Source organism: Salvelinus fontinalis, chromosome 10 (genome assembly GCF_029448725.1).
Source record: "Salvelinus fontinalis isolate EN_2023a chromosome 10, ASM2944872v1, whole genome shotgun sequence".
Classification (NCBI taxonomy): Eukaryota; Metazoa; Chordata; class Actinopteri; order Salmoniformes; family Salmonidae; genus Salvelinus; species Salvelinus fontinalis.
In genome coordinates this window covers 18,559,418-18,631,506 of record NC_074674.1, presented here as the reverse complement: position 1 = coordinate 18,631,506, position 72,089 = coordinate 18,559,418, and the positions used below count along the sequence as shown (strand labels likewise).

The 72,089-nt window shown below is 42.4% G+C and overlaps 1 protein-coding gene across 1 annotated transcript; it reads right to left on the bottom strand.

Annotated features, from left to right (window-relative positions):
- Positions 1-18,473: 18,473 nt before the first annotated feature.
- Positions 18,474-55,709, bottom strand: si:dkeyp-72a4.1 (uncharacterized protein LOC100148058 homolog). The gene is made up of 3 exons (XM_055935154.1): positions 55,543-55,709; positions 28,584-28,705; positions 18,474-18,809 (listed from the first exon to the last, which is right to left on the bottom strand). Exons 1-3 carry the CDS (start codon positions 55,580-55,582, stop codon positions 18,474-18,476), a joined length of 498 nt encoding a protein of 165 aa, XP_055791129.1. The 5' UTR covers positions 55,583-55,709.
- Between the last annotated feature and the right edge of the window lie 16,380 nt (positions 55,710-72,089).

Genomic DNA, 72,089 nt, shown 5'->3' with positions numbered 1-72,089 from the left:
GGAAGGAGACTTTCTGAATAGTTTGTTTCACTGTAATACCTGTATTTTTGAATGTACATTTTGTATTTTTATTTTATTTATTTAACTAGGCAAGTCAGTTAAGAACAAATTCTTATTTACAATGATGGCCTACCCCGGCCAAACCCTAACCCAGATGACACTGGGACAATTGTGCACCGCCTTATGGGACTCCCAATCACGGCCAGTTGTGATACAGCCTGGAATCAAACCAGGGTCTGTAGTGACACCTCTAGCACTGAGATGCAGTGCCTTAGACCACTGCGCCTCCGGGAGCTCATTGATTGGTTGATTCATTTTATACTACACAAAGATTCATAACATACAGTTTTCGAAACTAATCTAATCTGTTGGATTTATTGCAGCCGTTACTGAGATGGTTGTTCCAGTTTAGATGATTGGGGTAGTCTAGATATTCAGTTTTTCCCTACCCTGGCAGTCATTCTGAATGCAGGTGGCAGGTGACTAACAATTCCACTTGTTGAATATACTAAGTCTGGCTGGATTCCAATAGGAATTACACATCACTTTGCAAGCCAACATAATGTGACTTGCAGGCCGGATGTGGCCTGTAAACCAGTAGATTCCTAACACCACTGTGTTAGGGTAAAACTAGGCCCTCAAAGAAAGGCCTTATGATATATGTCATGTATTGTAATAAATAATAACATTTTATCCCATAAGAGTCTAAGCCCTGTCTAAGCCGAGGCGGGAGTGGGGTTCTACCAAGCTATATGGAATTGTATTAAGAAGGTCATACCAATAATCATTTTTCTATTTGATTTAGAATTTTAACACCCCTTGAAGCCTTGAAGTATCAAACAGTATATATATTTTTGAAATTATTTGATATAAAATAATTTTGGGCCTTACTGCTATTAGGCCATACAAACGCAATAAATAATATATTCACTACATGGAACAACAGATAGTCCCCCCAAAAATCTAAAGAAAGTTTATTCTGAAGTGTCTGTCATATATCTGAGAGATATCAGGAAACATTATTACAGATTTATTTAACCCATTATTTTTGGCCCTGAACAGCCTCCATATACTGTATACTTGTTTTTTCAACTGGTACCGGGGGACCTTCAGATGAGTGTTGTGAGGCCTGTGGGCATCCTAGAGCAAAACTGTTCGGACTATACAGACAGAAGTTGGCAGATCGGCTGTACCGACTTCAGACGAGCCCCGATACACTTGTGGGGGTTGTAGAGCAAAACGGAGAACACCACGCTACAGACGATTATGTGAGAAGACCGATTTTCGAGATGTCTCATGATCTGACAAACACCACTCTAGCTCTGTCACCTTTCATCGCGTCCGCCTATGAGGAAGTGCAACAGGTGGATTGAGATGCATCCAATGCAAACATTTTTTTTATCTCTAGCTTAAACTGACAGATTTGCATGCGGATTGTTTTATTATTATAATGCTAATTCGATTTCTGCGGGGGAGTGGAAATCGACTTTCGGGGGTCAAAGGTTAATAAGGCTGGTGGAACCGTTCTTAGAGGGTTCTAGGAAGAATCTCTGCGCATTCAAATTTCCATCGATGAAATGCAATTGTGTTGGTTGTCCGTAGCTTATGCCTGCTCACACCCCACCGCCACCATGGGGCACTCTTTTCACAATGTTGCGATCAGCAAAACGCTCACCCACACGAAGCAATACAAGCTGTCTGCCACCTGCCCGGTACAGTTGAAACCGGGATTCATCCCTGAAGAGCACACTTCTCCTGCGTGCCAGTGGCCATCAAAGGTGAGCATTTGCTCACTGAAGTCAGTTATGACGCCGAACTGCAGTCTAGTCAAGACCCTAGTGAGGATGACGAGCACACAGATGAGCTTCCCTGTGACATTTTCTGACAGGTTGTGCAGATATTCTTCAGTTGAGAAATCTGACAGTTTCATCAGCTGTCTGGGTGGCTGGTCTCAGACGATCCCGCAGGTGATGAAGTCAGATGTGGAGTTCCTAGACTGGTGTGGTTACGCGTGGTCTCTGTTTGTGAGGCCGGTTGGACGTACTGCTAAATTCTCTATAACGATGTTGGAGGCGGCTTATGGTAGAGGAATGAACATTCAATTCTCTGGCAACAGCTCTGGTTGACATTCCTTCAGTCAGCATGCCAATTGCACGCTCCCTCAAAACTTGAGACATCTGTGGCATTGTGTTGTGTGACAAAACTGCACATTTTAGAGTGGCATTTTATTGTCCCCAGCACAAAGTGAATCTTTATAATGATCATGATGTTTAATCAGCTTATTGATATGTCACACCTGTCAGGTGGATCGATTATCTTATTTTTATTTAAAACATTTTCACCACTTATTGTGTATAGGAGAGGTCGCAATTTACGCGATAAATTGGTTCATGCCAACTGCCAGCCACAAAAGACAATCAGCCAGGCTCTTTTACGCCCTCTACCAAATGGTAGCTATAAATGCAGAGGATGCGCACAGTGCAACAATATGATGAAGTGTGAAGATTTCTGCCACCCACACACAGGAAAATGGAAAAATTCCAAATAAATTATTACGTGTTCCAACACCCGTGTTATTTACATTATAAAATGTCCATGTGGGCTCTGTTATGTCGGTAACACCACCCGCTCTCTCAAACAGAGAATTAGTGAACATAAACGTTCAATCAGGAGAAAGGACAGGGATTATCCAGTCGCTGTACATTTCAATGACCTGAAGCAGGACATTTCCACCTTTAGATTTTGTGGCATGAAGTTAAGATATCAGACAGGGGAGGGGATATTAATAATACTCTGAGTAAAAGAGAATGTTTTGGGATTTTCACCCTCCAGACATTATTTCCTAAAGGACTTAATGATGAAATGCCTATGTATGTTATGCTGTGAATTTGAACATGAATTATGTACCTATTGAAAATTACTCTGATGTTTTTCGTACAATGTACCCAATGACTAATGAAAACGTGCTATTGCATTGTGGTTTGACAGACGTGTTTCATACGTCTATTTATACACTTTTGTAATATTTCTGAAATGCATATTGTTATATTTGGTAGCACTTATTTGTCTTTCCTTCGCCTCCAACCCTCTACGATTCGTGGAACGGATGTGGGTGGGGCTAGGTCTACATAAGGCCGTGAGGCCGATACGTCAAGCTTATTGAAGATCAGTTCCTTTTTCCTTCACCTATTTAAAACATTTTATAATGTAACCTTTATTTAACTAGGCAAGTCAGTTAAGAACAAATCACTATTTGCAATGACGGCCTACACTGTACAAATCTGGGCCAATTGTGCGCCGCCCTATGGGACTCCCAATCACAGCCGGTTGCGATACAGCCTGGAATTGAACCAGGGTGTCTGTAGTGACACCTCAAGCACTGAGATGCAGTGCCTTAGACCGCTGCGCCAATCGGGAACCCCCTTCTTGGCAAAGGAGAAGTACGTACTAACAGGGATGTAAACACATTTGTGCACAACATTTGGGACCAGTGTAAACATGGGACCCGTGTAAACATGGGACCAGTGTAAATAAAACCGTCTACAAAAAGTTCTACCCAGCACCAAAAAGGGTTCCTCTATGGGGACAAACCGAAGAACCTTGTATGGTTCTACTTTGAACCTTTCTTTTGTAAGAGTGTACTCCTGATGCCCCTGTACCCCCTTTCTCTCTCTCTCCCCTTTCTTTCCTGTTCTCTCTCTCAGCATCTATGTCAGCGCTCTCTGTCCTCTGTCTTTTTCTCTCTCCTAGCCTCTCTCTGTTAGTGAAGTTCTAAAGAGTTTGTACTTGTACATGACCATATCGTGTCCCATCTGACTCTGGCATTGGCAGGGTGCAAAGCAAATGTTCAACCAGTAAATTACTGCCAGGCTCCCAAACCAGTGGGAGCTCATTTACTTAAAACAAATGCCAAATTACAGATCACAATCAATGGGGTGTGAGGAAGAAATTAGAACATGTCACAAAGATTAGTCTCCGATCCACACTCGCCTCTGTCCCTTCCAACACTCTAGAAACCATGGACGTTGTGAGACACGAAGCGATCACAAAAGGTTAAATACATCGAAGAACATGAGCGTTGTTGGGATGGGTTGTCAGGTGTTGCTGATGCTGCGTCAGTTATTTCATGGATGGCAACCTCAGGCCACCTGCTTCAAATCATGGGTCTGGAGTTTGTACGTGATAGGTCATGTGGTCAACGGCCAGGCAAAACTCGAGGTCATAATCATAGGTGAGAGTTGGCTTCCGAGTGTAGATCTCCCTCAACTCAACAAGTGCACATTTCCTGAAGTCCAAAAGCTCAAAAAAGGTTGATATTAAGAAGTACTCATTAACAGACACATTTCCCCAAGGGACAATCAAATATTCATTCATTTAATGTATTCATTCATCAGTTGATGAATAGCAGTTGCCAACAGCCAGGATGGATCAGTTGCTACTATAAGTGAAAGATGGCCTCGCCACATGGAGTAAGTTGAAGCTGCCAGCTAGGCTAAACAAAACCAAAAGAGAGGCTTGTTATTATGGCTTGTTGGCCTACGAGCGAGAGAAGGGCTGGACAGGGCTGGCTGCAGCTGTATTGGGAGACTGTGTAACCCAGTAAGCAGACTGAGTTGACTCATTCTCCTAACCACATTCCTCCACAGGAGAGGAGAGCAGCACCGTCTCTTCCAACGGGCTGAGAAGGGTACACACACACACACACACACGCACGCACGCGCGCGCGCACGCACGCGCACGCACGCACACGCACGCACACGCTCGCACACGCACGCACACGCACGCACACGCACGCACACGCACACACACATACTGTAGGTCATGAATATATAGACACTTATGGGTACAGAAAGCAACTTCTTGACAAAGCACACCTTCACCAAAAGTGTCCAAAACATCGGCAGACCTTCACTGCATTAAACCACGGTAGTTACAACGCACGCAGTACAGACGGTCTGAAAATGTCTTGCCCTGCTAATGAAGCATACTTCTTTCTTTTGTTTTTACAGTTTAACTGTCCCGACGTTGGTGTAACAGGTACAAAAAACTGAGAGAAAGAATGAGGGAGTGAAAGGAAAAGCGAGGGAGTGAGAGAGAGCGAGTGAGTGAGTGAGACAGAGAGACAGAGAGAGAGCGAGAGAGAGAGAGAGACAGAGAGAGAGAGAGAGAGAGAGAGAGAGAGAGAGAGAGAGAGAGAGAGAGAGAGAGAGAGAGAGAGAGAGAGAGAGAGAGAGAGAACACATTAACTGAGTTCGCACAGTTTAGATCCCCCTGGACTTATTTGTGTACATAACTCTGTCTTTCTCTTTCTCTCTCTCCCTCTCTCTGTTTGTCTCGCTCTCCATCTCGCTCTCCATCTCGCTCGCACGTGTACACCCACACACGCCAACTCCCACACAGTTATCGGGATTCACATAACTGTCAAATTAACATAGTGCTTTTGAACTGAAACAGTACACCTACAGAGATCTCACGTCTGCCACACTAAATTATTCTGTTCACCGGGCGCTGTTCAAAGGGAACAGACAGGAGAAGAGAGAAGCCTCAGCCAAGGCCAAGGCTCTCTCTCAGAACAACAACACAGGAGAGAAAAGACACACTCACAGACTCACAGCCTGCAAAGAGAAAGGGCTCTCCTCTCTTCTCTTCTGTTCATTCAACTTGAGCTCATGAAAAAAATAAACAAAGTCATACACTAACTATGCTTCTAATGATTGAATGGGTATAAAACACACATGAGTTTACTATTCCGTTAGGACAGCACCTCCCCTACCATTTAGGGGATCATCCACTCTTGCTTTTCCCTGGACAATTAAAATGAGAAATCAAACGTTATTTCTCCCTACAGACACACAGCAACACAATGGAGAGCTATAATGTACTGTAACAGTGACATCAGATCCCATCTGAAAGACTGACAAAACTAAGGGAGACATCTTGAACTGCAACAGCTTGTTAACGTCTCGTCACATCAATATCCTCTGTCTCCCTCTATCTCGCTCTCTTCCTCCCTCTGAGGCAACTGTGCGTTTCAGTTCACTGGGCAGCCAGAGAGGTAGAGGAAATAAATGTCCAGAGACTCGTGAGCTAACAGAGACTCATATGGGCTAACATAGAGAGAAACTCCCCTGACTTGCCTCTCAACCTGGTCCCCTATAACTCCTTCACCTCTCTCTCTCTCTCTCTCTCTCTCTCTCTCTCTCTCTCTCTCTCTCTCTCTCCCTCTCTCTCTCTCTCTGTCTTGCAAGAACACACACACACACACACACACACACACACACACACACACACACACACACACACACACACACACACACACACACACACACACACACACACACACACACACACACACACACACACACACACACACACACACACACACACTTACTTACTTACTTACCAGTGTGTCCCTCCTGTTGTGTTGTGCTGGTGTCTGGCTCCATGTTGGGCTTTACAGGGTGGTTGGGGGTTACAGTAACAGACACATGTGGTAGCCTAGGGCAGATAGAGAGCTCTGCTAATGTCTCCGTGTGCTACGTACACTGCTCTGCTCTCTCTCTCTCTCTCTCTCTCTATTTCTCTCTCGCTTTCTAATCTTAAAGATACAGTGTAACTTTTCTTTTGAACATCAAAATGACAGAGATTTCTACGGCCAGCTATGACTGCATGTGTGGGTATGGACGTGCCACTGCAGCCACTCACGATGAGTTCAGACTTTGTGGGGCCCCAACCCACCTCAAAGTTGCCCATCCCTGCTCTAAAGAGACTGGGAGAAGGGATACCATTCCACGGTATGTACAGTGCATTCGGAAGGAGTGTGACAGTATAGTCCCCATCTCTTCTGTGTTTACGCTGGAACTCCTTGAACTTCAAAGGAACAAGAAACAGCAGCCTCTCACTTGACTTTCCATTCAGAGGCAGGAGTCGGCTCAACTCTCCCTGATTCCTTTCACTGTTTTTATTTAATCTCCCATCAATGTCTAACGTTTGCAGTTAAAACGAATGAAGAGGTATAATGCTATATCACGTAGAGTAGTTGCCAAAAACACTTCATTTTTTTGAATATCTTTCACCTCCATATTTGGCCAATAGCGTGAGTGTTTATAGGGTTTGCAGAGTTTATAGTGGCCTGTTGCTAAGTGCTGCTGTCTGTCATTCTCCAGTTTGGAGACTGAAGGGCAGGGGCAATGGAATTAATAAAGGGATGTTTTTGGAGCACGTTCAGAAACCTGTTCGTTAGTGATGTGTTTATGTACTGTACCTCAGACCTCCATCCCCAGGTTTCATAAACAAGACAAGACAGTTTATTCTGCCGAGTCTGTGCTTCCACAGACTAGGGTCAGATGGTTTCCTGGACCCAGATTTAGCCTAGTCCTCCTACTTTCAAAGGAGATTTTCCTTTGATAATGCTTTCACATTCAGGAGTGGGCTTAATTTGGGTCTGGGAAACCAGCCCCTAAACTGTTAATCAAATGCAGATAAAAATGCTTGAAGGGTAACGGCCTGCCGTACTAGGTTACTGTTTACCTAACAGTATTACCCATCCACATATCTAACCAAAAAACTATCCTACCACCTCTCTCTCACACCCCCACAGTGAGAGGGAGAGTGAGAGAGAGAGAGAGAGAGGGAGAGATAGAGATGGCATTTGAAATGTCTTTATTCTTTTTGTATTTGTATTCATTATGGGGTCCGTCAAAACTAAGGCAGTTATACAATTTGAAAAACATTACAATACATTCATTACAGAATTCCCAACACACTAAGTGTGTGCCCTCAGGCCCATGCTCCACTACCACATATCTACAATGCAAAATCCATGTGTACGTGCATGCATAGTGTGTATGTTATCATGTGTGTTTATGCTTGTGTCTGTGCCTATGTTTGTGTTACTTTTGGAACGTTTGTGTAACTGTTGTTCTGATTAAAGAAGCAATAAAACTAGCCTTCTTTAGACTAGTTGAGTATCTGGAGCATCAGCATTTGTGGGTTCGATTACAAGCTCAAAATGGCCAAAAACAAAGAACTTTCTTCTGAAACTTGTCAGTCTATTCTTGTTCTGAGAAATGAAGACTATTTTATACGAGAAATTGCCAATAAACTGAAGATCTCGTACAACGCTGTGTACTACTCCCTTCACAGAACAGCACAAACTGGCTCTAACCAGAATAGAAAGAGGAGTGGGAGGCCCCGGTGCAAAACTGAGTAAGAGGACATGTTCATTAGAGTGTCTAGTTTGAGAAACAGACGCCTCACAAGTCTTCAACTGGCAGCTTCATTAAATAGGACCCGCAAAACACCAGTCTCATTGTCAATAGTGAAGAGGCGACTCCGGGATGCTGGCCTTCTAGGCAGAGTTGCAAAGAAAAAGCACATCTCAGACTGGCCAATAAAAATACAAGATTTAGATGAGCAAAAAAACACAGACACTCGACAGAGGAACTCTGCCTAGAAGGCCAGCATCCCAGAATGGCCTCTTCACTGTTGACATGTAGACTGGTGTTTTATATTTCTGATCAATTTGATGCTATTTTAATGGACAAACTTTGAACGGTAGTGTTTATGCTTCACGGAGTCGTGACATTATCAACTGTCACGATCGTCATAAAGGACGAACCAAGGTGCAGCGATCAACACCACAGTGCCCTCAAAGCTCATCAGTAAGCTAAGGACCCTGGGACTAAACACCTCCCTCTGCAACTGGATCCTGGACTTCCTGATGGGCCACTCCTAGGTGGTAAGGGTAGGCAACAACACATCCACCAAGCTGATCCTCCACACAGGGGCCCTTCAGTGGTGCGTGCTCAGTCCTCTCCTGTACTCCCTGTTCACTCATGACTGCACAGCCAGGCACGACTCCAACACCATCATTAAGTTTGCCCATGACACAACAGTGGTAGGCCTGATCACCAACAATGACGAGACAGCCTATAAGGAGGAGGTCAGAGACCTGGCCATGTGGTGCCAGGACAACAACCTCTCCCTCAACGTGATCAAAACAAAAGGAGACGATCCTGGACTACAGGAAAAGGAGGATCGAGCACGCCCCAATTCTCATCTACGGGGCTGTAGTAGAGCAGGTTGAGAGCTCCAAGTTCTTTGGTTTCCATATCACCAACAAACTAACATGGTCCAAGCACTCCAAGACAGTCCTGAAAAGGGCACGACAAAACATATTCCACCTCAGGAGACTGAAAAGATTTGGCATGGGTCCTCAGATCCTCAAAAGGGTCAACAGCTGCACCATCGAGAGCATCCTGACTGGTTGCATCACTGCCTGTTATGGCAACTGCTCGGCCTCCGACCGCAAGGCACTGCAGAGGGTAGTCCTTATGGCCCAGTACATCACTGGGTCCAAGCTTCCTGCCATCCAGGACCTCTATACCAGGCGGTGTCAGAGGAAGGCCCTAAAAATGGTCAAAGACTCCAGCCAGCCTAGTCATAGACTGTTCTCTTTGCTACCGCATGGCAAGCGGTACCGGAGCGCCAAGTCTAGGTTCAAGGGACTTTTAAACAGCTTCTACCCCCAAGCCATAACACTTCTGAGCATCTAATCAAATGGCTACCCAGACTATTTACATTGCCCCCCCCCCCCCCCCCCCCCCGCCCCTATTTTACACCGCTGCTACTCTCTGTTATTATCTATGCAGAGTCGCTTTAATAACTCTCTCTACATGTACATGTTACCTCAATTACCTCGACTAAACGGTTACCCCACACATTGACTCTGTACTGGTACCCCCTGTATATAGTCTCGCTATTGTCATTTTACTGCTGCTCTTTAACTACTTGTTACTGTTATTTCTTATTAGTAAAACTGCATTGTTGGTTAGGGGCTTGTTAGTAAGCATTTCACTGTAAGTTCCACACCTGTATTCGGTGCATGTGACTAATATAAATTGATTTTGTATTAGAGAGAGAGAGAGAGAGAGAGAGAGAGAGAGAGAGAGAGAGAAGCAGAGACAGAGAGAGAGACAGAGAGAGAAGCAGAGACAGAGAGAGAGAGAGAGAGAGAGAGAGAGAGAGAGAGAGAGAGAGAGAGAGAGAGAGAGAGAGAGAGAGAGAGAGAGAGAGAGAGAGAGAGAGAGAGAGAGAGAGAGAGAGAGAGAGACCGCTGTCACAGACCTGTGTGGGCCAGGAGCACAAAGCCCAGTGTGTTAATACACTGCACTACTAGAGAGCATCATAGTGAGCAGACTGAAAAGACTGGGATCAACAGGCCAGAAAGGGACTGCAGGACATACCTGTGAATAGAGGAATATTGGTTAATGAAAAGTGAAGTTAAAGAATGGGCTTGAATGTAGGAGAAGACATTAGGTTTTAAAAACATTGAGTCTCCCTATCTGATATGCTGTAACCCCTGACAAGGACAAGACAGACTAAAATATACTAGCAGGAGGGATGAGGGAGGGAGGGAGGGATTGAGGGGGGGATGACTTGACTTGAACGTTAACATCTGGAGTGGAGAGCTGTCTGGAGAGAACATTAACTAATTGACGTCTAATTAGTGGCTCTCACCTGGAATTTCACTGGAACACCACACACACGCTTCTACACATAAACAAGTGAACACACACGCGTGTGTGTGCGCGTGTGCGAACGGAAACATCTCCAAGAGAAGGGAAGAGACAAGAGGTCGTAAACAACAACGTATCAACCTCATCCAGTGGATAACAGAGGGTCGAAAAGAGGGAGAGAAGAGGAGAGGAAGAAGAGAGGCGTTACGTCATTCAGATAAAGGGCTGAACCCAGAACAGTGAATACAGCACTGCTTTCATCCATAACAATGGACCCACTGACTGAAGCACTGACCCCAGTGCTGTGCATCACACACATGAGAAACCAACTGAACATAATCCCAGAGACGTGGCATAGCACATGATTCACCACAGTGAGTGAGTGTGTGTATGTACAGGGTTGGGAAGTAACGGATTACATGTAATCTGTTACATGTAAGGGATTACAAAAAACGGTAACTGTAATCCGTTACATTACAAGCAAAAATATTGTAATCGGATTGTAAATACTTCTGAAAAACTAGATGATTACTTCGAGGATTACTTCTGAATTCCAAAAAATCTTTGACACTTCTCTGTTTTCTCAATGACATTCAATCAGCACTGAAAACAGGAGAAAGTTTAAAGTTTGTTCCACATGAGCGAGTCTGACCTCAAGTCACACCAAATGTGTTTGATGGATCGCGGGAAAAGAGCAGGAATAGGCCTTTTGTAGGCTACAGTCCAAGATATGTCTTCCAATGGTGCGACTGCTGTCAGCATCCAAAGATTATCCAACTTGAATAAACGCTTGGAAGTAAGGACGACAGCAGTGGTGTAGTCTACGGCGATACGGATGTCACTTATTATTGATATCTACATAGCGGATTGATGAGAATCACACTGCTACTCTCTCATTTAGCTATTTGCGCCGTACGGTTTGTGGTAGTTGTGGACGGCTGTTCACAATTCTAAACGTGTATTTGAACCCAATAATGGTTGAATTCAAGACGTTTAAGCTGCCTGAAAATCATTGTTTTTGAAACCACTGGACAGCCGGTGAAGAATGCGCTCTCACAGCTGCATACTGCGGATCCCAGCCTATGGAATAAAACTGGGGCTTTTAATGCTCAACCTAATTCATGCTGATAAAAATAAATACATCTATAAGCCTACTGGACACATGCTTAAACTAACACACTTTTGATAGACTTAAAGGGGCAATCTGTAGTTGCTACATCCATTTTCTGTCACGTATACTCCCTCTCCGGCCTCTCGTTCATCAGGCTGCTGATTATCCCGCACACCTGTCACCATCGTCTCGCGCACCTGCGCCTCATGACACTCACCTGGAAACCATCACCTCCTTGATTATCTTCCCTATATCTGTCACTTCCCTTGGTTCTTTCCTCCAGTGTTATTGACTGTGTTTCATGTCGGTGTGTTGTTTGTGTAACGTGTTTATTGTTTCTTTTATTTAAACACTCACTCCCTGAACTCGCTTCCCGACTCTCAGCGCACATCGTTACACTTTTGGACATCTTGAGGAATGTAACTTATAAATGCCTCATGATCTTAGTTCACCTGTCACACTCCACGAGAACCCAAAATATAAGCTTGTTTTTCTCCAATGTTTGTGAACTCTGTCAATGTAAACAAACGCTGTATAGCCTCATATCAAAATGATTGTTTTAACCATGTTATCATGAATGGTCAGTCCTTGCATCAATAGCTCTGTCTATTAATCTGAGAGAGGTTACATTTCTCCAGGCCCATCCCTCAGCTTTTTACCAAAACAGAGGCAGGGTACATGTTTTGTTATTGTTTCATCTGTGGACTTGCCATCAGCTGCATATTATCAATATATCAGTATCACTAACAAAACGTTAAACATTATATATAGCAAATTCAGAATATGGCATTCATTTTTCACATGTATATAGCATTTTTCAGTAGTGCTCAAAGCATGCCATTCCATGAGCGCAGAATATATTTTTCAACTCGAATCAATGGGCCCAATTGGTCCTCCATGACAACAAAATCATAAACAACAGATTTGGGCTGGGTAATAAATCCTTAGTTTTTGGATTATGCTCAGATAAAACAATTTGGCTAATCTATACTTCCATATCTCCAAGTCCTGTTCTTGAAGATCAAATGGTATAACATTGATTGGAATGACTGGAATTCTCATAGACTTTGGTTTGTAATGTAATGATATAATTTAATCGTATTATTATATGTGGTAGAAAGCGATGGGTTAGAAGAAGCCTACATAACCAACCCATAAAGTAAAATGTAACATCCATGTATGGCCAGCTATAAACTTTAACATTGATTTATCCTGCAATAGATGTTGTTCAATTGATAAGACATTTTTGTCTTCTTCCAATGTCTCCTAAGCGGAAGTAATCTAAAAGTAACTGAATGTAATCAGATTGCGTTACTTAGTAAGGGTAACACAAAAGTTACATTACTGATTACAATTTCGGACAAGTAACTAGTAACTGTAACGGATTACATTTAGAAAGTAACCTACCCAACTCTGTGTATGTATGTGTGTGTATGTGTGAATGAGAGAGAGAAAAAGAGAGAGAGAGAGAGAGCAAGAGACAAAGAGGTCAGCATACAGTTACACACATATCCTCTCTCCAGTCAAGCAGATATGAATGTTCCTTTGACCACTTGGAATTGTTGTTGTTGTTGAATTGTTGTTGTTCATTATCCTGCAAAGTCATTCTTATTTCTGAAAGGGTTTCAAGAACATTTGTAGCATTAATATCTCTCTCTCTCTCTCTCTCTCTCTCTCTCTCTCTCGCGCTCTCTCGCGCTCTCTCGCTCTCTCGCTCTCTCTCTCGCACCAGAAACACACACACACACACACACACACACACACACACACACACACACACACACACACACACACACACACACACACACACACACACACACACACACACACACACACACACACACACACACACACACTGATCAAAGAACCATCTCTACTGCTTTCTGATTGAAAACACCACTCCCCTCAGTGACAGAACAGTGCAATGACGTGAGATCATTTCACAAATCAATACTTAATTTCATTGAATGTGTCCTTTTGACCCACACATTGATTTTGATCAAGATGAGTTTTACCGTTTGAGACTTCAAATGCACACCTGGTGTTTGAGAGACACAGAAAGAGAGAGTGAGAAAGAGAGATGAGGGGAGAGAGAGAGAGAGAGAGTGAGAAAGAGAGAGAGAGAGATGAGGAGAGAGAGACAGAGAGAGAGAGGGAGAGAGAGAGAGTGAGGAAGAGAGAGAGAAAGAGATGAGGAGAGAGAGAGAGAGAGAGATGAGGAGAGAGAGAGAGTGAAAGAGATGAGGAGAGAGAGATGAGGAGAGAGAGAGAGTGAAAGAGATGAGGAGAGAGAGAGTGAAAGAGATGAGGAGAGAGAGAGAGAGAGAGAGAGAAAGCTGTGTTACCAGTGCTAGAGTTCCTCCTCTTTTTCCTAAAATACAACTAACTAAAGCATCAAACAACTAATTGGCTACTCTAAGAACTCTAATAGTCCGTACTACCTACCTGTATTTTGTGAGGGGGGTAAACAAGTGTTTATTTGCCGACACCACCAAAGATGTTGCTGTAGCGCACCTGACAGTGCCCCCCAACAGTGCCCATAATTGCTGGGTAAGCACACAAGGTTTTCACAACACACACAAAACACTTACACAACCGTGCCAAGCTGATGACCATACCACCCACTGCAATAAGGCCTGGGATTGGAGGGATAACAGTAATACACTGACAACCAACTCAGAAACAACTCAGTACTTTTGATATAGAGAACAACGTACCACATACGTGATTACATATTGTAGTACAAGCCAAAGATACCTCGCCTGCTTGCCTACTATTGCATACAATCAAAACGTTTTAGGCCGATGCTGTTACAATGTTATACAATGTTTCTAAAAGTTGATACGGGAGGTAGACAGTGAGTGGGATGAACATGTGTTGACACTTTATCAAGAAACTGTTCAGACACTTTTGGTGGGACAACATTTCTGACAAGAAGTTGATTAAGGGTTGAGCCAAAGTTAATATACTCTTACTAAATTAAAGGGACACTGTGCAGACATTGCTGACGTAAACGTCCTGAGACAGAGACATCCCCAAGGCATTGTTAAGGTAAACTGTTGGGCTTATTTTAGGACAATGTTCTCCTCAGCTTCATAGAGAGGATAAATGCCTTGTTAAAACAAGGTGTTAGGCTGTCAATCTAAAAATACACATTTAAAGGAGTAGTTCACTCAAGAGCTGTATAACGTGACCGGTCGGGAGTGGCCTACAGCACTACAGTAAAACAAAAATAATCTTAACGAAATAAAATAATAAAAACCTTAGTGTAACAACAGTTTTAGTAAGTAATACTGAAGTCGAGCACAATTATCAGTTTCTATTTAGGTTTATGTAGCCCATTCATTGTCAGTTAGAGACACAGTAGGACCCAAAATCATAATCAGTGCTCCAACTCCCCCTTGTGGTGGTCTGGAGCAATGAAGCACTGATGCAGGGTACCGTACTAAACTGCAAATGACCTCTAAGTCCCACAGCATAATCGCAAAACTTTTAGTGGAGCAATCACTGTATATTACAACTTGATGTTAGATGGTTCCTCGCCATGTAAGTAGTATAGCTAAACCGCTAGCTAAACATCAGTGGAAGAGATGAGGCATGTGAGCATGTTTTTTTTTTATGGCCAAACCACCTTTAATAAGTAACATCAAACCAAATCTGGAAATGATTTCAGGTGATTTGGAAAAAAACTATTTTTTTTCTTGCACATAAAACATTCCTTGCACATAAACTCTACAAAAAAAGGAACGTCCATTTTTCAGGACCCTGTCTTTCAAAGATAATTAGTAAAAATCCAAATAACTTCACAGATCTTCTTTGTAAAGGGTTTAAACACTGTTTCCATGCTTGTTCAATGAACCATAAACAATTAATGAACATGCACCTGTGGAACGGTCGATAAGACACTAACAGCTTAATGACAGTAGGCAATTAAGGTCACAGTTATGGAAACTTAGGACACTAAAGAGGCCTTTCTACGGACTCTGAAAAACACCAAAAGAAAGATGCCCAGGGTCCCTGTTCATCTGCGTGAATGTGCCTTAGGCATGCTGCAAGGAGGCAAAAGGACTGCAGATGTGGCCAGGGCAATAAATTGCAATGTGAGATGCCTAAGACAGAGCTACAGGGAGACAGGATGGACAGCTGATCGTCCTCGCAGTCGCAGACCATGTGTAACAACACGATCAGTACATCCGAACATCACACATGCGGGACAGGGACAGGATTACAACAACAACTGCCCGAGTTACACCAGGAATGCACAATCCCTCCATCAGTGCTCAGACTGTCCGCAATAGGCTGAGAGAGGCTGGACTGCTTGTAGGCCTGTTGTAAGGCAGATCCTCACCAGACATCACCGGCAACAACGTCGTCTATGGGCACAACAAACTCACCGTCGCTGGACCAGACAGGACTGGCAAAAAGTGCTCTTCACTGACAAGTCGCAATTTTGTCTCACCAAGGGTGATGGTCGAACTCGCATTTATCGTCGAAGGAATGAGCGTTACACCGAGGCCTGTACTCTGAAGCAGGATTTATTTGGAGGTGGAGGGTCCGTCATGGTCTGGGGCGGTGAGTCACAGTAATATTGTAATATCAGCCTCCAGTATTTATGCTGCAGTAGTTTATGTGTCGGGGGGCTAGGGTCAGTTGGTTATACCTGGAGTACTTCTCCTGTCTTATCCAGTGTCCTGTGTGAATTTAAGTATGCTCTCTCTAATTCTCTCGTTCTCTCTTTCTCTCTGAGAACCTGAGCCCTAGGACCATACGTCAGGACTACCGGGCATGCTGACACCTTGCTGTCCCCAGTCCGCCCGGCCTTGCTGCTATTCCAGTTTCAACTGTTTCTGCCTGCGGTTACGAAACCCCTACCTGTCCCAGACCTGCTGTTTTCAACTCTTAATGATCGGCTATGAAAAGCCAACTGAGATTTATTCCTGATTATTATTTGACCATGCTTGTCATTTATGAACATTTTGAAAATCTTGGCTCTCTCTAATTTTCTCCTTCTCTCTTTCTTTCTCTCGGAGAACCTGAGCCCTAGGACCATACGTCGGGACTACCGGCCGTGGTGACTCCTTGCTGCCCTCAGTCCGCCTGGCCTTGCTGCTATTCCAGTTTCAACTCTTCTGCCTGCGGTTATGGAACCCCTACCTGTCCCAGACCTGCTGTTTTCAACTCTTAATGATCGGCTATGAAAAGCCAACTGAGATTTATTCCTGATTATTATTTGACCATGCTTGTCATTTATGAACATTTTGAAAATCTTGGCTCTCTCTAATTTTCTCCTTCTCTCTTTCTTTCTCTCGGAGGACCTGGGCCCTAGGACCATGCGTCGGGACTGCCGCCCGTGGTGACTCCTTGCTGTCCCCAGTCCGCCTGGCCTTGCTGCTATTCCAGTTTCAGCTGTTCTGCCTGCGGTTATGGAACCGCCACCTGTCCCAGACCTGTTGTTTTTCAACTCTTAATGATCAGCTATGAAAAGCCAACTGAAAATTATTCATGATTATTATTTGACCATGCTTGTCACTTATGAACATTTTTGAACATCTTGGCATAGTTCTGTTATAATCTCCACCCGGCACAGCCAGAAGAGGACTGGCCACCCCTCATAGCCTGGTTCCTCTCTAGGTTTCTTCCTAGGTTTTGGCCTTTCTAGGGAGTTTTTCCTAGCCACCGTGCTTCTACACCTGCATTCTAGCTGTTTGGGGTTTTAGGCTGGGTTTCTGTACAGCACTTCGAGATATTATCTGATGTACGAAGGGCTATATAAAATAAAATTGATTGATTGATTGATTGATCATCGGACTGAGCTTGTTGTCATTGCAGGCAATCTCAACGCTGTGCGTTACAGGGAAGACATCCTCCTCCCTTATGTGTTACCCTTCCTGCAGGCTCATCCTGACATGACCTTCCAGCATGACAATGCTACCAGCCATACTGCTCGTTCTGTGCGTGATTTCCTGCAAGACAGGAATGTCAGTGTTCTGCCATCGCCAGCAAAGAGCCCAGATCTCAATCCCATTGAGCACGTCTGGGACCTGTTGGATCGGAGGGTGAGGGCTATGGCCATTCCCCTCAGAAATGTCCGGGAACTTGCAGGTGCCTTTGTGGAAGAGTGGGGTAACATCTCACAGCAAGAACGGGCAAATATGGTAGAGTCCATGAGGAGGCGATGCACTGCAGCACTTAATGCAGCTGGTGGCCACACCCGATACTGACTTTTACTTTTGATTTTGACCCCCTATTGTTCAGGGACACATTATTCCATTTCTGTTATTCACATGTCTGTGGAACTTGTTCAGTTTATGTCTCAGTTGTTGAGTCTTGTTATGTTCATACAAATATTTACACATGTTAAGTTTGCTGAAAATAAACACAGTTGACAGTGAGAGGACGCTTCTTTTTTTGATCATTTTGTATTTTTTTTAACATGCTCACATGCCCCCATCACTTCCATTGGATTTTTAGCTAGCACTGGCTAAAGTTAGCTGAAGTTTGTAATGGCTGTTTAAATAGAACTGAACATTTTTCCCTGACTCATAGACTACTATCAGGGTGAGGAACCATCTAACATCAAGTTGTAAAATACTGAACTACTCCTTTAATAGATTATTTAAAGGGAAAGAAAACACATTTAGAGAAAGAAGAGAAACAATGTAGAGACACAACTTTGCCTAAAACAATTGCATGGTCTGAATGACAAAGCAATATAACATTTATTTTCCCTGATCTCAGACCAGATTTTCCAAATCAACTCTTTCCCCTCATCGTCAGAGGATAAAACCAGAGCTGATTTGAGGAGGAATGCAAGCTCACCCTCTAGTGGATGTCAAAAAGTATTACAAAAAACAAGCACTGAGTCTTCTGTGTGTGTGTGTGTGTGTGTGTGTGTGTGTGTGTGTGTGTGTGTGTGTGTGTGTGTGTGTGTGTGTGTGTGTGTGTGTGTGTGTGTGTGTGTGTGTGTGTGTGTGTGTGTGTGTGTGTGTGTGTGTGTGTGTGTGTGTGTGTGTGTGTGTGTTCTCACCGCTCTCAGTGGACAGCTGGCTGTGGAACTCTGGGCTGTGGAACTCTGGGCTGTGGAAGTTGTTTTCCACAGGGACGCTGATGGTGCGTCGTAGTAGCCGAACCTGACACAACTCTGACCTCCTCTCCTGCAACAACAAAGGATGGATCTGCTGAGAGACAGAGAGAGAGAGAAATAAAAAATTATATTAGAGATATTTTTGACCAGATTCAGGATCTTGGGCATTTGACCAAATTTCTTACTTCACAGTAGAATGTTTTTTTTTTATGTTGCAGAAACGCCTTTTGAAAATTTAAACTTTCATATGCCTTGATTACAAACTTGTACGAGATCCTTAAAAATGTTAAAATATAGCAGCAAGCATCAATGAACGGGGTTCACAGGATGACAGAAAGGACACAAGATCTGTTGGATAAAAAAGCAAGCACTCTGTCATATAGGAACTATCTTCCTTTATGTTCTATCAGTGAAAGCATTAAAATGTTTATCTCTCAATACCACAAAGATGACGCATGTGAAGTTTAGTCTAATGCTGTAGGTAAGATATCTTTGAATGCAGCAGGTAATTATCTTTAAATCAAATCAAATTTTATTGGTCACATACACATGGTTAGCAGATGTTAATGTGAGTGTAGCGAAATGCTTTTGCCTCTAGTTCCAACAGTGCAGTAATATCTAACAAGTAATCTAACAATTCCCCAACAACTACCTAATACACACAAATCTAAAGAGGTGAATGAGAATATGTACATGTAAGTATATGGATGAGCGATGGCTGAGCGGCATAGGCAAGGTGCAGTAGATGGTATAAAATACAGTATATACATATGTGATATGAGCATTGTAAGATACGTAAACATTATTAAAGTGGCATTATTTAATTAGGGCTAGGCCCCTTTTTTCTCCATTTTCGCCCGAATGACGTGCCCAAAGTAAACTGCCTGTAGCTCAGGCCCTGGTTTTTCTTCGGATGTTTGCCTGCAATAACAATTCTGTTATAGTCTCAGATATTATTCTAACAGTTGTAGAAACTTCAAAGTGTTTTCTATCCAATGGTACCAATACTATGCATATCCTGGCTTCTGGGCCTGAATAACAGGCAGTTTACTTTGGGCACGTCAGTCAGGTAGAAATTCAGGGAACTAGACCCTATCCCAGAGAGGTTTTAAAGTGACTAGTGATCCATTTGCTAAAATGTCCAGTGATTGGGTCTCAATACAGTATATACATGTGATATGAGTAATGTAGGATATGTAATATTATTAAAGTGGCATTATTTAAAGTGACTAGTGATCCATTTGTTAAAGTGTCCAGTGATTGGGTCTCAGTGTAGGCAGCAGCCTCTCTGAGTTAGTGGTGGCTATTTAACAGTCTGCTGGCCTTGAGATAGAAGCTGTTTTTCAATCTCTCGGTCCCTGCTTTGATGGACCTGTACTGACCTCGCCTTCTGGATGATAGCGGTTTGAACAGGCAGTGGCTCGGGTGGTTGTTGTCCTTGATGATCTTTTTGGCCTTCCTGTGACATCGGGTGCTGTAGGTGTCATGGAGGACAGGTAGTTTGCCCCCGGTGATGCGTTGTGCAGACCGCACCACCCTCTAGATTGCCTTGCGGTTGAGGGCGGTGCAGTTGCCGTATCAGGCTGTGATTCATCCCGACAGGATGCTCTCGATTGTACATCTGTGAAAGTTTGTCAGGGTTTTGGATGACAAGCCACATTTCTTCAGCCTCCTGAGGTTGAAGGAGCGCTGTTGCACCTTCTTCACCAAGCTGTCTGTGTGGGTGGACCATTTCAGTTTGTCCGTGATGTGTACGCCCAGGAACTTAAAACTTTCCACCTTCTCCACTGCTGTCCCTTCGATGTGGACGGGGGGTGCTCCCTCTGCTGTTTCCTGAAGTCCACGATCATCTCATTTGTTTTGTTGACGTTGAGTGAGAGATTGTTTTCCTGACACCACACTGCCCTCAACTCCTCCCTGCAAGCTGTCTCGTCGTTGTTGGTGATCAAGCCCACTACTGTTGTGTCGTCTGAAAACTTGATGATTGAGTTGGTGGCGTGCATGAACACATTACTTAACGTATTCGGTTTAAATATCAATTGTGGGGTTAATTTGTCAAATGGTTTATTTTAAGATTTGTGAAATATTTTCAGCGTTAGTGTACTGGTGTACTGTGGTCATCTTTGAATTCTGTGACTTTATTGAGTTGAAATCTGTTTATTTATTTAAAACTTATTTGGTACACTCCTCATTAGCAATGCAAAATACTTCGATGCACTCTCCCACCTGTAATACGATGACTGTGCAAGAGGCAAGACTTCCGGTTTCTAATTTCAACAAATAAAATGTCCCCTTTTCACCACATTATAGGGCAACAACATGTAGTTGTACAGATATACTAATCACGATATTTCACATTGTTCATCTGCATAATTTAAATCTAATATTCATTTCCACTTGATCAATAGTTATTTGTCTAGTATCCTATGGTGCCACTGGTGCCAATGACATCTAAAGTGCCACTAACTAATCTGGTGCAGCCATCTGTGCAGTGACTTAATATTCACACAGCTTCCAATGACATATACTTAAGGTTTACATACCAAATTTCATGACCCCATGGCCATCTGTTCAGTTCTTATAGCCCCGGTGTGATAAGGTGCCATCTAGTGGTGTAGCTTGGCTGAATTTGAAGACAGCAATCATTCTCAAATTAATTTGAGGCTAAATGAATAATGTTTCTACGCCAAATCTTGAGTCAATTTGACTTTGTTTTATTTTACCTTTAATTAACTAGGCCAGTCAGTTAAGAACAATTTCTTATTTACAATGACGGGCTACTACGGGCAAACCTGGACAGCGCTGGGCCAATTGTGTGCCACCCTGTGGGACTCCCAATCACAGCCGGCAGTGACACAGCCTGGATTCAAACCAGGGACAGTAGTGACACCACTTGCACAGAGATGCAGTGCCTTAGACCACTGCACCACTCGGGAGCTTATAGTTCACGAGAAGAAGAATTTAAAAGTATTTTTAGCATTAGCATATGTGCAAATGTGAATCTATAGATACAGTGCAGCCATATTTGAATGCAGCAACATTTTATTCTCAAAACCATTAAAGACTGGTATAATGTGTCTAAATACAAAATCTGGAGTGAATCGGACATATGGTTCATGAGGAGAAGATGATTGCAGATGATTTTGAGCATTAGTGTTAAGACATTTACCTACATTCCAAATTTTGTGAAATTTGGTCCTATGGTTCATGAGAATATTTTTAAAGTATTTTTTAAAGTATTTTGTCCTATTAGAATATGTGCTAAGAAATAAAGAAAGAGAGGGGGTGATAGGAGTGTATAAAAGTTAGGAAAAAGTAAAAAGGGAGAAAGTATGAAAGAAAAAAACCTACAAAGAAGGAAATAAAGGTAGATAGAAATACTATCACTGAGATCTTGATGAATGTGTATCAGTAACTAGGTTTCCATCTAATTTGCAACAGATTTTCATGCAAATATTTTAGAATCCGCATTAACCAAATTTTCGCACCAGTGGTAGGTCGATGTTTCCACCAAATGCACTTTTTGCTTGTAAAAAAAAAATTGCTGATGAATTAATGCACACAACTTGTGCTTTTTTCACTTAAGTTTTCATGCACCGAATAAAAATCTAAAGTTTAATGGGTTTCCATTGCATTTTTAACTCTACCGATAATTTTGTAACAAAAACTGTTGCGTTAAAGAGTAAATGTGCTTACTCTGGTCATGACACCTGTGCTCTAGCCAGTGGCTCGGAGATACAGTGTGTGTAGGCTGTGCAGGTTGACTAGTCTACACGATGAGATTATTATGGATAAGAGCGAGAATATTTCAGAGAAACAACATAAAAAAAGTATGTTTTTTTCTTTTTAAAAGACAAATCTGAGTGCCACGTACCCCATGTGCCCCTTATGGGCATGACGCCTCTGGCCTACATGATGAGATTATTATGGACAAAAGTGTATTTTTATTTGTCAAACGACAGTCAAGCATCGATCATCATGTCACCAGAATAAGACCCTTGATATTTATTGGAAAGCAGCATCAAGCTCATCACCGTGCACTTTCACCACCCTTTTTTAATACAATATGATTTTACTTACCTAATAACTGTGGATGGAAACATGGTTATAGATCTAAACCACAGAAGACATTATCAGGCCATCAGTCTGTGTTTCCTGAACGTGGACTTCAGGAAACAGCAAAGGGAGCTCGCTCCTATCCACATCGACGGGACCGCAGTGGAGAAGGTGGAAATCTTCAAGTTCCTTAGCCTACACATCACTGACGATCTGAAATGGTCCTCAGGAGGCTGAAGAAATTTAGCTTGGCCCCTAAAACCCTCACAAACTTTACAGATGCACAATTGAGAGCATCCTGTTGGGCTGTATACCGCCTGGTATGGCAACTGCACCGCCCGCAACCGCAGGGCTTTCCAGAGGGTGGTGCAGTCTGCTCAACGCATCACTGGGGGCAAACTACCTGTCCTCAAAGACACTTCCAGCACCCGATGTCAAGGAAGGCCAAAAGGATCAAGGACATCAACCACCCGAGCCACAACCTCTTCACCCTGCTATCATCCAGAAGGTGAGGTCAGTACAGCTGGGACCGAGAAACTATCTCAAGGCCATCAGACTGTTAAATAGCCATCTCTAGCAGGCTTCCACCCGGTTACGCAACCCTTCACCTTAGAGGCCGATGCCCTGTATACATAGACTTGGAATCACTGGCCACTTTAATACTGGAAAACTAGTCACTTTAATACTGTTTAAATGATGTTTACATACTGCTTTACTCATATACAGTGGGGCAAAAAAGTATTTAGTCAGCCACCAATTGTGCAAGTTCTCCCACTTAAAAAGATGAGAGAGGCTTGTAATTTTCATTGCAGGCCTCTCTCATCTTTTTAAGTGGGAGAACTTGCACAATTGATGTCTGACTAAATACTTTTTTGCCCCACTGTATACTGTATTCTATTCTACTGTATTTTAGTCAATGCCACTCCGACATTGCTCAATCTAATATTTATATATTTCTTAATTCCATACCTTTACTTTTAAATTGGTGTGTATTGTTGTGAATTGTTAGATACTACTGCACTGTTGGAGCTAGGAAAACACGCATTTTGCTACACCTACAATCACATCTGCTAAATGTGTGTATGTGACCAATAAAGTTGGATTTTGATTTTATTTTATTTGTCGGGACAGTACCTTTCTTCTCTACCATGCATACTGAATACTGAGCTCCCATTGACTAGACAAGCACAGAGAATGTCATAAGATGTCATAAGGTGAATGCACCAATTTGTAAGTCGCTCTGGGTAAGAGCGTCTGCTAAATGACTTAAATGTAAATGTAAATGAGAAAAAGGAGGGACGGCTTGAATGAGAGAAGGATAAGAGGGAGAGTAACACAGCTTTCAGCTGTGTGATAATGGCTTATCGAGCATAACGCACTCGGGTCAGCTCAATACCTGTCCTCTTCCCCTATCCTCTATCTCTCCTAAAGCATATCACAGCATAGAGTACTACTGAGTACTAATGATTGGACTTTATTAGATTGCCCTCTACTGGTGAAATGTTGTCTGTGCATTGTGAGATACAGTACATTCACTGGGAAGCGGATAGGGAGTGAGAGGACCCTCCTGTTCCCTCCTTTTTTTCCATTAGGGAATGAATGGGGGCGGAGCAGAGTTCCTTGAATGAATGGGAGCGGATCAGAGTTCCTTGAATGAATGGGAGCGGAGCAGAGTTCCTTGAATGAATGGGAGCGGAGGGGAGTTCCTTGAATGAATGGGAGCGGAGCAGAGTTCCTTGAATGAATGGGAGCGGAGCAGAGTTCCTTGAATGAATGGGAGCGAGGCAGAGTTCCCCGGGACATGAGGTAAAATGAAAGTTGAGAAATGAGTAGCTCTTTTAAGTGAGGGTAAAAAGTAAGAACACTCTTCAGTACTCTTTCATGGTTGGTCTCTCTCTCTCTCTCTCTCTCTCTCTCTCTCTCTCTCTCTCTCTCTCTCACTCTCTCTCTCTCTCTCTCTCTCTCTCTCTCTCTCTCTCTCTCTCTCTCTCTCTCTCTCTCTCTAATGATAATCTCTCATCGTTCATCTTGAGATCCGTCCTGCTTTTAAAATGGTCCATAATTTCCTTTAGCCATGAGGATATATCAGCACATTTCCAATTGCAAAAATAATCGCTGCTGAATCGATTGCAGAGAACGCCATCGGAGTGTGTCTGTGGTGTGTGTGTGTGTACTGTATTAACTTGTCTACATGCTAGCATTGCGTGTGTACCCACATGTGTGTGCAAGAGAGCACATACTATTCCTGCTTGAACTCAGAAGCTTCATGGCAGACTTTTTGGAACTGCTAAGTGTGTTAGCAGTAGGTTCTATGTTTCAAGTTTCAAGTTTTTCAATGTTACACGCACAAGTACAGTGAAATGCATTTCTTGCTAACTCAAAGCCCAACAATACAATAATCAATAACAATCTATTACAACAACAAAAAAGAGAAATAAGAATAAGAAATACACAATAAAGCAAGTAAGTAAGCATACCATATACAGCAAATATTTACAAAGTCAGTTTCAATACAATATTTACTGGAGTGATGGAGGTAGATATGTATAGGGGGAAGGTGACAGGGATACTGGAGTGATGGAGGTAGATATGTATAGGGGTAAGGTGACTAGGCAACATGATATAAGATAAACAGAGTAGCAGCAGCTTGTATGTGAGTGGGTGTGTAGAGTCAGTATAAATGTATGTGCATATTACGTGGGAGTGAGCAAATGATGCAGTGTGCTGGCCAGCCAGGCGTTAGGGACATGTGTTCACATGTGTGTCCTCTCACTGTAAGCACACTGTACCCAACTTGCCCTCCGCTCTGTCAGAGTGTCTGCTGCTGAATGGATAACAGAAGAGGACTGGCCACCCCTCATAGCCTGGTTCCTCTTTAGGTTTCTTCCTAGGTTTTGTCCTTTCTAGGGAGTTTTTCCTATCCACCGTGCTTCTACACCTGCATTGCTTGCTGTTTGGGGTTTTAGGCTGGGTTTCTGTACAGCACTTCGAGATATTAGCTGATGTACGAAGGGCTATATAAAATAAACTTGAATAACGAAGCTAGCCCATACAGCAGTCTGGCCCGCAGTCAGAAATAGGCTTAACTTGCTTCTTTCACTGCATGACAGCCAGTCGGCATCCCAAATGGGACCCTATTCCCTACATAGGACTCTGGTGTAAAGTAGTGCACTATGGGTCCTGGTCAAAAGTAGCGGACTATATAGGTAATAGGGTGCCATTTGGGACTCAGAGGTCTCTCGCTCTCTCCAGCAGCATGTAACAGTAGGTCTAAAGTACAGTACTGAACCGTGGTGGATGTGCTGGTGGTGGTGGAGTCCCTGAATCTACACTGAAAAAAACAAGGTTCTTAAATGGTTCTCCCTCAGCTCTTAAGGTTCATTGGAGAACTCTTGCCCAATGAAGAACCTTTGAGTTAAGTGTGGGGTTCTTGACATGGCATCTATGATTCTTGAAATGTATGGAAGCCTGCAGATGTGTCCCTTTCATTGCACACTGCAAAGAATTAAGTGAGCAGTCAGTGGTGTAAAATAACCAGAGTTGAACCAAAACCATGCCCATCATTATCATATTTCCCAGCATGCTCTATTGCAGGTTGATTTGTTTAAATTGCTTTTTTCAATATCTATGTTTTTGGATGCACATTGATTGATTGATTAAATAATCTTATGCTACTCAAATATAAATAACAAGTGTTTCTAAACTATTCCAATCTTTTACTTTAACTTGCTCCAGTTTGTTAAAGGTAGTCTCATATCTTAGTCTCCCCAACCTGGCAGTCATTCTGAATGCAATTATTGAATAAAATTATATGGCAACTGTGTTATGGAAAAACTAGGCTCTAAATAGAAGGCCTTATGAAATATGTATTGTCTTAAAGAGGAACATTGTAATGACAACATATTCAATTAGGATCTCACTTGGTGAAGGCCTGTAACGGGTGTCTAGTTCTTCCTCCTCCTCGGACGAGGAGAGGAGAGAAGAATCGGAGGACCAAAATGCAGCGGGTTGTGAATACATAATGAATTTATTGAAAGACAACGACGAACACGAAAAAACACTTGGAAAATTACAAAACAACAAAACGACGTAGACTGACCTAAAACATGAGAACTTACATAAAACATGAAGAACGCACGAACAGGTACAGACTACAACTAACAAACGAACAAACCGAAACAGTCCCGTGTGGTGCAACCTACACAGACACGGAAGACAATCACCCACAAACAAACAGTGTGAACAGCCAACCTATAAATGGTTCTCAATCAGAGGAAAACGTCAAACACCTGTCCCTGATTGAGAACCATATAAGGCTAATTACAAGTGACCTAAACATAGAAACACAAAACATAGAATGCCCACCCCAACTCACGCCCTGACCAACTAAACACATACAAAAATAACATAAAACAGGTCAGGAACGTGACAAGGCCACTAATCTGAACATCAATGAACGCAACAAGGATATCTCTGTCACTTGCAAACACAGTCATGGGTGGTACTGGTAAGTCTAAAATTCACTCGAATGGCAATATGTCAAATATGCAAATAAGGCTTGAAACATTACAGCAGGGGAATTCAATTCCGGTGCTGGAGATTCAAAACATTTCTGGTTTTAGATTTTTGTGTGGTTCCTCAAAGAACCATCCCATTTATGGTTCTTCAGAGACCCTAAAATGGTTCCCCTATTGCATCGTTTTCAAGAACCTTATTTGGATCCAATTTGCACCTTTCTTTTTAAGAGTGCATCTTCACTGGATTATCCGCACACACTAATTCCCTCATGCTCTTTTGGAGGAGCATTATGACATTTTAATTCCCGCTAGCTAGATGATAATCCCATCACTACGTTGCCACACTGCCACCAGGAGTTACAGCCACACTGTCTGTCATGACGTGTGTGTGTGTGTGTGTTCATGTGTGTATTGTTGTTGTTGTGTTCCGTAAACGGTATGGTGTAATGGTATCCATTCTGTAGCTCCTGTATCTCCTCCATGACTTTCTGAAACATTCCTCTTCAGCCATCACATTCATCTCATGAGTATGTGTATGTGTGTGTGTGTGTGTGTGTGTGTGTGTGTGTAGGATTTCCTCTCTAGAAGCCCATATCCTGACACATATCCTTGATAAACACCCCATGCCACCATGTTCCTTTACATGTATCATCTGAATGGAAGTCCTTGTGCAATAGCAACACCATCACTTTGGCCCTCTAATCTTGTGCTGTACCTTCTAACAGTCACACACACGCACACACACGCACACACACACACTGCAGCTCCATATTTTAGTAGGGTTATTATTTATACCGTAGTAACCTCAGCCTAAGTCTATGTGAATGGTTCTCTAAGGTGTTATAAAGATTAGCAGTAAAACACCATGCTTTATGAGATGTGAGGTACTGGTATATGCAGACGATCTTCAGACAAATCTAATCATTGTATTTCACTCTGACAAATCTTGAATTATTCATCCGCTGTACAGCTATACCATCAGCGTGTTATTGTGTGTCTGTGTGTAAGTCTCTGTGTCACACACACACACTCACACACGTGTCACTATGACAGAGTAGAGCAGTCCACAACAGCGTTCAGTCGTCTGATTCGCTACCCACCAATAGCACCATCCCCAGCACAGTAACTCCACAGAAGAAAGAGGGAGAGATGGAGGAGAGCGGGTGAGAGAACAGGAGAAGAAGATAGATGGTGAGAGTAGGGGGAAGAGTAGGAGGAGCAGGAGAGGAAAAGTGAGAAAAACTGTAAAGAGAAGGAGAAAAAGAGAACTGATGTTGTGCCATGTCAATAGGTACCTCCTCTTTGTCCAGGAGCAGCAACTGACTGTCGGTGACCACACAGAACTTGGGGTTCCACACAGTCCTCTCATCATAAGGGTGACCACTTGACATCCAGTGAGCTGGGGGACCCCACATGTCTAGAGAGAGAAGGGCGAGAGAGAGAGAGAGAGAGAGAGAGAGAGAGAGAGAGAGAGAGAGAGAGAGAGAGAGAGAGAGAGAGAGAGAACAACAGAGAGAGAGAGAGAAAAACAGAGAGAGAGAGAGAGAGAGAGAAACAGAGAGAGAGAGAGAGAAACAGAGAGAGAGAGAGAGAAAAACAGAGAGAGAGAGAGAGAGAGAGAAAAACAGAGAGAGAGAGAGAGAAAAACAGAGAGAGAGAGAGAGAGAGAGAAAAACAGAGAGAGAGAGAGAGAAAAACAGAGAGAGAAAGAAAAAGGAGAACTTGTCAACTTAACACAGTTTCATATGTCAGCAGATTTGAAGACAGAACCAGAAGATGAACACTTTAAAAATAACAGAACTGACAACCGGTGAGATGCAAATACAACACAAACCGAAACTAAGTGAACAGAAAAACCAAAAGGCAATCAGAGTTGTATTCCATGTGTCTCTCTTCTTATGTAAACAAGGATTGCTTCCACGGCTCGCCCAACAAATGATTCAGCTCAGTCAATATAAAACTTTGTGTACTTTATTCCTGAATGAGATATCTGACTCAAGGGTAGTCACTGCACACTGGGCACAGGCGTCAACAATTCATTGTCTATTGCACGTCGGTTCATTGAAATTACGTGGGGAAAAAACGTTGATTCAACCAGCGTGTGCCAAGCGGGTAGTGTGCTTTCGGCTCCTTCCTTTCTCATCGACAGGACGTCCGAGGAGGAATATGACGCATACAAAACACATGCTACTGTAGGCCTCTTAGACAGCTAAAGCTGCAGCACCTGGATCTCAGATCTTATGAGACAAATACAGATCCGGTCATAAATAAGCAGACTTTCACGTTTTCAATGGACGTCAATGGAGCAGAATATTCTGTTTTCTCTTTTCAAAGTTGGTTTGAACGACTAGTTCAACCCTGCAGGTATCTGCAAACTAGTTCAACCCTGCAGGTATCTGCAATTTGACCACGGATGCGATAAATTAGACATTAAACAAGATCACTTGCCTCCAACCAAATTAATTTTGAATTTTCAATGATTAAGTCCAGGGCTCGTTTTCCCAAAGGCATCTTAAGGCTAAGTCCATCGTTAGAACCATAGGATCCTACGGTTCTAAAAATGAACTTATGCTTTTGGGAAACTGGGCACAGGCCATTTTTTACTTTGAAGTGAAAGTCCTATGCAGTTGTAAAGAAAATAAATACACGTATGAACACCAAAAGTATTTTTATTTCAACTTATTTGAGTAGAAATTGTGAATCATGCAAGGGTGCCAATATACAGTGAGCTCCAAAAGCATTGGGACCGTGACACATTTTTGTTCTATTGGCTCTGTATTGTCTGGAAATTACAGCACTTTTTGTACATAGTTCCCCGATTTTAGGGGACGAAAATATTGGGACAAATTCCCTTATATTTGTATTAAAGTAGTCAAAAGTTTGTATTTGGTCCCATATTTCTAAAACACAAAGATAACATCACGCCCGTGAATCTACAAACTTTTTGGTTGTGTTTGATATTATTTTGTGCCCAATATAAATGAAAAGTAAATGTATTGTGTCATTTGGGAGTCACTTTTATTGTAAATAAGAATATAATATATTTCTAAACACCTCTACATTAATGTGGATGCTACCATGATTATGGATAAACCTGAATGAATCATGAATAATGATGAGCAAGAAAGTTACAGAGGTATAAAAATGATACCCCCCCCAAAATACGAACCCCCCCTGTTATTGTAATGGTGAGAGGTTAACATGTCTTGGGGGTATGTAAATAGCCATATTAGACAGAAAATATATAAGATAATTAGACTGAAAAGATATACAATGATTTTGTCAAACTTGTGAGGCTCTTCATGCTCATTCAAAGTATTTTCTGCTACTTTACAACATTTTCTCAAAGTCTCCATTTCTAACTGTTTTACACTCCCTGGGACCAACCAGAAATGTTTCCTTGTTCAAGTATTCCCTGATTTTCATAAAACAGCCACACATTTGGTACCTCGTTTCTGCATGACCAAATTTTCTGCAAGGAATTATACTTTGCAAAAAACACATTTCCAATTAAATCACGGTATTAACATGCACTTGAACATGTGTGAAATTGGATAAATGTATATGATATATGATATGATATGATAAATGTGTCCTCCTCCCAGAGTGCTAAGAACCTTGGCGTGATCCTGGACAACACCCTGTCGTTCTCAACTAACATCAAGGCGGTGACCCGTTCCTGTAGGTTCATGCTCTACAACATTCGCAGAGTACGACCCTGCCTCACGCAGGAAGCGGCGCAGGTCCTAATCCAGGCACTTGTCATCTCCCGTCTGGATTACTGCAACTCGCTGTTGGCTGGGCTCCCTGCCTGTGCCATTAAACCCCTACAACTCATTCAGAACGCCGCAGCCCGTCTGGTGTTCAACTTTCCCAAGTTCTCTCACGTCATCCCGCTCCTCCGCTCTCTCCACTGGCTTCCAGTTGAAGCTCGCATCCGCTACAAGACCATGGTGCTTGCCTACGGAGCTGTGAGGGGAACGGCACCTCCGTACCTTCAGGCTCTGATCAGGCCCTACACCCAAACAAGGGCACTGCGTTCATCCACCTCTGGCCTGCTCGCCTCCCTACCTCTGAGGAAGTACAGTTCCCGCTCAGCCCAGTCAAAACTGTTCGCTGCTCTGGCACCCCAATGGTGGAACAAACTCCCTCATGACGCCAGGTCAGCGGAGTCAATCACCACCTTCCGGAGACACCTGAAACTCCACCTCTTTAAGGAATACCTAGGATAGGATAAAGTAATCCTTCTAACCCCCCCCCCCCCCCCTTAAAAGAGTTAGATGCACTATTGTAAAGTGGTTGTTCCACTGGATATCATAAGGTGAATGCACCAATTTGTAAGTCGCTCTGGATAAGAGCGTCTGCTAAATGACTTAAATGTAAATGTAAATGTAAGCACCCACCTATTTATTATTATAAATGTGTGTGATATTGTGTGTGTGTGTGTGTGTGTGTGTGTGTGTGTGTGTGTGTGTGTGTGTGTGTGTGTGTGTGTGTGTGTGTGTGTGTTTGTGTGCGCGCCTGCGTGCATTTGAGTGTGTATATCTGGGTTGGCGGTGTGGTCTACTTAAAGAGCCCAGTGATTGTTCCCCCTCATGGAAACAGCACAGTAGTAGGAGCTGTTGCTACTACTGCTCTATAGTACACCATGACCCATATACAGTACTGTACACTCATTAACCTATAGCTATACAGTGCCTTGCAAAAGTAGTCATCCTTTGGCGTTTTTTCCTATTTTGTTGCATTACAAATATAATTGAAATGGATTTTTATTTTTATTTCATGTAACAGACATACACAAAACAGTCCAAATTGGTGAAATGAAACGAAAAAAATAACTATAAAAAATAAAATATGTAAAGTGGTGTATATGTAATCACCCCCTTTGCTATGTAATCACCCCCTTGGCTATGAAGCCCCTAAATAAGATCTGGTGAAACCAATTACCTTCAGAAGTCACATAATTAGTTAAAGCAGCATACCACCCTGCATACCACTACTGGCTTGCTTCTGAAGCTAAGCAGGGTTGGTCCTGGTCAGTCCCTGGATGGGAGACCAGATGCTGCTGGAAGTGGTGTTGGAGGGCCAGTAGGAGGCACTCTTTCCTCTGGTCTAAAAAAATATCCCAATGCCCCAGGGCAGTGATTGGGGACACTGCCCTGTGTAGGGTGCCGTCTTTCGGATGGGACGTTAAACGGGTGTCCTGACTCTCTGAGGTCATTAAAGATCCCATGGCACTTATCGTAAGAGTAGGGGTGTTAACCCCGGTGTCCTGGCTAAATTCCCAATCTGGCCCTCAAACCATCATGGTCACCTAATAATCCCCAGTTTACAATTGGCTCATTCATCCCCCTCCTCTCCCCTGTAACTATTCCCCAGGTCGTTGCTGCAAATGAGAACGTGTTCTCAGTCAACTTACCTGGTAAAATAAAATAAAAATAAAGTCCACATGTGTGCAATCTAAGTGTCACATGATCTGTCACATGATCTCAGTATATATTCACCTGTTCTGAAATGCCCCAGTCTGCAACACCACTAAGCAAGGGGCATCACCAAGCAAGTGACGTCACCAAGCAAGCGACACTATGAAGACCAAGGAGCATTCCAAACAAGTCAGGGACAAAGTTGTGGAGAAGTATAGATCAGGGTTGGGTGATAACAAAATATCTGAAACTTTGAACATCTCACGGACCACCATTAAATCCATTATTAAAAAATGGAAAGAATATGGCACCACAACAAACCTGCCCAGAGAGGGCCACCCAACAAAGCTCGCGGACCAGGAAAGGATGGCATTAATCAGAGGCAACAAAGAGACCAAAGATAACCCTGAAGGAGCTGCAAAGCTTCACAGCGGAGATTGGAGTATTTGTCCATAGGACCACTTTAAGCCGTACACTCCACAGAGCTGGGCTTTATGGAAGAGTAGCCAGAAAAAAGCCATTGCTTAAAGAACAAAATAAGCAAACGTGTTTAGTGTTCGCCAAAAGGCATGTGTGAGACTCCCCAGACATATGGAAGAAAGTACTCTGGTCAGATGAGACTAAAATTGAGCTATTTGGCCATCAAGGAAAACACTATATCTGGTGCAATCGCAACACTTCTCATCACCACGAGAACACCATCCCCACAGTGAAGCATGGTGGTGACATCATCATGTTTTTCGTCGGTAGAGACTGGGAAACTGGTCAGAATTGATGGAATGATGGATGGTGCTGAATACAGGGAAACTCTTGAGGGAAACCTGTTTCAGTCTTCCAGAGATTTAAGACTGGGACGGAGGTTCACCTTCCAGCAGGACAGTGATCCTAAGCATACTGCTAAAGCAACACTAAAGTGGTGTAAGGAAAAATATTTAAATGTCTTGGAATGGCCTATTCAAAGCCCATACCTCAATCCAATTGAGAATCTGTGGTATGACTTAAGATTGCCTTGAAGAATGGGCAAAAATCCCAGTGGATAGATGTGCCAAGCTTATAGAGACATACCCCAAGAGACTTGCAGCTGTAATTGCTGCAAAATGTGTCTCTACAAAATACTTACTTGAAAATTTTGCATCTTCAAAGTGGTAGGCATGTTTTGTAAATTAAATGATACAACCCCCCCCCCCCCCAAAAAAAAATAAATATATATTTTAATTCCAGGTTGTAAGGCAACAAAATAGGAAAAATGCCAAGGGGGGTGAATACTTTCGCAAGCCACTGTACACACACACACACTTTACGCTGCTGCTACTCTTTGTTTATAATCTATGCATAGTCACTAAGGATTCGCCCCATTTTATACATTTTCGCCTAAATTGACATACCCAAACCAAATCTAACTGCCTGTATCTCAGGACCTGAAGCAATGATATGCATATTCTTGATACCATTTGAAAGGAAACACAAGTTTGTCGAAATGTGAATATGAATATATATAACACGTGTTATATTCTCCTACATTCATTTCACATTTCCACAAACTTGGTAAAAGATAATAAAAAGAAAAAAAACATGCATTTTTGAAATGCAAGAGAAAGGCAATAACGTATTATTCCATCCCAGGGGCAATTTAGATTTCGGCCACTAGATGGCAGCAGTGTATATGCAAAGTTTTAGACTGATCCAATGAACCATTGTATTTCTGTTCAAAATGTTGTATCAAGACTGCCCAAATGTGCCTAATTGGTTTATTTATAGCTTTTCAAGTTCATAACTGTGCACTCTCCCCAAACAATAGCATGGTATTCTTTCACTGTAATAGCTATGGCTTTTTCAGGAGAGGCTTTATTACTGCCACTTTTAGTGAGTTTGGTTCACATCCGGAGGATAGGGGGCCCTTTATTATGTTCAACATAGGAGGGCCAAGCACAGGAAGTACCTCTTTCAGTAGTTTAGTTGGAATAGGGTCCAGTATTTAGCTGGAAGGTTTAGAGGCCATCACTACTTTTGTGAATGTGTTGAGAGATACAGGATAAAACAACTTGAGTGTCTCCATCCTAGGTCCTGGCATTTCTGTGCAGACTCAGGACAACTGAGTTTGGGAGGGATACGCAGATTCAAAGAGGAGTCCGTCATTTTCTTTCTAATGATCTTTTCGTTGAAGAAGTTCATGAATTCATGAATGCTGAATTAAAGGCCATCCTCACTTGGGTAATGTTCCCTTTCAGTTAGCTTTGCCACAGTTTATATTTTCTAATATTACATTTGTATGTTTAGCTCACATAATATAATTTTAAAGTATGCATTAATGTCCCTAGAATTTCTAAGCAAACAGCTGGAGGCAAGGCTTTCTCCTATAGAGCAACATTTTTATGGAATGGTCTGCCTATCCATGTGAGAGACACAGACTCAGTCTCCACCTTTAAGTCTTTCCTGAAGACTCATCTCTTCAGTAGGTCCAATGATTGAGAGTAGTTTGGCCTAGAGGTGCAAAGGTGAACGGCAATGCACTGGAATGACGAACCGCCCTTGCTGTCTCTGCCTGGCCGGCTCCCCTCTCTCCACTGGGATTCTCTGCCTCTGACACTATTACGGAGGCCGAGTCACTGGCTTACTAGTGCTCTCCCATGCCGCCCCTAGGAGGGGTGTGTCACGTCATGGTAGGCTTTCTTCACTGTACTCAACTTGAGTGGGTTGAGTCACTGACGTGATCCCACTGGGGCTCGGGGGCTATACTCAGCCATGTCTCAGGGTAGTAAGTTGGTGGTCTGTTGATATTAGTGGTGTGGGGGCTGTGCTTTACTAAAGTGGATGGGGTTATATCTTGCCTGGTTGGCCCTATCTTAGGGTATCGTTCGACAGGGCCACAGAACCCCCCCCCCCCTCCAGTATCAAGGCTGCAATAGTCTATGTACAGAGGTGCTACGGTCAGTCTGTCCTATCTGTTAGGCGTGCTGTCTAGTGTGCTGTGTTAACTTTAGTATGCTCCCTCAAATTATCCTCTCCCTTCCTCCCTCTCTCTCTCTCTCTCTCCCTCCCTCTCCCCTCCCCTCCCGGAGGACCTGAGCCCTAGGACCATGCCTCAGGACTACCTGGCCTAATTACTCTTGGCTGTCCCGTCCCCAGTCCACCTGGTCATCCTGCTGATCCAGTTTCTGCTGTTTTGCCTGTGGCTATCGAACCCTGGCCTGTTCACCAGACGTGCGATCTTGTCGTGCTGCTGGTCCAGTTTCAACTATTCTGCCTGTGGCTATGGAACCCTTACCTGACCCGGATCTGCTGTTGTTGACCCTCTCTCTCCCTCTCCCTCTATACTGCACCTGCTGTACTGCACCTGCTGTCTCGACCTCTGAATGCTCAGCTATGAAAAGCCAACTGACATTTACTCCTGAGCTGCTGACCTGTTGTACCCTCTTCAACCACTGTGATTATTATTTGACCCTGCTGGTCATTTATGAGCATTTGAACATCTTGAAGAACGATCTGGCCAATGGCCATGTACTCTTATAATCTCCACCCGACACAGCCAGAAGAGGACTGGCCACCCCTCAGAGCCTGGTTCCTTTCTCGGTTTCTTATTAGGTTCCTGCCTTTTCCAGGGAGTTTTTCTTAGCCACCGTGCTTCTACACTCTCCGAGGGTGTCTCAGGGAGAGTTGTGAAATGTAAAAAAACGAATTTCCAATTCACACATGTATTAATACACGTTTGTACATGTCTGGAGTTGGAGAAATGTAACCACCCACCTAATTATTGTAACTTAAAAGTATGCTGGTCAAAAGCAAATTTCAAACTTAGGAGAGCTGGTAAATATGCAAACCGTGCATCTAGTTCAAGATACGCGGTTTAATGAAACGCATTAGAGCGAGAGTTGACAGAGTTGGTTTGGATACATCACTCTGCTTCTCATGAGAGTGCGTCTGATTTCACTGTCCGTTCCGAGAGACAGAATCAATGATGTGAAGAGACTAGAAACAAAAGAGAGACAAATGGAGAGTGAGCGAATGGAGAAGGCTAGCAAAACAGAGAAAGAGGAACAAACAGTCATGTCTAACAGAGTTCTGTAACCTTCACCATCAACAAATACAGTATTTAAAACACACAGCATGAGCGTTTCCAGATTCTCACCACTCTACTGATAAGAATATTGACAATAACATGCCTGTAAGGTCTTCAGTGACTCAGGAGGACACGTTTATCTAGCAGCTCATAAAACCCCAGCAGAACCCCACCATCCAAACTGCTCACTATGCCTCCAGCCATGTCACCATGCTAACATACCTGTTTTTTATGTTAGTGCTTTTCCTATTAAACTCAATTACAGCCAGGAAGGAAATGAGGTCGTCTCACTCTGGCCTTGGGGAATGTTGGGGAACACTGTGCGTATGTCTCTAGCTACTTGGCTGTGTGTTCCTTCCAATGATGTACAGTATATAATAAACCCTGGATTGTCGATGCTATATATTGGCCAGTGAGAGCCACCGGTCAGCCAAATTGTCACTCCCTAGAAGGAGCAGTCCTCCGTAGGAATGAATTTAATTCGATAGTATTTCAATAAATGTTGTAGGGACAAAATGACATGGATTTGAGTATTTTTGTTGTTGTAGTGAAGACAGTTACGTTATAACTTCCCTAAAATTATACTTTAAGAAAATGAGTTGATTTATTTAATTGTTTTATTTGTTGTGGCAAAAACAAATGTAGGCGTGAATAAATACATAGCTTTCAAAATATTTTTTACAACAGTGGATGAATGCCAAGCGGGAGGTGCGGTGGCTTCAAAACAGCACCTAGTGTTCATATAAATAACTGGTTCCTTCCTTATCATCACCAAATCATAGTGCTTTCTCCTCTCTCTCTCTCTCTGGCCTACCTCATTTCTTTCCTTTCCCAACCTCTGACTCTCTCTATCCCCTCTCTCTCTCTGTCTCTGTCTCTCCATTTCCCTCAGCCCCCTCCACCACCACTTAGGCTTCCTAGCCGTGGTTGGTTGTCAGCAGGCATGCATGTGGCAGAGACACAGCTCCAGAGTCTGAGTGCCGTTCAGCGCGATATATGAGCAATAGCACAGTACTGTCAACAGCAGTGACAACGGAGCCAAAAAGAGATCAAGGCCCGACTGAACAAAGCCAGAGGTGCATTCAGTAGACTCCGTCCCATCCGGAGCACAAATGCATACACCCTCAAAACAAATATCCGGCTCTACAACAGCAATGCTTCTGCATGGTTCTGATTGCTGGAGGGTAGACAAAAACACGAAATAAGCAAGGTTGAGGCCTTCCATAATGATTACCTCCGCAAGATCTCCAGCATCTCCAACATAACATAACATCTCCAACAAGAACCTGTATATATATATTTTTTTAAAGTGTTTCACCTTTATTTAACCAGGTCAGGTAGTTGAGAATAAGTTCTCATTTACAACTGCGCCCTGGACAAGATAAAGGAAAGCAGTGCGACACAAACAACAACACAGAGTTACACATGGAATAAACAAGCGTACAGTCAATAACACAACAGAAAAAAAGTTTATATACAGTGTGTGCAAATGGCGTGAGGAGGTAAGGCAATAAAGCAATAAATAGGCCATAGTAGCGAAGTAATTACAATTTAGCAGATTAACACTGGAGTGATAAATGAGCAGATGATGATGTGCAAGTAGAGATACTGGTGTGCAAAAGAGCAGAAAAGTAAATAAAAACAATATGGGGATGAGGTAGGTAGATTGGGTGGGCTATTTGCATATGGACTATGTACAGTTGCAGCGATCGGTTAGCTGCTCAGATAGCTGATGTTTAAAGTTAGTGAGGGAAATATAAGTCTCCAGCTTCCAGCTCCAGCTGTATAGGAGGACGGGCTCCAAGAACATTGCCCTGGAGATAAAAATACACAGGATGTATCCAGAAAGGATCCCCAAAGTTGCCCTCTGATCGGCACCAACCAGAAAGCACCAGCGAGGCAGGTCAAAAACGACATTGTGAAGGATGGTGGCTGAGCTGGAAGAGATGGATTTCTCATGAGACAGGGCGCAAGCTGTGGCCAAAGACAGACTTCAGTGGCAGAAGATAGTTGCGGCCTTCTGTCCAACTAGGGACAAAGAGGACTAAGTAAGTAAGTACAGTTCTGTGAGCCTATAAATACCAACATATTCAAATAGTGATTGACATATTTTCATTAAAACCTTCATTTTGATTAATTTATTCATACTATTTCATCCTTACACAAGATATAGTTCCAACACAAATCTAGGGTTGCTACCCAAGCTGGCTGGTCGTTCGTTCTATTGATTCGGTTGCCCAGTCGTTCAGTCTTTTGGTTCTGTATCTATGGACGTGACCCAGTCGTTCGTTCCAAATGTTCCATTGCCATACTGGCTGGGAGCGTTCTTATCCCTTGCTTGCTAGCTAGCCAACTACGGCTAACTTACAGTCACGTCAAACGTAAAGAAGAATAACAACAGCAGCTGCATTTGCATTTGTTTAAACTGTTTTCTAGATACATTTACCTGGATACATCCATAACAATGAGTTAATGAGGCTCAATTTTGCATGGGATAGAAAAAGGGCTCTCTTCTCAGGACACTGTTGTTCAAAGGAGTTAGCCAACAACACAGCCAACAACACAGCTAACACAATCACTTCAAACTGAATCTGTAAAGACTGCAAACTAGTGCACTTTGTTTCGTTTGATCTTTTTTCTTTGACCTGACATTTCTTTGTATATATCCAGAAAAATGATGCCAACTGATTCATGATTTCGACTGGCTGAGAAACACTGCCTGCTTCTCTGTCTCGTCCCGACTCCTGAGCCCTACATATTCATTACTATGGAACAGCTGGAGATTGAATTTGAATGTTGAAACAATGTTGCAAATGTCGGAGAGTACATGTAACAGTATAACTTTAGTCCGTCCCTCGCCCCGACCCGGGCGCGAACCAGGGACCCTCTGCACATATCAACATCAGTCACCCACGAAGCATCGTTACCCATCGCTCCACAAAAGCCACGGCCCTTGCAGAGCAAGGGGAACCACTACTTCAAGGTCTCAAAGCGAGTGACGTCACAGATTGAAACGCTATTAGCGCACACCACCGATAACTAGCTAGCCATTTCACATTGGTTACATACAGATAGCAAGGTTTACACAAATCTCTGCTATTGAAAACGAAATGTTATTCTAGAAGAAATGTGAGATAATGTCGAGATGCTTTTTAGAGTGGAGATCAAATGTATAATTTTCCTGGCTGGCTTGATGAGACAGTGGATTGTGCAGTCAGATGGAACAGAGTAAATAGGCATTTTAATGTCATAGATTTTGCAGGTGGTAACTTGTGGAATAGACACCGGCTGGAATGCGCTTTTAACCAATCAGCATTCAGGATTAGATCCACCCACCCGTATAAATTCTAGAAAGAGCTTCAGAATCAGAGAGGACTCTAATCTGGAATCAGCCGTAGTTCCAGAGTGAGTGTTGACAAAATAAGAGCGAGCTCCAGTCCAGAGAGAGGGCTCAGTCCATAGGAGTTACAATAGCTTTGGTTCCCCCAATATGTTACGCTTCAGTTCCATCTCTCCAGGTAGGGGTTACAGTATCTTTGGTCCTCCGAATATGTCTGACTTCAGTTCCTACAGTATAACCCAAAGCCTTGGTCCAAGGGATACAGTAGCTTTGGTCAGGCAATATGTCTGGCTTCACTTCCTTCAGTATGAACCGGAGTAGAAAGAACCGGGACTCAGAGCTCGTTCAAAAGCTGTCCATCACAACGCAGGTCAGCTGACTTAGAGGCAGATAACAATCCATTACAGCGCAGAGGAAGGCAAAATAATAAGATGCACAAATCACAGCCTTGCTGGCTGAAGGACTGACTGACTGTGGAGTGACTGGGTATGAGAGAACCGTAAAAGGCAGTACAGTTTAGCCATGCACTAAATCACAACCTGGGCGCATATCAGAAGTCATTGGGCAAACTGCTACCGACTGGCCGCCTCCATGCCTGCCATCAGGACAAAGTGCTGATGTGAGGTAAAATGCTACGCTCCTCAATGAATTTCCATTGCCTTAGTCGGGTTCAAAGATAAATGGCTTAGATTGAGGATGGAGATCATTAGTGGGCTTTGATACTATATTGTGTGTAGAGCATATAACGTACTGTAACGATCTGTGTGGAAAATGCAACTCTCTCTCACAGTCTCATGTCAGGATTAGACGTTAGTCCACGTTTCTCCAAACGTCAAATTTCAAAGTGTTTAAGGTTAAGTTTAGGCATTAATTCCGAAATCTTAAGATTCGGTTTTAACTCCAAATGTTTAAGGTAAGGGTTAAGGTTTGGGATAGGCTTAACAACTTCCTATCACTGGATTCGAACATGCAACCTTTGGTACCAGAGGCAGATGCAGATAGCCCAGATGTGGATGGTCCGTCATCCCCGTCCACAACACCCTAGCAAAACCGAAACCTACTTGAAGATAACAGAGCTCACTGTTGCCTCTAGTGGTCTGTTTCCACTAATACTATACTTTTTCACAGGTGACCTGGCTGGGAAAAGGACAGTGTTAAAATGCTGATCAGTCTATATTCAGAAATCTATATCTCCCACAATGCAACACTGTATCAAGGAAGTACTGCTGACTCCTCAGATTGTGTTGACTGACATTTATAAAATGATTGCCTCTAAAACACACACACACACACACACACACACACACACACACACACACACACACACACACACACACACACACACACACACACACACACACACACACACACACACACACACACACACACACACACACATCAAAAAGCACTTTTTCAGGTGTCCCCCTTAAAGGTCACTGACTCTAAAATGCAGATTTTCTGTAGCTAGTGCAATACTGTCCTGTTTACCTGATGTAAATCATATCAGGGCTTTATAACACCCTGAAGCAGATTGAAGGGTTCTTTGGATGTGGGATTTATGAGGTGTGTTGTTTGCATAGGTCATATAACAGGTGTGTACCCTGTCAACTGATCACACATCTTACTAACGGTCTAATTAGCAGACTGATCAACATTGTTCCATCTCCTGTCATTGTCTGTAGAGAGAGAGAGAGAGTGTGGGGGGGGGGGGGGGGGGGGGGGGGGGTGGGTCTGTATGTGGGTGCTGACAATATGTGTCTGCAACAGAAAGAGAGAAAGCCTGTGTGTGTGTGTGTGTGTGTGTGTGCGTGCGGACGTGTGTGTGTGTGTGTGCACACCCTTGTTTGTGTGTTCTGCATGTTGGGTCAGGTGATAAGTGTGCTCCTCTATCTGAGAGGGCAGTAGGTCCTGTCACCGTCTCAGACAACAAGCATGTCCATTAGATTAGCATGTATTAAGGATCCCTGCTGCTCTCTTCTTAAAACGCCACAACACGCTCCTGGCCGGCCAATAGGAGTCAACAGCGCTCCGATACCTTCTCTTCCCTGTTTGTGAGTATGTGTGTGTGTGTGTGACTGTATTTGTGCTGTGAAGGACACCTTTAGCTGTAGCTTAGCTTCTTGCCACAATGGGCTCTTACTTTGACTCCTTTCAAGGAGCCTAAAAGGTGCAACGCTACAAGATGTCAATACAATATATCATAGAGGTTTGAGTATTTTCAAAAAGCGGCCCAAGAGTCAATCCATTGACTGAGAAGCAAAGGAGGTGTCGGGGGGGGAAACACGGGTCTAATATGTGAGTGTGAATATCAGAAGCTATAGATAACAAAATGTATACAGATGTAGGATGTTAATTTGAGTCCATTTTCTACAGCAGGAAAATGACCTGCTGTAGAATAGGCCCCCTCTAAAGATATATAGGTTCTAGATAGAACCCTCTGTAAAGGGTTCTACCCAGCATCAAAAAGGGTACCTTATGGGGACAAACCGAAAAACCCTGTAGGGTTCTACTTAGAACCTTTTCTTCTAAGTCTTCTGTAGGGCTGAACCTGCAGAGCTGATGAATGCACTTCATAATGTTTTGATTGTGTTTCCCGAGCTTTTATTCATTGCATGTTATTTTACAAGTTTTACCATGTCAAATATGAGCCACTATCGGGTGCCACCGTCAGTATTATCCACATACATTTCTTTTTGCATCATTCCATTCAATTCCGTTTACCTTTCTTTCCTCTGTCACGTTCTTGTAAATTGTTCCTGAGGGTTGCTAGCATCAGTGGATCACATTAGGCTATTATTTGTTCAATCCTTTAGGACATGTAGCCTATTTGAATCATTACGGAACAGTTTAAACCTGGAGCCTGGCGCACAATTCACGAAGACTGGACCGTTGTCCTACAGTTCCATGATGAATGAGAATTAGGGTATATGTATATTTGTAGGATTATTGTTCAACTCCTATTGTTCACTTTTTTACATTTTCCAATATTTCATGGATAGAACTTGAAAATGAAAACTTTCAGGATGAATCAAACCACTGTATTTTTTTTCGGCAACAATATTTAGTGCGTAAAGGCTCTACAAACCGTTTATTTTTGTACGATTCATCGTAAGGCCATTCTTTGAGTGCCTAGATATACCCTAACACAGTGGTGTTATCTCCTGGTTTACAGGCCACATCAGGCCTGGAAGACACATTATGCTTACTTGCAAAGTGATGTGTAATTCCTAATGGAATCTAGCCAGAGTTCGGATATTCAACAAGTGGAATTGTTATCACTTGCAAACTGCATTCAGAATGACTGCCAGGGTAGGGAAGATTGAATACTGAGGGTTCAATCATCTAAACTGGAACAACAATCTCAGTAACGGGTGCAATAAATCCAACAGATTGGATTAGTTTCGAAAACGGTATGTTATTTATCTCTGTATATCATAACATTTATTAATCAATCAATGTACATGCAAAAACACAGAAAAATCTCCCTGCATGCTAGGAAGTTATATATGGTTATATCTAGAACACTTCTGGCCTTCCAAAGAATCATCAAAGAACCCTTCTCCCAAAAACGTTTTTTTTTTTTGTAGGATGTCAAAGGTTCTAGGTAGAATCATTTGCCTTATAAAGAACCCTTGTCTTCCAAAAAGGGTTCTTCTGATCGAAATGGTTCTTGGTAGAACCCTGTCCCTCTGCAAATAACCCTTTTGGAATCCTTATCCTTCTATGAGTTTATAGCGTGGGTCGCCACATTTCATAAACGCAAATTATGAGGGCACACAATTCCAATTCTGAGTGACGGCACAGCTACTGTATTTATGTCCTATGTCACTGGGCAATACATGTCATGTTGATATGATTTTCAGTTTGTTTCCATATGGCTGGTTTCACATTAATCTCCAGGGATCATAAGGAAAAATCATCCAAAACAATTCCTATTTGCATGTATTATCCCCTTCTCCAAACAGGTGACTCATTTACATAGCTCTTATCAATAGATCTTATTACGCTGTAAAATACAGTGCATGGAGAACGGTGTTATTTCTATTTTAAAAAATCGAATAGATGCTTTTTTCACTTGGAACCGGTAGGCTCGCTACACCTTATTCATGGTTTCCTCACGCGTAAAGGTGGTGGAATTATTAGGGAATTAAGTCAAGGTCAGAATATGATGGCATATCTGTAGACACACCTTCGTTTATTCGAGCTCCAGGTCAAATGAATAGTTGGTGAATAGCATGCTATTCTCATGCCTAAATTCAGGGTCAGAATGCGCGCAGAGAGAAAAGCGGGTAGAAAGGGAACAATGTTCCATTTACCAGCGCTTAACTCAGGCCGGGAATCTGGGCCATTGAGTGGAAGAGGTGCTCAGTGGTGGCCCTAAGCCGATAGTATTCTTATTTTTGGTTGTGATTACATTGAGTTGAGGGTGGCAGGCTGGGCAGACAGGGTGGCAGAATAGAAGTCGTTTTTGGGATACCTCACTGGACCATGAACAATACCTCGACAGTAATAAACAACACAATCATGTTTTTTGTCAACCTAAGAATAATATTCCTATTATTCCTTCCTATTATGTTTCTGTAATCGAAGGTGACCAGCCCCAAAATTTGCTTTGCATTTCTGACACATTTTCTGTTGAATATAAGTCATCCAAATGATGGTCTTAGCTCCATTGGTAAAGGTGGAACCATCATGGATTTATTGCTATGGCTGACATGAAATAGAGCCTTTATTATTATTTTACAACCCCACTCTCCCGTTCGGTCCCCTTCCCCGTTCTCCCTGTACATAAATCATCTCTGTCCATAGCAGGTTAATGCAGACTCAGCCGTGGATATTGTTCCACTCTATATTCCGTCTCCGCCATGGGGTCATGGGTTCATACTCGGTAGGGTTAAGAACCGAAGGGAACACCAATGGATAATTTTTTATCAGCAGTGATCATATAGATACAGCTGACAACACAGAGTCAACACTGAATGATTAGGTGTTGAGTGGTGAAATTCTGGTCTCACCTCTATCTGTAGTTCAATAGAACTATGAGGATTGGCCTCAAGTAATTTCCAGGTGAGTGTAGCATCGTCTTGAGTCAATAATATCCTCCTGGTTTCTATTGCTACAGTATGAATAGTTTTAGTTGTTATATAACCCACTAGCAGCCAAGCACCATTACCATGGTGATGGTTTTTAATCCATGGATTAAGTTGAGTCTCTGATTGGAAGAAACACTTTGAATGCTTTTACCCAACATATCTCAGTAACCAATCAATGGTTGTTTCTCGACAGTAAAGATATTCAGAAAATGTTGAGTAACTCAATTAAATGCAGAGCTGAAACTGTGTCCCAGCATTAACCTGTTGAGGATGGGGGCGCTGTTGAGACTATTTATGCTAATCGGGTAATTTTTGAAACGGCTTCCCACAAAATCCTTGATCGTACAATATGCATATTATTATTATTATTGGATAGAAAACAGTCTATAGTTTCTATAGGAGTTGAAATTTTGTCTCTAAGTGGAACAGAGCCCATTCTACAGCAATTTCCCTGACATGGAGTCAGATTTCAGAAATGTTGGCCACTGTTCTGGAGTCAGTTAAAAGGGCACTGTTATTGCTATGACTATACGGACACTGCTTACGTCTTCCCCTGGATGCCTTTACGTGATGACGATTCCAATGGGGTCGATTGCGCGTTCACAGGCACTATAAATTAAAAAACCCTGTAGCTAGCAAGTCTTTTCTTGGTGCGTAACGCGCGTGGAGGACACCGACCCGCTCCTGTTCCAAGCGTTAGTTTAGCCTGTTATATTTCTCCGGTCATCTTTTTACTCGTTATAGGAGTTAAAAACATCATAAGGTAGTTAATTTAAAGCGTTTTATAGCAATTTATATCCGTTTAGTGCGATTTTGGGACATTTATTTTTGAAACACTGTGAATAGCTGGGCACGCTTTTCAGTTCATCCCGAACGCAGTTGGCATTTCCACATGGCAAGAGGACAGCTTTCCACCAAAAGACGATTACTCCCTAGAAAGGATCCTTTGCCCAAGATACTGATGGAAGAACAGCTCAAAGTAGGAAATTTTTATTATGATAAATCGTGTTTCTGTCGAAAAATTTTAGTGGCTTAGGACGCCATGTTTTTTGACGTAGCTTCGCTTGGCGCAAACTGTATTGAAAAGTAAGGATAAATTAAAAAATGTAATTCCGCAATTGTATTAAGAATTAAATTGTCTATCAATCCCAGTCCACCCTATATTTTTTAGTCACGTTTATGAGTATTTATGTATAAGAGTAGATCACTGTCTAAGTGGCGCAAGGACATTTTCTGACCAGCTGAGCTACATTTCACATTGTCTAACCATGATTTTGGTGGCTAAATATAAACATTTCGATCAAACTCTATATGGATTGTGTAATATGATGTTACAGGAGTGTCATCTGAAGAATTCTGAGAAGGTTAGTGAAAAAATTAATATATTTTTGGCGATGTTGACGTTATCGCCCACTTTGGCTAGAATCAATGCTGGGCTGCTATGTGCTATGTGCTATGCTAATATAACGATTTATTGTGTTTTCGCTGTAAGACACTTAGAAAATCTGAAATATTGTCTGTATTCACAGGATCTGTGTCTTTCGATTCGTGTATGCTGTGTATTTTTACGAAATGTTTGATGATTAGTAAGTAGGTAAACACGTTGCTCATAGTAATTATTCTAGTCCATTTGTGACGGTGGGTGCAATTGTAACCTATGCCATCTACCTGAAATATGCACTTTTTTCTAACAAAACCTATCCCATACCATAAATATGTTATCAGACTGTCATCTGATGAGTTTTTTTCTTGGTTAGGGGCTATAAATATCTTAGTTTAGCCGAATTGGTGATAGCTACTGGTGTTGGTGGACAAATAAAAGATGGTGGATTATGCTAATGTGTTTTTAGATAATAGATGTACATCTTTACATATTGTGTCTTCCCTGTAAAACATTTTAAAAATCGGACATGTTGACTGGATTCACAAGATCTGTGTCTTTCATTAGCTGTATTGGACTTTAATGTGTGAAAGTTAAATATTAAAAAAAAAATTTTTTTTTGAATTTCGCGGCACTGGTGGGGGGGGGGGGGGGGGGGGTGTGCCGCTAGCGGCACGCTCATCCTAGACAGGTTAAACTTGCCCAATAATGAACTGAAGGAGCCTAACGTTACTCCTTATAGTCCAAGGACATTCCTTACATGTTCTGTTTAGAGGCGAATTGCCTCTGCAAGCCAAAACAGCCAAATACTCCATCTAAACGTGAATCGATTCTCAATTGCGATACCTTCTAGAAACATAAAGCCCTCTACTTTCATATCACATCAAAATATTTTCATGAATTCAAAATATACTGTACACTGTTTTAACCGGATTTAACACACAGGTGTTCAGAGACGCATATAGGTAATTAGCACAGGTAGTCGACTCTGTCTTTGACAAACTTGAAAATGGCTGTCTAGCAATGATCAACAGCCAATATGACAGAGCTTGAAGATTTTTTTAAAGAATAATGTGCAAATATTGTACAATCCGGGAGTGCAATGCTCTTAGAGACTTATCTAGAAAGACTCACCGCTGTAATCACTGCCAAATGTAATTTTAACGTGTATTGACTCAGGGATGTAAATACTTATGTAATTCCGATATTTCTGTATTTCATTTTCAATAAATTTGCTAACATTTCCTAAAAAAATGTTATCACTTTGTCATTATGGGGTATTGTGTGTAAATGGGTGAGAAAATATATTTAATCCATTTTGAATTCAGGCTGTAACAAACAAAAGGTGGAATAACTCAAGGGGTATGAATACTCTCTGAAGGCACTCTACATATTGCAGCTTTAATTATAACATAGTCCTAATCAAAATATGTTGTAAGCAAAATAATAAAAAGGGCTGTCTGGTAGCCTCAATAATATACAAAGATTTGTAGTTGAACAAGTCATTTCATGTATATATTTTTTTTACTTGACTTGAGACTTGACTCAACTTGCACAATTTGGACTCGATTCAAGACTTGACCTGTTCTACTTGGGACTCAACTTGGGACTTGGGCCTTGTGACTTGAGACATGCTTGTGACTCGAACAATAGTGACTTGGTCCCACCTCTGCTGGAAGGCTCTCAAGATCGCAGTACCAGAAGCTAGGACCTGTCAGCCTAGCCAGCGAGGGTGCTGATAGGCTGGGTGGAAAGAAAAATACTACCGTGCAGGTAGAAAGAGTTAGCGAAAGATCTAGTTCTAGTCGTGTGCTTCGCTGATGCTTAGCTGTGTATAATAATTAAAGCTGCCTTCTTTGTTAGCTAGCTAGGTTAGCTTAGAGTGTGGCTAACCGAATCTCAAAAGTCTCTTTCCTTTCTTCCACCTTGGTGGGAATAAGCAGCACGAAGCAGGTAGCTCAAGGCAGCAGGTAGCTCAGGGCAGCAGGTAGCCTAGTCGTTTGAACATTGGGCCAGTAACTGAAAGGTTGCTAGATCAAATCCCTGAGCTGACAAGGTAAACATCTGTTGTTCTGCTCCTGAACAAGGCAGTTAACCCACTGTTCTTAGGCAGTCATTGTAAATAAGAATTTGTTATTTTTTAAATATTCTTAGTTAAATAAAGCTGAAGTAAAAAGCTAATTGGGCTGGTCGGGCGAGAGCTGTGTGGCACTAGCTGAACCGGAGACTGAGAAGTAGCTTTCGTGTGAGCTTAATCCTCTGGTTGAGAAGCTGCTGTCCTACGCTCGGTCAACCTATGAACAGTTAAGGCAGGAAAGCAAAGGTCCAAGTCGATAGTTGAGGAGAGTAGAGGTTCTTGATCAGATCCGTGAGGAAGACAAAAGAAGTGAAGATAGGAGTGGCTTATAGCCTATGAGAAGTGGAGTGGTCCACTACTGTCCGTTGCTATGACTGACGTTGTGCAATTGGATCTTCCTAGACTCCGCCCCCAAAAGGGACATTACCTAAAGTGAGAGACCAAACGATTAATTGAAATAGAACCTATTGAAATAATAGAAATATATACTGAACAAAAATATAAATGCAACATGTAAAGTGTTGGTTTCATGAGCTGACAGAAAATATCCTAGAAATATTCCATACGCACCAAAAGCTTATTTCGCAACAAAATATAGTGAGCATTTCTCATTTACCAAGATAATCCATCCACCTGACAGGTGTGGCATATCAAGAAGCTGATTAAACAGCATGATCATTACACAGGTGCACTTTGTGCTTGGGACAATAAAAGACCACTCTAAAATGTAAAGTTTTGCCACCCAACACAATACCACAGATGTCTCAAGTGGATGGAGCATGCAATTGGCATACTGCTGCAGTCATGTGTCCACCAGAGCTGTTGCCAGAGAATTGAATGCTAATTTTTCTACCATCAGCTGCCTCCAACATAGTTTTAGAGAATTTGGCAGTACGTCCAAACAGACTCACAACAGCAGACCACGTGTAACCATGCCATCCAAGGACCTCCACATCCGGCTTCTTCACCTGTGGGATCGTCTGAGACCAGCAACCCAGACAGCTAATGAAACTGAGCAGTATTTATGTCTGTAATAAAGCCCTTTTGTAAGGGAAAACCTCATTCTGACTGGCTTGGCTTGGCCCCCCAGTGGGTGGGCCTATGCCCTCCCAGGCCCATGCATTGGGGCGGCGGGTAGCCTAGTGGTTAAAGCATTGGACTAATAACCGAAAGGTTGCAAGATCGAATCCCCAAGCTGACAAGGTAAAAATCTGTTTCTGAGCCCCTGAAAAAGTCAGTTAACCTGTTGAGGCTGAGGGTGCCGCTAGCGGCACTCCCCCCCCACCCCCACTGAAAAGGCAGAGCCGCGAAATTCAAAAAAACAATTTTTTTTAAATATTTAACTTTCACACATTAAAGTCCAATACAGCTAATGAAAGATACAGATCTTGTGAATCCAGCCAACATGTCCGATTTTTAAAATGTTTTACAGGGAAGACACAATATGTAAAGATGTAAATCTATTACCTAAAAACACATTAGCATAATCCACCATCTTTTATTTGTCCACCAACACCAGTAGCTATCACCAATTCGGCTAAACTAAGATATTTATAGCCCCTAACCAAGAAAAAAACTCATCAGATGACAGTCTGATAACATATTTATGGTATGGGATAGGTTTTGTTAGAAAAATTTGCATATTTCAGGTAGATGGCATAGGTTACAATTGCACCCACCGTCACAAATGGACTAGAATAACTACATAGAGCAACGTGTTTACCTACTTACTAATCATCAAACATTTCGTAAAAATACACAGCATACACTAATCGAAAGACACAGATCCTGTGAATACAGACAATATTTCAGATTTTCTAAGTGTCTTACAGCGAAAACACAATAAATCGTTATATTAGCATAGCACATAGCACATAGCAGCCCAGCATTGATTCTAGCCAAAGTGAGCGATAACGTCAACATCGCCAAAATATATTATGTTTTTCACTAACCTTCTCAAAATTCTTCAGATGACACCCCTGTAACATCACATTACAACATACATATACAGTTTGTTCGAAAATGTGCATATTTAGCCACCAAAATCATGGTTAGACAATGTGAAATGTAGCCCAGCTGGTGAGAAAATGTCCGTGCGCCACTTAGACAGTGATCTACTCTTATACATAAATACTCATAAACGTGACTAAAAAATATAGGGTGGACATCGATTGATAGACAATTTAATTCTTAATACAATCGCGGAATTACATTTTTTAAATTATCCTTACTTTTCAATACAGTTTGCGCCAAGCGAAGCTACGTCAAAAAACATGGCGTCCTAAGCCACTAACATTTTTCGACAGAAAAACGATTTATCATAATAAAAATGTCCTACTTTGAGCTGTTCTTCCATCAGTATCTTGGGCAAAGGATCCTTTCTTGGGTCTAATCGTCTTTTGGTGGAAAGCTGTCCTCTTGCCATGTGGGAATGCCAACTGCGTTCAGCATGAACTGGAAGCGTGCCCAGCGATTCACAGCGTTTCAGAAATAAATGTCCCAAAATCGCACTAAACGGATATAAATTGCTATAAAACGCTTTAAATTAACTACCTTATGATGTTTTTAACTCCTATAACGAGTCTTAACATGACCGGAGAAAGATTACTCCCAACACTAATGCTTGGAACAGGTGCGGGTCGGTGTCCTCCACGCGCATAACGCAGCTCCAAAAGACTTACTAGCTACAGGGTTTTTTAATTTATAGTGCCTGTGAACGCGCAATCGACCCCATTCAAATCGTCATCACGTAAAGGCATCCAGGGGAAGACGTAAGCAGTGTCCGTATACTCATAGCAATAACTGTGGCCTTTTAACTGACTCCAGATCAGGGGCCAACATTTCTGAAATCTGACTCCATGTCAGGGAAATTGCTGTAGAATGGGTTCTGTTCCACTTAGAGACAAAATTTCAACTCCTATAGAAACTATAGACTGTTTTCTATCCAATAATAATAATAATATGCATATTCTACGATCAAGAATTTTGTGGGAAGCCGTTTCAAAAATTACACGATTAGCATAAATAGTGACAACAGCGCCCCCAGCCTCAACAGGTTAACCCACTGTTCCTAGGTCGTCATTGAAAACAAGAATTTGTTCTTAAGGGGTGCTGTTCACTTTGTAAAAATTTCGTTCCCAAATTAAACTGCCTCGTACTCAATTCTTGCTCGTACAATATGCATATTATTATTACTATTGGATAGAAAACACTCTCTAGTTTCTAAAACCGTTTGAATTATATCTGTGAGTAAAACAGAACTCGAGTTGGAGCAATCTTCCTGTCAGCAAGTGAGAAATCTGAAATCAGCCAGGCTGTTCTGAGGTCAGTTTATTAATTTGCATGTCTTCTATTGGTTGAGATGCACTGCATACGCCTTCCCCTGGATGTTAGCAAATAGTGAGAATTGGAATGGAGTTGCTAGGCAGATCTGAGGCCATATAAATGGACTGGGAACGTGGGGTCCAGTCTTTCCTTCATTCGCCATGACGCAAGACAGACCTCAGGATGGCGTTCTAGAAAGCTCCCGTTATAGCCCTTAGATATATCCGGCTCTGATTTTATTCGATATAGGTGTTAAAGACATGAATGTTATTATTTTATACCGAGTTATATCAGTTTATATCAGTATATTGCGATTTTCGGATATTTCTTTGTGCTGCGTTCTAGTGAGTTGAGCACGTCTGGGCCACATGGCTAATGTTTACTGCTAATTCCAAAGTTGAAGGCGACAATCTACAACCGAGCAACGATTCTTTTGGACAAAGGACAACTTGCCATAGATTCTGATGGGAGCTCATCAAAAAGTAAGAACTATTTATGATGTTAATTCGTTGTTCTGTTGAAAAATGTAAAACTCCTATTCCGCCATTAATTTCGGTACGGTCTCGCTTTAACGCACGCTGTATGTCGTAATAACGTTAATTTTAAAAATCTAACACAGCGGTTGCATTAAGAACTAATGTATCTTTCATTTGCTGTCCAACCTGTATTTTTTAGTCAAGTTTATGATTAGTTACTGATTAGATTAGGTGCCTCTCCCAAGATTTCTCCCGACATATTGTTGGCAGCTTGGCTACTATTCTCATTGTATAACCACGATTTGTGCCGCTAAATATGCACATTTTCGAACAAACTCTATATGTATTGTGTAATATGATGTTATAGGACTGTCATCTGAAGAAGTTTGAGAAGGTTAGTGAAAAAATTAATATCTTTTGCTGGTTTATTCGTTATCGCTATTGTTGGCTTGAATCAATGCTGTTGTGTGGTTGGCTATTGTAGTAAGCTATTATAATGCTATATTGTGTTTTCGCTGTAAAACACTTAAAAAAATCTGAAATATTGGCTGGATTCACAAGATCTTTGTCTTTCATTTGCTGTACGCTGTGTATTTTTCATAAATGTTTTATGATGAGTATTTAGGTAATTCACGTTGGTCTCTGTAGTTATTCTAGTTGCTTTGGTGAGTGTTGTGATGGTGGCTGCAATGTAAAACTATGATTTATACCTGAAATATGCACATTTTTCTAACAAAACATATGCTATACAATAAATATGTTATCAGACTGTCATCTGATGAAGTTGTTTCTTGGTTAGTGACTATTTATATCTTTATTTGGTCGAAATTGTGATAGCTACCTATGCAGGAAAAAAATGGTGGTCTTTTGCTATCGTGGTTAGCTAATAGATTTACATATTGTGTCTTCCCTGTAAAACATTTTAAAAATCAGAAATGATGGCTGGATTCACAAGATGTGTATCTTTCATCTGGTGTCTCGGACTTGTGATTTAATGATATTTAGATGCTAGTATTTACTTGTGACGCTATGCTAGGCTATGCTAGTCAGCTTTTTTACTGATGGGGGTGCTCCCGGATCCGGGATTGTGATGAAGTAAAAGTTAACTGACTTGCCTTGTTAAATAAATAAATAAATGGCTGCACCCCTGTCCAGTCATGAAATTCATAGGGCCAAATGAATCTATTTCAATTGACTGATTACCTCTGGAAGCCATGTCAGCACAAATAACTTTGTTGGGAGCTTCATGAAATGGGTTTCCATGGCTGAGCAGCCGCACACAAGCCTAAGATCACCATGCGCAATGCCAAGCGTGGCTGGAGTGGTTTAAAGCTCTCCGCCATTGGACTCTGAAGCAGTGGATATGCGTTCTCTGGAGTGATGAATCAAGCTTCACCATCTGGTAGTCAGACCGCCCAATATGGGTTTGGCGGATGCCAGAAGAATGCTACCTGCACCAATGCATAGTGCCAACTGTAAAGTTTGGTGGAGGAGGAATAATGATCTGGGGCTGTTTTTCATAGATCGGGCCAAGCCCCTTAGTTCCAGTGAAAGGAAACCTTAACGCTACAGAATAAAACAACATTCTAGACAATTCTGTGCTTCCAACCTTGTGGCAACAGTTTGGGGAAGGCCCTTTCTTGTCAGCACAAGGGAAGGACCTTTCTTGCCCACGTGCACAAAGCGAGGTCCAGGCAGAAATGGTTTGTCGAGATTGGTGGAGAAGAACTTTACTGGCCTGCACAGAGTGCTGACCTCAACCCCATCGAAGACCTTTGGGATGAATGGCCCAACATCAGTGCCCTACCTAACTAATTCTCTTGTGGCTGAATGGAAGCAAGTCCCTGCAGCAATATTCCATCATCTAGTAATGTTCCATCATCTAGTGGAAAAACTTCCCAGAAGAGTGCATGCTGTTATAGCGGCAAAAGGGTGGACCAATTCCATATTAATGCCCATGATTTTGGAATAAACTGTTCGACGAACAGGTGTCCACATACTTTTTGTCATGTAGTGCGAAATGACCCTCTCCTGAGCTTTCTAATATTTTCAAATTGCCTACTGTTCCTATAGCAATGTACAAACACAGATCATCCCTAAGGTGATCTATTCAGGGCTGCAGCTGTTCATCAGAATCATACCACCACACACAGAAGATACCTGGGACATTGAGTAGAGCTGATACACTCCTGTTCCATTGGCTCAGTGGGCTATTAAGAGCATGTCGATGGAAACACAGCGGCTGTTGTGGGTTTGAATCCTGCATGGGCCACATATTGAATATATGTCACTCTTAAAATGTCTTTGAATGAAAGCATCCACTACAGGTCTATATTCTACAATATGTCCAACAGCGACCCTGGCAACACAAGGTCACATTTTAGCAAACCAATCTTTCAAGAGGGGTATTCCACTTTATGCTGCATCTTACATTTCATGTAGTATATTTTCCCAGGGTTTCTCCCTCATGTCAAACGAACCCTTGATGAAACTTGCCCGTGCGCGCGCGCACACACACACACACACACACACACACGCAAACTCCTTCCATAATCAGCCCTAACACACAGAACCCAAAGCAACCCAGGCAGTGAAACGGAGATACGGGAATGAGAGGGAAAGTGGTACAACGCTTAATAGGTCAGAAGAATGCTGTAGTCTACCCATCTGTTCTACTACTCCTCTCTTCTCTCCTCTCCATCTGTGCAGTGAAAGTATGCTCCAGTGGTCCTCCTCCCAGCTCTAACATCTGTATCTGGCTCCGCGCTGTACTCTAACCTCCACTGTGTCTGAGTGCTCTTATGCTATACCACAACACTGATTCCCCGATTAGACCTAGTTACTGCTCCATGCTATGCTACTTCAGCTCATTCACTTCAGACAAGATGAATACAAGAAGTGTAGAGAAAGTGAGACACTGTCATAGTGACAGTGAGACAGGGAGAGGCAGAGAGAAAGACGAGAGAAGAGGAGAGAGGATATTGGACAGCAGGAAGAGAAGGAAACAAACAACAGGAGAACAGTGCAAGCAAGAGAAGAATAGAGAGACACGGAGGGATAGATATAAAACAGAGAATCTATACCTGACAGGGAGTCAGAAGACATGCTTTCCTGTCTCTGCATCTCTTGCTTTCCTTAGGCTCCTTTATGAGTGACTGTGTGCGAGAGAGGGAGCGTGAGCCAGCGAGCACGCCTCAAAGAGTGTGTATACGTTTGTGTGTGTGTGTGTGTGTGTGTTGTGATGACGGATTCCGCGGCGTAGCCCAGTGAGAAAGAGGAAGCGAGCGAGGGATGGCGGGAGACCAAGGCTTTAATAGCCCACGCTGCCTTGCGAAAGAGACCCTAGTCTCAACGGGGACTTCCTGTTTAAATAATGTTAAATTCAAAAATAAATATAACAAATATACCACAAACACACACAGACACGCACTCGCGCACACACGCACGCAAGTAAGCACACACACAAACAAGAAGGAACCATGTGCGTGGATCTGAGCATGAGCATGGATCTGAGGGAGGCAGCAGGAAAGAGGAGGGAGAGGAGGAGAGCGGAAAGAAAGCAATCACCTTTAGTGCATGCTTAGACACTCAGGCACTGGGCCATTACTCTTCCCTCCCCTCCGCATAACCTTGTAATGCCTGCTGAATGTTAAGCCACTCCTCGCAGCACCTAACACCGCTCACATCTCAGACTGTGTGGGTGTGTGTGTTGATCTGTGTGTGTGTGTGTGTGTGTGTGTGTGTGTGTGTGTGTGTGTGTGTGTGTGTGTGTGTGTGTGTGTGTGTGTGTGTGTGTGTGTGTGTGTGTGTGTGTGTGTGCGATGCAGCCTCTGACATTAGCTACTTTTTCACCAGTGTGTGTTTGGTATGCATGCTCACGTAGCACCGTTCCACTCGTCCAGTGTAAGCCCTTGTGTATGTGTGTATGTTTGCCTCTCTACTGTGCTTGTTCACTATTCAACACCTACTGAAATTTTAATTGCTTTCCCTGACTGGGTGATGTAAGCAAATCAGGCTAAGAGTCCACTGGCTTAATGGCCTCTCATCCCTCTCTGTGTAGAATTCACTGGCTAGCCGTAATGGATTAATATCTTCCCGAAAATCAAAAAAAAATTCAATACGGGGAATAATTCATATTTATCCCGAGAATCCTGGGAAATCTTTCAAAAATAAGAAGTGCCCATATTAAAACCAAGATATGTTCACTATGCCAGGGTTTTCTCAAAATAAGATTGTCACTGCGCCACATTGTCGGCTTGGCTGCGCCACCATGTAAAGATTTCACAGCAAGTTAAACTGATATTTAGTAACGATAGAGTAACTTTGATCGCCAATGACGTTGTTGTGAATTGTGAAACAGGCTGTTCATAAATATAATAAAAATTGTTAAAAAAAATATCCATGTCTACTCTCATACTGTTTGTTGATCACACATTCTCTACCGAAGATCTCAAATGTGCAGCAATACGAGACGGGTGAAATGTTATAGCAGTATTTTGACATGCATAGGCTAAACATGCTTTGATAATGCAACCTATGGATTACATAATAAAGTTTGGAATTTTCATGTGAGACAGGAGTAAGGATTTGGGGTTTCAGTGGGATTGGGATGATAGGAAAAAAGTTTGGATGACTGACGTGCCCAAAGTATCCAGAAGCTAGGATATGCATATATTTGGTAGTATTGGATAGAAAACACTCTGACATTTCTAAGACTGTTAAAATAATGTATGTGAGTAAAACAGAAATGATATTGCAGGCAAAAACTTGAGGAAAATCCATCAGGATCTTTTTTTTTGAGATCACCACCCATTGAAAATGCTTGTCTATGGGGAAACTCAAAGGAAATCCTCCCAGATTGCAGTTGCTAAGGCTTCCACTAGATGTCAACAGTCTTTAGAAAGGGTTTCAGGCCTGTTTTTTGAAAAATGAGCTAGAATTTGTAGTTTTTCAAGGTGGCTCTCATTTTGACTGTAGTCTTGTGGCACGCATGGATCTGTGCGCACACTTCGTTATTTATCTCCCGTATTGAACATACTATATTCCGTATTATAGTTTATTTACATGTTAGGGTACCTGAGGATTGATTAGAAACGTTGTTTGACTTGTTTGGATGAAGTTTATTGGTAACTTTTGGGATTCCTTTGTCTGCATTTTGAACGAGGGGAACAGGTGGATTACTGAATCAAGCTCGCCAACTAAACTTACTTTTTTGGGATATAAAGAAGGACTTTATTGAACAAAACAACCATTTGTTGTGTAGCTGGGACCCTTGCGATTGCAAACAGAGGAAGATCTTCAAAGGTAAGTGATTTATTTTATCGCTATTTCTGACTTTCGTGATGCCTCTGCTTGTTTGGAAAATGTTTTTTATGCTTTTGTATGCTGGGCGCTGTCCCCAGATAATCACATGGTATGCTTTTGCCGTAAAGCCTTTTTGAAATCTGACAGAGCGGCTGGATTAACAAGAAGTTAAGCTTTAAAAATATGTTTGACACTGGTATTTTCATGAATGTTAAATATTACAATTTTTGTATTTTGAATTTCGCACTCTGCAATTTCACCAGATGTTGTCGAGATGGGGCGCTAGTGTCCCACCTTTCCCAAAGAGGTTTTTAAGGCCTCCCCGGTACTTCAAGATGTTCAAACGTTCATAGATGACCAGCAGGGTCAAATAGTAATCAGTGGTTGTAGAGGGTGCAACAGGTTAGTACCTCAGGAATAAATGTCAGTTGGCTTTTCATAGCCGAGCATTCAGAGGTTGAGACAGCAGGTGCGGTAGAGAGAGAGTCGAAAACAGCATGTCCGGAACAAGGTAGCATGTCCGGTGAACAGGTCAGGGTTCTTTAGCTGTAGGCAAAAGTTGAAACTGGAGCAGCAGCACAACCAGGTGGACTGGGGACAGTCTGGAGTCATCAGGCCAGGTAGTCCTGAGACATGATCCTAGGGCTCAGGCCCTCCGGGAGGGGAGGGAGAGAGGGAGATAATTAGAGGGAGCATACTTAAATTCACACAGGACATCAGATAAGACAGGAGAATTACACCAGATATAACAGACTGACCCTAGCCCCCCGGCACATAGACTATTGCAGCATAGATACTGGAGACTGAGACAGGGGTTGGTCGGGGACACTGTGGTCCCATCCGACAATACTCCCGGACAGGGCCAACCAGGCAGGATATAACCCCACTCACTTTGCCAAAGCATGGCCCCCACACCACTAGAGGGATATCAACAGACTACCAAATTACTACCCTGAGACAAAGCTGAGTATAGCCCACAAAGATCTCCACCGCACGATCCCGAGGGGGCGCAAACCCGGACAGGAAGATCACGTCTGTGACTCAACGCTCTCAAGTGACGCACCCATCCTAGGGACGGCATGGAGGACCACTAGTAAGCCAGTGACTCAGCCCCCATCAGAGGCAGAGAATCCCAGTGTAGAGAGGGGAGCCGGCCAGGCAGAGACAGCAAGGGCGATTCATCACTCCATTGCCTTGCCGTTCACCTTCGCACCCCTGGGCCAAACTACACTTAATCGTAGGACTTACTGAAGAGATGAGTCCTCTATAATGACTTAAAGGTCGAGACCGAGTCTGCTTCTCTCACTTGGATAGGCAGACCATTCCATAAAAATGTTGCTCTATAGGAGATTGCCTTGCCTCCAGCTGTTTGCTCAGATATTCTAGGGACAATATGGAGGTCTGCGTCTTGTGACCCTAGTGTACGATTAGGTATGTACGGCAGGACCAAATTGAAGAGATAGGTACTAGCAAGCCCATGTAATGCTGTGTAAGTTAGCAGTTTAACCTGAAACCATCCCTAGCCTTAACAGGAAGCCATTTTAGAGATGCTAGCACTGGAGTAATATGATAAAACAGTCAGGATTCTAGCAGCTGTGTTTAGCACTAAATTAAGTTTATTTAGTGCTTTATCTGGTTAGCCGGAGAGTAGAGCATTGCAGTAGTCTAATGTAGAAGTGATATAACCATGGCTTAGCTTTTCTGCATAATGTTTTACAAAAAGTTTCAGATTTCTGTCCTTGAAATATTCTTGAAGATAGATTAGGGACCAGAGTAATGCTGAGTTCCTTCACAGTTTTATTTGAGATGACTCTGCAAACATCACAATTGTCAGATCCAACAGCAGATCTCTTTGTTTCTTGGGACCTAGAACTAGCAACTCTGTTTTGTCCGAGTTTAAAAGTAAAACATTTGCTGCCATCTAGCACAGGCTGAGACACAGGCTTCCAGGATAGGCAATTTTGGGGCTCCAGCATGTTTCATCAAAATGTACAGCTGTGTGTTGTCCGCATTGCAGTGAAAGTTGACATTGTGTTTCCGAGTTAACTCACCAAGAGGTAGAATATATAGTGAAAACAATAGTGGTCCTATGACGGAACCTTGAGGAACGCCGAAACTCACAACTGATTTGTCAGAGGACAAACCATCCACAGCGAAGAACTGATATCAGATACGATCTAAACCAGGCAAGAACTTGCCCAGGTAGAGCAATTAGGGTTTCTAATCTCTCCAAAATAATGTTCTTATCAATGGCGTCAAAAGCAGCAGTAAGGTCTAGAAGCATGAGGACAGATGCAGAGCCTTGGTCTGATGACATTAAAAGGTAATTTACCACCTTCACAAGTGCAGTACTATGATGGGATCTAAAACCAGACTGGAGCATTTCATATAAACGATTTGTCATCAGGAAGGCAGTGAGTTGCTGCTCAACAGCTATTTTTTGTTGTTGTTGTCCGGAATGGGAGAATCGATAAACAGTACCAGTCAAAGGTTTGGACACAGCTACTCATTCCAGGGTTTTTCTTTCGTTTTACTATTTTCTACATTGTAGAATAATAGTGAAGACATCAAAACTATGAAATAACACATGGAATTTTTTCATAGAAGAAGTTCATGAATTTATCACTGCTGAAGTGAACGCTAGCACAGCTAGCACAGCTTTTGATGATGCTTGGTTGGGGTCTAAGGACATACTTTTTTGCGATTGCAAACATAATAAAATGGTGGTCCGAAAGTCCACGATTATGAGGAAAAACACAAAAATACACAATATTTATTCCACAGGACAAAACTAGATCCAGGGTATGACTGTTGCAATGAGTACGTCCGAAGACATTTTGAACAAAACCCATTGAGTCGATGATGGCTCCGAAAACCTTTTGGAGTGGGGCTGTGGACTTTTCCATGTGAATATTAAAGTCAACAGAAATTGGAATATTATCTGCCATGACTACAAGGTCCGATAGGAATTTAGGGAACTCGTGAGGAAAGCTGTATACGGCCCAGGAGGCCTGTAAACAGTAGCTATAAAAAGTGATTGGGCAGGCTGTATAGATTTCCTGACCAGAAGCTAAAAAGACAAAAACACAGTTTTTTTTTTTGTAAATTGAAATTTCGTAATTTGTAATTTGTTAGCAACACCTCCGCCTTTGCGGGATGCGCAGGGGATATGGTCACTATTGTAACCAGAAGGAGAGGCCTCATTTAACACAGTCAATTCATCAGGCTTGAGCCATGTTTCAGTCAAGCCAATCACATCAAGATTATGATCAGTGATTAGTTAATTGACCATGACTGCCTTGGAAGTGAAGGATCGACCATTAAGTAACCCTATTTTGAGATGTGAGATATCTTTATTCCAGTGAGATTGCTAAAGCGAACACCTCCATGTTTTGTTTTGCTCAACCTAGATTGAGGAACAGACACGGTGTCAATGGGGATTGCTGAGCTGACTGCACTGACTGTGCTAGTGGCAGACTCCACTAAGCTGGCAGGTTGGCTAACAGCCTTCTGTCTGGCCTGCACACTATTTCATTGTGTTCTGTAGGTAGAGGAGTTAGAGCCCTGTCTATGTTCATAGATATGATGAGAGCACCCCTACAGCTAAGATGGAGTCCGTCACTCCTCAGGAGGCCAGGCTTGGTCCTGTTTGTGGGTGAGTCCCAGAAAGAGGGCCAATTATCTACAAATTCTATCTTTCAGGAGGGGCAGAAAACAGTTTTCAAACCAGCGATTGAGTTGTGAGTCTGCTGTAGAGCTCATCACTCCCCCTAACTGGGAAGGGGCCAGAGACAATTACTCAATGCCGACACATCTTTCTAGCTGATTTACACGCTAAAGCTATGTTGCACTTGGTGACCTCTGACTGTTTCATCCCAACATTGTTGGTGCCGACGTGGATAACAATATCCATATACTCTCTACACTCGCCAGTGTTAGCCTTAGACAGCACCATCTAGTCTAATATTGCGGGTAATGTCGCCAATGACTAGGGTGTTCAATTGGTCAGAGCTAATGGTGGGAGGCTTCAGAGCTTGTAATGGGTGGAGGACAGACCTGAGAAGGCTCGGCCTCTGAATCCGACTTGTTGCTTAATAATGGAAAGAACCGGTTTGAAGTTTCTGTCAGCTGAATGAGCGACACCGATTGAGCATGCCAACAGCATTTCTTTCCAGAAGCCTTGAGCAAATTGTCTGGCTGCGGGGGCGGTGTGGGGCGATTTATACCACTATGTGTACTTACTGGTGGCACAGATGCTGTTTTATCCTTTCCTACTCTTTAATTGCACTAATGATTGCATCTGAAGCTGTGCTTGCTACACGGCGATCCTCAACATAAGGCAATAGTTCTCGTGTATATTATTAGTACAGCGACTGCAATTAGATGGCATAGTGTTAATGTTACTACTTAGCTTTTTCGGCTAGTTGAGGTCCTGTTGAACCATGTCCAGATAAGTGTGAAAAAGTTGGAAAGGAAAAAACTAAGATGTTGGTAAATGTAATAAAAGTAAAAACCGAAAAGTTTGGCAGATAGTCAAGTAGCAACAAACAGCATAACAGCACAGAGACAAGTGCAGAAATTGAGGGCAGAGCAATAACAAACAGCCTATTTGTCATTGTACACATTGTGCACACATTTGTTTACATTTCTCCTTTGCCAAGATAATCCATCCACCTGACAGGTGTGGCAAATCAAGAAGCTGAGTGAACAATAAAAGGCCACTCTAAAATGTGCAGTTTGGTCACACAACAGAATGCCATACTGTAGATGTCTCAAGTTTTGAGGGAGCATTCAATTTGCGTGCTGAATACAGGTATGTCCACTAGAGCTGTTGCCAGAGAATTGAATGTTAATTTCTCTATCATACGCCGTCTCCAGTGTTGTTTTAGAGAATTTGGTAGTACTTCCAACCAGCCTCACAACCACAGACCACATGTAATCACGCCAGCCCAGGACCTCCACATCCGGCTTCTTCACCTGGATAGCTGGCGAAACTGTGGATTTGCACAACTTAAGAATTTTAAGTTATGTGAAGTTATGGCATAAGCTGCGGACAATGAACACAATTGCATTTCATCGATGGCAATTTGAATGCACAGAGATACCGTGACAAGATCCGGAGGACCATTGCTGTGCCATTCATCCACCACCATCACCTCATATTTCATCATGATAATGCACAGTGTCACGCCTCTGGCGCTCGGGGGCGCCAGGTAGCCCTTCATTACGCACACCTGTCACCATCATTACTCGCAGCTGCACAATATGGGACTCACCTGGACTCCATTACTTTGTTAATTGCCCTTCTATATCGGTCCTGTTCCTCAGTTGGTTCCCCGTGTCAGAATTATTGTCGATATGTCGTTTTGTTACCCCTGTCCAGACGCTATTCTTGTTTTGGTCTGATATCCGTTTTCCAGTAAATGTTCACTCCCTGTACTTGCCTCTCATCTCCAGCGTCGATCCTTACACACGGCCCCATGTAAGCAAGGATCTGTACACAATTCCTGAAAGCTGACATGTCACCCATTGAGCATGTTTGGGATGCTATGGATCGCTGTTGTTCCAGTTCCCGCCATTATCCAGCGACTTCGCACAGCTATTGAACAGGAGTGTGACAACCGTCTACAGGCCACAATCAACAGCCTGATCAACTCTATGCAAAGGAGATGTGTCGTGCTGCATGAGGCAAATGGTGGTCACACCAGGTACTGACTGGTTTTCTGATCCAGAACCCTACCTTTTTTTGACCAACAGATGCATGTCTGTATTCCCAGTCATGTGAAATCCAATAGGTCCCTAATTAATGTATTTCTATTGACTGATTTTATTCTACAGTATGAGCTGTAGCTCAGTAAAATCTTTGCAATTGTTGCATATTGCGTTTATATTTTTGCTCAATATACATAGACAGAGATTCAGATAAACAAAATCACACTGATTGATTATCAAACAAGTCACAGGCTTTTAGTCAGGAGTAGGACAGGCTACTATGCGAATGAAGAGCAAGCGGACTTGTATAACATGCGAGCAAAATGTTCTGATCACCTAATATCTGAACAAACTAGAATACAAATTATCATTAGAAATCACCTCGAGTTAGCTAACAGTTCCACAGCCTAATTGTTACCAAATATCCAAACTGAGATCTTGGGCCCTTTGGTTTTGTCCTAGCACTACATAGCCGATTCAAATAACCAACCACTCATCAAGCTTTGCTTATGTGAACCAGCTGTGTAGTGCTTGGGCAAAAAACTCAATGTGCACCTGGAGTTTTGGGCCAGGACCGAGTTTGGGAAACCCTGATCTAGGTGGCCACACACACGACTACTGCTTTAAATTAGTATAACGGTTGGATATAACTTTCAGAGTTTCAGAATAAGCAAGAATTTGATACGTGCCTTCAATTGAATTAGCCTACTTTAATCCAATATTTGAATCATTCAGTTGATCATAAGTAAGGTGAGTTTTCCTCGCTCTGTGCTTTTGCTAGGCCCAATGGCTGTTTCCTCCACTACTCACTCTGCTGCCGCCCACCTCTGCCGTGCTGTTCTCAACACCAGTTTATATCAATATAGCCTAATCTGGCTTTTTTTCAGGTTTGGGCTCATTTAATTTCCGTGATGTCGGACCAGGCCTGGGCGTCAGCTCACCGTCCTTGGATCGGACGGGGATCAAATGTTCAGTTCTTATGAGAACTCGAAACTGCATTTTCTTATGCTGCCTATGTTATGTGTTTTGTGGAATTGCATTAGTGCGACAATGTGGAAAAATGTTGCAATTTCCCAGGTCTTGTCATTTTATATTTTCAGGAAATGTGAAGAGTGGTCCTAAGACAGTCCCGTGATCCCAATTACCCGTGTTAATCTCTAGCTAGCCGTGTCTAAGCCTAAACTATGACTGAATTTTAATCAAAATTGCGTTATTGACAAGGGAAATATCAATATCCAAGAGGCTGCGATATTTTGAAACGCCAATTCATTAAAAAAAACGTTTTATTTATTTCTCGAGTTGACATAGTTCTCTCTCCGTCTCTTATCTTTTGGCCACTTCCAAATCCCATACACACCAAGCCCCGCCCCCTGTCACTTAAGCAGGCAGTTCCTCCTGCTCTAGATTCACTGCATGCATTGGCCATAAAACAGCATGTAGTCAACAGATTTTTCCAAACAAGAACAACACAGCTTTTCACCTTGCCTATTAATATAAATCACGTTTTATATATTATACTATTTGTTTGTGTAACTTGCTCTCTGCAAAAGGCTGGTTACTTGGTCTTAGTAAGCTGCAAATATGCCTACATTTTTTTTGTGTTAGCCCCTAATTCTAAACGCTAGCTACCTAGCTAGCTGGCTAGATAAATCCCCTGAGCAAACCTTTGCTCTAAGACAGGCCGGTACCAGTGCTGGAGTATATCAGCATTGTTTGTGCAACAGCTTGATCTTAACAAGAGAGGAAAAGGCGCAGAATATTCAAAAAGCTTTGTCTGAATGTACCTATCTATTTAAAAATAATTAGACTCCCATGGAAAACACTGACCCACACTTTGGTTCCTTCTCTGTCACAACTATCTTCTCCCTTATCTTTTTATTCGTTGTCATGCCAAACAAAACTACATTCCAAGTGCCCACTGATCATTCTATTTTTATGATTCCAAAAGTTTACCCAAGAGATTTAATCTATAATCACAAGTCAATTCAAAACCACAATATTTGGTACACATATATTGTGCAGCCCTAGCTGTGACTAACATTGACACTGACAGATTCACATTTTAATGTCACATGCACAAGTACAGTGAAATGTCTTTCTTGCAAACTCAAAACCCAACAACGCAATAATCAATAACAATGTATTACTATATAAAAAGCACACAATAATTAAGAATAAGAAATATCAAATACACATTAAAGTAAGTGCAGTGGCTTGCGAAAGTATTCACCCCCTTGGCATTTTTCCTATTTTGTTGCCTTACAACCTGGAATTAAAAGGGATTTTTGGAGGTTTGTATCATTTGTTTACACAACATGCCTACCACTTTGAAGATGCAAAATATTTTTTATTGTGAAACAAACAAGAATTAAGACAGAAAAACTGAAAACTTGAGCGTGCATAACTATTCACCCCCCCAAAGTCAATACTTTGTAGAGCCACCTTTTGCAGCAAATACAGCTGCAAGTCTCTTGGGGTATGTCTCTATAAACTTGGCACATCTAGCCACTGGGATTGCTCCAGCTCCTTCAAGTTGGATGGGTTCAAGCTAGTGTACAGCAATCTTAAGTCAAACCACAGATTCTCAATTGGATTGAGGTCTGGGCTTTGACTAGGCCATTCCAATACATTTAAATGTTTCCCCAGAGTGTTGGTTTAGCAGTATGCTTAGGGTCATTGTTCTGCTGGAAGGTGAACCTCTATCCCAGTCTTAAATCTCTGGAAGACAAACAGATTTCCCTGTATTTAGCACCATCCACGATTCCTTCAATTCTGACCAGTTTCCCAGTCCCTGCCAATGAAAAACATCCCCACAGCATGATGCTGCCACCACCATGCTTCACTGTGGGGATGGCATTCTCAGGGTGATGAGAGGTGTTGGGTTTGCACCAAAGATAGCAATTTCCTTGATGGCCAAAAATAACAATTTTAGTCTCATCTGACCAGAGTACCTTCTTCCATATGTTTGGGGAGTCTCCCACATGCCTTTTGGCGAACACCAAACGTGTTTGCTTAATATTTTCTTTAAGCAATGGCTTTTTTTCGGGCCACTCCTCCGTAAAGCCCAGCTCTGTGGAGTGTACGGCTTAAAGTGGTCCTATGGACAGACACTCCAATCTCCGCTGTGGAGCTTTTCAGCTCTTTCAGGGTTATCTTTGGTCTCTTTGTTGCCTCACTGATTTAATGCCCTCCTTGCCTGGTCCGTGAGTTTTTGATATGTTTTTATAACCCAACCCTGATCTGTACTTCTCCACAATTTTGGCCCTGACCTGTTTGGAGAGCACCTTAGTCTTCATGCTGCCGCTTCCTTGGTTGTGCACCTTGCGTAGTGGTGTTGCAAAATCTGGGGCCTTTCAGAACAGGTACACTACCGTTCAAAAGTTTGGGGTCACTTAGAAATGTTCTTGTTTTTGAAAGAAAAGCACATTTTTTGTCCATTAAAATGACATACAATTGATCAAAAATACAATGTAGACATTGGTAATGTTGTAAATGACATTTGTAGCTGGAAATGGCAGATTTCTTTATGGAATATCTACATAGGCGTACAGAGGCCCATTATCAGTAACCATTACTCCTGTGTTCCAACGGCATGTTGTGTTAGCTAATCCAAGTTTATCATTTTAAAATGCTAATTGATCATTAGAAAACCCTTTTGCAATTATGTTAGCACAGCTGAAAACTGTTGTGCTTATTAAAAAAGCAATAAAACTGGCCCTCTTTAGACTAGTTGAGTATCTGGAGCATCAGCATTTGTGGGTTCAACTACAGGCTCAAAATGGCCAGAAACAAAGCACTTTATTCTTAAACTCGTCAGTCTATTATTGTTCTGAGAAATGAAGGCTATTTCTTGCGAGAAATTGCCAAGAAACTGAAGATCTCGTACAACGCTGTGTACTACTGGCTGGTTCACTAGCTAACGTCAGCTAGCTACCAGAACACTTTAACTTGACATTAGGATTGTGCAGTTTTACTACGCAACACATAAAAAAGCATTGTTAGACAGAATTACATAGACATGCTGACCTGCTCAAATAGACAGAAGCATGCTATATGGCCCTCTCATTATCTCAACCAATCCTGGCTAGCGGGAAGGTTGCTGGCTTTTTCTGTGGCTTAACCAAATAGGCTCGTAATTTACAATTGTATTCCTATTTACAGATGGCATACATTTTTGTTATTAAGGCACATGAAAGTTCACATGTTTGAGAAGTCATTTCTGCATTTAGATAAAACAAAAAAAACTCACGTTCTAATGGCTCTCCTGTGTAGTGACCAGCGACATATGCCTAGTTTCCTGGAATGGGTCACATTTGTAAAGCACACTGCTGGGTATTATTCTAATGAGCTCCTCCCTAAAACTATTTGTATTTTGATAAAATTTGGCCTTGTTTGGGGTCGGAGGTCATTAGAATAATACCCAGCAGTGTGCTTTGCAAGTGTTCATTTTCATTTCCATTTTGGTCATTTAAGGTTAACATATACTCTTATCCAGAGTGACTTACAGTCAGTGTAATAAACTAAGGTAACCAAGAATATACCACAGTCATGGCAAGTAAAGAGATTATGTTACTGTTACTGAAAATGTTGTATCTAAACAGTTTACTTGCAAGTATATCTTACAAAATACGCTGTACAAATTGTAGTTCAGGCCCATGAAATACAAATGACAAAATAGCTATTGAAAGTATTGAAATACCTGCAGTCGTGGCCAAAAGTTTTGAGAATGACACAAATATTAATATGCTGCCTCAGGTTGTATGATGGCAGGGTCCCTGCTCATCTGCGTGAACGTGCCTTAGGCATGCTGCAAGGAGGCATGAGGACTGCAGATGTGGCCAGGGCAATAAATTGCAATGTCTGTACTGTGAGATGCCTAAGACAGCGCTACATGTAGACAGGAAGGACAGCTGATCGTCCTCGCAGTGGCAGACCATGTGTAACAACACCTGCACAGGATCGGTACATCCGAACATCACACATGCGGGACAGGGACAGGATGGCAACAACAACTGCCCGAGTTACACCAGGAATGCACAATCCCTCCATCAGTGCTCAGACTGTCCGTAATAGGCTGAGAGGCTGTACTGAGGGCTTGTAGGCCTGTTGTAAGGCAGGTCCTCACCAGACATCACCGGCAACAATGTCGCCTATGGGCACAAACGCACCGTCGCTGGATCAGACAGGACTGGCAAAAAGTGCTCTTCACTGATGAGTCGCGGTTTTGTCTCACCAGGGGTGATGGTCGGATTTGCGTTACACCGAGGCCTGTGTGGGATCAATTTGGAGGTGGAGGGTCCATCATGGTCTGGGGCGGTGTCACAGCATCATCAGACTGAGCTTGTTGTCATTGCAGGCAATCTCAACGCTGTGCGTTACAGGGAAGACATCCTCCTCCTTCATGTGGTTTATCCCTTCCCGCAGGCTCATTCTGACATGACCCTCCACCATGACAATGCTAACAACCATACTGCTCGTTCTGTGCGTGATTTCCTGCAAGACAGGAATCTCAGTGTTCTGCCATGGCCAGCGAAGAGCCTGGATCTCAATCCCATTGAGCACGTCTGGGACCTGTTGGATCGCAGGGTGTGGGGTAACATCTCACAGCAAGAACTGGCAAATCTGGTGCAGTCCATGAGGAGGAGATGCACTGCAGTACTTAATGCAGCTGGTGGCCACACCAGATACTGACTGTCACTTTTGATTTTGACCCCCCTCTTTTTTCAGGGACACATTATTCCATTTCTGTTAGTCCAATGTCTATGGAACTTGTTCAGTTTATGTCTCAGTTGTTGAATCTGGTTATGTTCATACAAATATTTACATATGTTAAGTTTGCTGAAAATAAACGCAGTTGACAGTGAGAGGACGTTTCTTTTTTTGCTGAGTTTATATACACGCATAAAATAAGACCCGTATTAAGGGTTATCTCAGTAGTTGGATGAGCGAAACTGTTCCTTATGCTCCTTGACTGAATTTATTATAAATGTATAGTCTGTTGTTGCTGTCCTCGTGAGGCAATCCAGGTGTGCATTGGTCAGTCTGTTTCTCTGTTTTTGTTTCACAATGTTCATTGTTGAAAATGTTGCTTTACATGAATAAGTGCTGACAAGAAATGTCACCTTTTGCACACACTGCTTCAGAAGTGGATACACTGCGTCTGACAAGGCTCCAGAAATGAGTAACAGCTGATTTTAGTTCACCTTGCAATGTGTCATTTGCCTGCAGCTCCACTATCTCACTCTCTATTCCAGCACGGTCAGGACAGAGGGCTGCGATGACTGGGGTCAGAGATGACACTGGCACATGAAAGGGGTGCTCAATGAAGTTTTAAAAAATCCTTTAATTATATCCTTGAATTTTGACTCTTCCAACACACGCACAAACACATCATAGCTAAAATGTTGCAGTGTGTCTGGGTTGGATGTGGTGACTGCTCTGAGTTTTGGGAAATGAACAAACTGTCTGTCAGGTATGGACCATGTGCTGATTTTAAATTGAAATACTGTGACTACACGCAGTATTTTGCCGAAGTTTGAGCTTTCCCTTGGAGCTGGAGATTCAGCATGTTCAGGTGGCAGGTGATGTCAGTTAAAAAAGCCAGCTTTAATATCCACTGTGGTCAGCCAGCTCTGGCTCCTCTCTCCCCTTGTTTGCAACAAATTCATGGATTTGAGGGAGGAGAGAGAGAAATCTTTCCAAAACTCTGCCACGAGACAGCCATCTCACCTCATTGTGAAACATCAAGTCACAGTATTCTGTCTGGTATTCCTCCAGAAACTCGCGGAATTGCCGGTGATTCACTGCCCTCACAATAATAATGTTCACCAGGCGCACGACTTGCTGCGTCACATTCTGTAAGTCAGAGCCTTTGCGTTGAGCCACAAGTGCTTCCTGAAGAATAATACAATGAAACGTAACAAAATCGGGAATATCCTCTCTCTTTCTCATCAGGCCTATGAGTCCCTTCTCCTTCCCTTGCATGTTTGGGGTGCCATCAGTGCACACAGATGCCAGATTTGACCAGTAATATTATTATCAGCAAAATATGTAACAAGGGCTTTCAGAATTTCCTCTCCCCGTATTTGTCCCTGAAGTAACAGTGAACCTAAAAGTTCCTCTCTGAATGACTAATTTTGAGGGAAGTGGACCAAACACATAATTGGGCAATGTCAATTACATCAGTGCTTTCGTCAAGCGCAATAATAAAACACGGTGCCACGGATATGTCAGTAATTAGTTTCTTACCGATGTCCTTGCCGATGTCTTCTATGCATCTTGTATTGGTCGAGTCTGAGAGTTGCAATCCTCGGATTAGCCCCTTTTTTCAATTTTCGCCTAAAATGACATACCCAAATCTAACTGCTTGTAGCTCAGGCTCTGAAGCAAGGATATGCATATTCTTGGTGCCATTTGAAAGGAAACACCTCGAAGTTTGTGGAAATGTGAAAGGAATGTAGTGGAATATGACACAATAGATCTGGTAAAAGATAATAGAAAGAAGAAACTAAACATTCTTTTGTATTTTTTTGTACCATCATCTTTGAAATGCAAGAGAAAGGCCATAATGTATTATTCCAGCCCAGGTCCAATTGAAATGTTGGCCACTAGATGGCATCAGTGTATGTCTAAAGTTATAGACTGATCCAATGAACCATTGCATTTCTGTTCAAAATGTTGTATCAAGACTGCCCAAATGTGCCTAATCTGTTTATTAATAACTTTTCATCTTCAAAATTGTGCACTCTCCTCAAACAATAGCATGGTATTCTTTCACTGTAACAGCTACTGTAAATTGGACAGTGCATTTAAATTATCAAGAATTTAAGCTTTCTGCCAATATCAGATATGTCCTGGGAAATGTTCTTGTTACTTACAACCTCATGCTAATCGCATTAGCCTAGCTCAATCGTCCCGTGGAAGGGACACCGATCCCGAAGAAGTTTAAAAACAATTGACTGCTATCTGGCAAATAAGACAAAGTGAGCTAGTACCATCATGCAGTACAAAAAAAATATTGTCTGTCCATTTCTCTTGAAACTTTCTGTGTTTTTCTTGAATCGACCGTATCCTTCTCTTAGCCACCGACGCCAAGTTAGCTAGCTGCATTTCCCTGCCGCCATCTTCCTGATTTTCCTGGTTCTCCAGTGGTGGTTCGTTCATAGCTGTCACGTTGTTTTCCAGCTCTTCCCCCTCATTTTCATTGCCAATAGATTTACTTTTCTTTTTTACAATAAATCGATCCATGTCGACCAGTCTGCAAAATTAGCTAGTAGCAAACTAATATGTGTCGGTTGCTGTAGCTGAGCAGTTACGTTCTATTTCGTCAAACGTTCTATTTCGGCCTTTCTGTTCAACAGGTGCGCTATTCTGCCATCTATCTGCCATCCAGAGAACAATAGATACATTATATATGGGGCGGCAGGTAGCCTAGTGGTTAGAGTGTTGGGCCAGTAATCAAAAGGTTGCTAGATCAATTCCCGAGCTGAAAAGGTAAAAATCTGTCGTTCTACCCCTGAACAAGGCAGTTAACCCACTGTTCCTAGGCCTTCATTGTAAATAAGAATTTGTTCTTAAACTAACTTGCCTAGTTAAATATAAAATATTCAAATAA

Bases quoted from the DNA above. Each gene is read 5' to 3' on its own strand.
- si:dkeyp-72a4.1 (XM_055935154.1), bottom strand. From the start codon at position 55,582: ATGCAGAGACAGGAAAGCATGTCTTCTGACTCCCTGTCAG. The intron at 28,706-55,542 runs GTATAGATTCTC...TTCTCTCTCTAG, and splicing joins GTCTTCTGACTCCCTGTCAG to ACATGTGGGGTCCCCCAGCT. The intron at 18,810-28,583 runs GTACCTATTGAC...TCTGTCTCTCAG, and splicing joins TGCTCCTGGACAAAGAGGAG to CAGATCCATCCTTTGTTGTT.